Source organism: Crocodylus siamensis, chromosome 4 (assembly GCF_052110815.1).
Source record: "Crocodylus siamensis isolate JL-2025a chromosome 4, ASM5211081v1, whole genome shotgun sequence".
Taxonomy (NCBI): Eukaryota; Metazoa; Chordata; order Crocodylia; family Crocodylidae; genus Crocodylus; species Crocodylus siamensis.
This window is the reverse complement of record NC_143398.1, coordinates 155090221-155160693: the sequence shown is the minus strand read 5'-3', so window position 1 is coordinate 155160693 and position 70473 is coordinate 155090221. Positions and strand designations below refer to the sequence as shown.

Here is a 70473-nt window from a genome sequence, read left to right as displayed (position 1 = left end):
TGAATGGAGCATGGGTCGAGGGACAGGCAGAGCTGTGCAGTGCCTCTATGCTCAGGCCAGAGCTGGGGGGGCGGGGGAGAGAGGTAGGGCACAGGAGGGAATGGCACTTGACAACCTGCAGAGTAATTGATCTGGATGCCAATTTGCAGCAACTAAATATTTGGCTTCTGTGCTGAGAACAGCACAGCTCCCTGCTCAAACAAACTTCAATTAGAGGAGACGGATGGAGTGAGGGGGGCGCGGATGCTCCCGGCTTTGGCAGTGCTTGCTCCAGACGCCGGCAGATCGATGGCAGGATCTTTAGTGAGCTGGCACGTTGTCAGCACGGGCAGGGGAGAACTTAATGCCCCCTTCCCCTGCTGCCGGACCCCAGACTCAGAAGGATCATGGCTCCCGCAGTGCAGCTGGGGCAGGCCGGCTAATGCCAGGGGCTGGCAGGATGGCTTAGCCTTCTGCAGCCTGGGAAAGGTGCATGATGCCAGGGATGGTGCTCCCACCAGGTCCTCTAGTTTCAGCTTGTTCATCCTGTCTCCTGTCAAGTGGGATCAAGAAGCAGGTCCATCCCATGAGGCCACAAGCCTCTGATCACTCACTCCTCTGGTCTGGTTCTGCCTCCACATTAGAATATGAGTCTATTTAAGAGGTCTCCTGCCTCTCCCTCATCCCAGCATTGGTCTGCTTGCCCCTGTCTACCAGAGCCCATCAGTCCAGCTGCCCCAGTCTTCTGCCCTCGCTAGTGGCGAGAACTTAGACCTTCAGAGAAAGGAAATACTCATTCCCAGACCCGTTGGCCAGATGGGCATTTCTCTACAGCAGCTGCCTTACCTTCAATGCATGGGGGCCTCTCCCCTGATGATGGGCCTGCACTCTATTGTATGGGTCTCCAGGTTGTTCTCAAGGGGACAATACTCACCACACCAGAAGGAGTTTGGAGCCATCTGTAGGCACATGGAAGAGCAGCATAAGGCAGGGGATGCCATGTGATCATGGTGCTGGAAGAGCCAGTGGTGCCCACCCCAGACCTGCATGGCACAGAGGCTTAGTGCAAAGCCCACAGTGCATGGGCATGGCCTGCTTGGGCACAAGCCGTGTATGCCTTTGGGAGGCATACAACAGGTAGCACCGTGACAGCTGAGGGACCCAGCGTCTCTCCCTCAGTGCTGAGCACCTACAGGGGGTGCTCTGGATGGGGAGGTCAGCAGGAGGTGCACACAGAGCAACAGGAGTGAGAACATACACACAGAAATCAGGCTTCAGCTACCCCTGAGATGCAGCCACTTCAAGGGAGGGATGCAAAAGCTGTTCAACAGCATACAACGTCACATTACAGTTTTGGCGTAGGAAACGAAGGTCAGCCCTGTTTGAAAATGCCTTAGGGCTGCTCTCAGGGAAGACGGTGAGATCCCTTTCATGGCTAGTGGCGTTTCAGGACTGACTCATCCCAGGGAACGGCCCCTACAGCTGGGCACTTCTCAACTCCCTGTGCAGTCTGCTGACACTCTGGCTCACTGCTCTGTCCTTTGCTCTGTGGGAAACCTCACCTAAGTGCCTGGCTGGGCATGAGAACATTGCCATGCATCACCCTCCAGGCCTTCTCACAGGCCAGTGATACTACTATTGGTACTAAGAAATGACAACTGCCCACTGGCAGAGACATTGCAGCTGTGCTGATGTGCGGGGGGAAGCTGCCCAGGGAGTTAGAGCTGAGCTGTAATTGGAACAAATAGCAGCAGCAGTGAGTACACGAGTACAGAACTGTCACTGACTGTGTGAGCAGAGCCCCACATGTGCTGGGACCTCTGGGGACTGTCAGGAGTACGACTGGAACATAGGCAGTCAGAGCTTGATCCTTAAGGGTGACAACCCATGGGAATGAGGCAAGTTCAGGAGAACAATGGTCCCAACTAGAGTCAGAAGGCCGAGGTTCGTAGGGGCTACAATGTAGGCAGTCACCCTGGGTAGAACTACAAGCTGGGGAGTCAGAAGCAGGGGCCAAGATCCAGATCGTATTCACTAGGCAGGGAATCCAAGGCAGGCAACTGTAACTGTAAGACATGGGCAATCACCAAACTAAAGCTACAAGCCAGAAGCCACCTCTCAGAGGACAGGGTCATGGACTGGCGTTTGGAACAGTGACCAACCTGGAGTCTGGAGCATGGAGCCAGCAGACAGAAACCAGGTCCAAGTGTGGAGCCATGAAGCAGGATGAAGGACTCAGGGAACTAGGAACAAATGGGCAGAACCTAACACCCAGGAAAGTAGGGATCAATATGCTGCAACCAGTCCACTCAGACTGTGAAGCCAGAAGCCCCAGGTTGGACAGAAACCTACTGGACACTGTAAGAGCTGCTGCTTACAAGCAGGCACCATGCAGGCAACTGAGGTCAGCTGGGGGTATTCAGGCCACTGGCACCCAGATCTACTTAGGTTACCAGAGCCAGATGAGGGCAATTTAGGGAAAATGAGTGATGCAGTGGCCAGTAGAAGACTTTGCTAATAGACAGGAGCATATAGTCTTTGTTGGGTGCCATTGAACTGCAGATAAATAGCACTGCCTGCCTGGCAGATCTGCTAAGGTGCTTGGGGGACAGCTCGCACTTGTCTTCATCTTGCCACATTCCACAGAAGCCAAGGGGACTGGCTAAGGGAGGACGGGGTATAGAGGGAGGCAAGGTTTGCCCCTGAACACAGCCAGCATCTGCCACAGAAATAAGGCCATGTCTGAAGCTGAACACAGCCGCTGTTTAACAGAGCGGAGCAATACTGTGTGGCTGTTGAGAAGAGGAAAATCCTCTATCCAAGCAGTAGGGCGATGTCAGGCAGAGGGGGAGTGAGATGCATGTTCAGACATCACAGTGACAGGCGTGGGGCTGCTGTCTCTACCATCCTGTTGCTGTAGCACTTGGGTTGCTCAGCAGATGACTCAGTCCATAACTTCAGGTTTAAATATGTGGCAGCGATGAAGACAGAAGTGCCAGTGACCCAGAGGTGCCACTGTAGATAGTCCAACAGTCACTGCCCATGGCACATGCTCATTATCTGTGTTGAATCAACAGATCCAGCCCAGGATCTCAGCCACCTTCATGCCAGATGCTGCCCAGTGAGGAAACAGGCTTGCCTGCAAAGTTCATGGTACAGGGTAGTGACAGGGCCACCTCAATGCTCAGAAAGGGAAGGATCATAGATGGGATGCGTGGATGAAGAGCACTGCCCTAAGGTAATGCAAAATAGTTGTAATCCTTGCCCCCAGGGCCCTTTCCTCCCTGTGGCAGGCTGCCAAGGGAGCTCAGCTTAGCTGGTGCTGAGCTTCTGGAGCAGACTACCCCTCAGGCTCACTGGGAGAGCTGCAGGGGTCAAAGCGCTTGGGTAAACCCAGCCCATTATGCTGGTGCCTAATTGTGGAGCTAAGCTATGGGGAATCCTGCCCCCTGGGCATTGGGGCATTGCATTCTGTTGCCTCGCACTGTGTTGTGAGGTGCTTTTCGGGTGGTTGGGTCCACATGCAGATGTTGGGGCCCATCCCTGTGACCTGGGGCAAATCAGAAGCTCGCTGTGCCTCATTCTCACCCCAGTGAAAGTGGGCACTGTGCTGCTGCTGAAAAGTCAAATTCATTAATGCTTGTGAAATGTCGGAGCTCCCCGAGTGAAGTACAAAATATGATTATTGCCGTGGCCTCTATATCCCCTGGACTAATCGCAGCACCATTTATTGTGGAGGCAGCTTAGCTGTATAGGGAGGAATGTAATAAGTGTTTATCTCCTGTGTGTGCCGAGTAGAGTGGAGAGAGTTTGTATTAGACCTTCCTGCTTCCAAGGCTGATTTATGATTTGCTGGGAGGGATTTTCAGTGCCATGCACTAAAATTTCAATTAAAGGCATATTAAAAAAAAACAGACGAGAAGCGAGGCTCATGGCGAGCGGAGGATGTCAGAGGATTTATTGCTTATGTACTACTCCCCTGGCACCACCTGAGCAGAGTGGGGGCAGGGACTTGACTGGGAGGCGAATGGGCACCAATGCTGCGGAGGGAGCCAGAAACCCAAGGCCTGGTGACCTGCTGACTGGGAATTGCCTCCTCTCTCTGTCCTCAGGCCAGAGGGCTGCAGTGACTTTGTCCCTGACCCCTGCACATGCACACCAGATAGAAACCTGGTGGGAGTTGTCTTCTTCACCCTACTGTAGCCACTGCTGGACACAGCCTGAAAAAAGAACAGGGTCCAAGTATCCCTCCAGAGGAGACCCAATCCACAAAGCCCACCAGAGCAGGGCAGATCTCAGGCTGTGCCTGGAGCAAATTTAGCCTTTCCATTGAGACCGTCTACTGCAAAGCAGCCTGGCTGGCACTAGAGCCCATGGAGAAGGGCAGGGGCAGGGCTCAGTGGAAGAAAATGGTCTAGTGGTGGCTGGGCTGTGCTAGATCCTCCCCTGGCAGATATGCATCAGGACTACCATAAATAAAGTCACGGAGAGGTCAAGTGCCTGGTCACCACTGCAGGCTAAGCTCATGGCATACACAAGGTGCTCCTTGACAGCCATAATCCCACCCCCAGTTCAGGGCTCCCTCTGCACTTGCTATTGGCTCTCTGTGTCTCCACCCTTACCCCTTAATTGCCTGTGCCTTCCCAGGCCCGCCATTCACTTCCATGTCAGGGGCTCTTTGTGCCTCCACTGCCTCACCTCCTCCCCTCAGCCATGCCAGCACTCTGTATGCTCCCATTTACTCCCACCATTCATATTCTTCCTTGCCCAGCAAAGATGGTGGTAGTGAGTGCAAGGCAGGAACCAAAGGAAGCCATCTATCCCACATTTCCTCTTTTTGGACCTTCTGACTTTTACTAAAATCAGGAGGTTCCCTGCAATATTGAACCAAACCGGAGATGGCCACTCAAAGCTACTGTGTTACCCACAGCTGGATATAAGAGCTTCTCAAGAGAAGGGGAGCAAGAGATCTCACTATCCAGGCCAGCCTGGGGAGATATAGCCAGTGTTTGCTCAGGCTGGGTTACAGCTTGCTGCCCACAGCCTGGGGCAGTTGGATGTGGCCTTAATATATTACTATCAGCAGCAGGAGCAGGTTGCTAGCAGACAGAGCAGGGAGAGTGTGACAGCATCAAAGCATCTGTCCAATTTGCAAATGGAAGAAGAGATAAGCTCACTTTGGGGATCTCACCTGGGGACCCTGCATCTGATGATGGTTAATACCACATAAGCAAGGGGCTGCCAATAATTCAGGGTGGCACAAACCACACCAGAATGGAAGGGCTGCCCAGAGCCCTGGGCACGCACAGCTGCTGGGGGGGTCTGCAAGCAGGCTAGGAGCTATACACTAAGGCTGGGCAAAGAGAGTGATTGAGTCAGGATGCCTGGACCTAGCCTCGGCTTTGCTGCTGATTCACTGGGTGACTTTAGCTAAGTCCCCTCCTTTCTCTGTGCATCACTTTCCTCATCTGAGCAACAGGAATAAAACCTGCCACAGCAGCACTAACACTTCCCTGCATCATAATAAGGCAGGGAGGTCAAAGGTATGTCTTCTCACCGTCTAGCGAAGATGGTCCATGGCTGTGCACAGACTGGGGTGGGGAAGCTGAATCAGGGTGTATTACAGTAGCATAAACCAGGCCTCTCTGTGCCAGGTGCTGCACACAGGCATAGGCAAGAGATGGGCCCTGCCCCAAAGAGGGCACAGTCTCACCTCAGAATTGCAGGAGGGGAAAATGGGGCATGGAGCAGGACAGAGACTCACCCAAGGACAGAGCTGGGAACCCAGGAGGAGAGTCAGAGCAATGTCATTCTCTCCTGGCCCCAGTACATCACAGAACCATTTAATTTAGACAAACTCCACTGGGTAGGGACGTGTCATTTATAATTTGGCTTGAGAATGCTGCGGACCCCCATGGGATGGGCAAATTCACACTGTTTCTCAGCAAGATCCTGTGCAAACAGAAAGAGCAAAGACACAGAGCAATCTGCAACTGCATCAGGTTGTGTCCCACAAGGCACTCCAGGCTCAGGGCCAGGTGTAGACCTGATGCAACTCCAAAATGGGCTGTTTTTGCCAAGTCTTAGCTAACACCCAGCATTCACCTTCCCTGTCACTGAGATGCAACCAGCTCTGGGGTGAAATGTTTTGACCACACAAAGTCACATGACATAGGAGCCCGGGAGCAGGCAGTGAATAATGCTGCAGCCAGTGGGAAGTGCAGGAGATATCAGAGACAGGCAGAGCAACAACCTGCAGCAGCAGGAGCCTGACTGGGCCATTGGCTAAGGCAGAAAAGCAGTGCTGGTCTGTGCGGCTGTTGGCAATCTGCGTGTGACAGTCACCCCAAAAATCCACTCAGGGATCGGCCCAGAGTGTGGATGAGTAACACAGCCAACCTTGTTCCCTGCTCTAACAAGAGCTGCCTGATGGACAGGACGGATCGGTACACAATATAGACAGACAGACACCCTAGCAGTCAAACCACAGATAGTGCAGGTGTCCCAGCTGGCATATGCTTGCTTGATTTGGGGCAGCAGTTGGAGTGAATTCAGACTAGGCTCAGAGGCAGAAACAGGGACATCAGGGATGGTGCTGGGGAGCTATTTCCAGGGCACAGCATAGGGCTGGTGAAGGGGCAGGCAGGACAGTGAGGCTGCCATTGCCAGCAGGGGGAAGGCAGGGGCTATAGCAGGGTGAGCCACTGCATTCAGTGAGAGGCAAGGGCAGGGGACCAACAGCTATGGAAGGAACCAAGGAACCTGGGTGGCTGTGATGGATGAAGGTCTGGCATGGGCCCTTTTCCTTTGGCCTTATTCTGATCTCTTCTTCCCTGTTTATGAACAGGAGAATGCTATGTTCAATCTCCTGCTCATACAGGTTGGGTTTGTGGGATCCCCAGTCCCTCCCTGTTGTCCCACATGTATACAGCACCAGACACACATGGCAGCTGGCAGTGGGTGGGGGGAAAAGAGGAGTTCACTCAGACCCTCCTGTGAACAGGAGCTGGGTCTCAACCCTGGCAAGAACCAGTCCCTACGCCAAGGAGGGTAGGCATGAGTGGGAGGCACAGGACTGTCAGGCAGGATGCTGCCCCAAGTAGGAGCTCAGCTGTGCAGCAGGGCAGAGAGGAGTCTACCCAATTGAGGGTAACATGAAAGAAGGGGCAAGTGTGGGTGAGCTGAGGGAGGCAGGAGCAGGAAAGGCTGGACAAGGCTGGAAAGGAAGAGAGGAAGCAACAGACTAACCTGCTGTGCACACCACACACGTACTACCGCTGGCAGTGCCAGGGATGGATTTGCTTCCATGCCTAGGCCCACCCTGACTGGAACAGGTGGAGGGGCAGGAAGAACTGTCAGTTTCGGACAGCTCTGCAGACCAATGCTGCCGCAGAGCTTGGGTCGATCCGTGTGTCCCAGTGATTTCCTCTAATTGGTCACCAGTCTGGCTGGCCAGATGCACTATTGACCGGCTGGAATCTTAAGCAGACAGCCCTCCCTGCAAATAATGGACTTTCCAACCCACCCTGGGTACAGGCTGCCAGCCTGATCTGACAAGTGATCCAGGAACAAAGGAGCCCAGACAGATAGACACAGTCCAGGAGCCCAGACAGACCGACCCTCAATCCAGCTTCCCAGGGTCTGAGCCTGGAAACACTCCAATACATGGGTGGGTGAAGTCCGAAGTGAGATGAGCCCCCTCCCAGCAGAGCCCTGGGCAGCAGCACAGAAAACAGTCATAGGATAAGGACATGGCACAACTCTGCAGCTCCCACGCAGCAAGGCTGGTATCTCCCCACCATCATACATCCCTTGAAGGAACCCAGGCCACAGTGCACACAGACTGATCCCTGCACTGTCTTTACCTCTTTACTCCAGGATCCAGGGAGAAAGCATCTCCCATGGACTGCATTCTGATCCATCCAACTGGGAAAATCTAGAGTAAGTCCATGGGCTCCAGGGGAAGGTTACACCAGGGAACTGGGATTAGCGTCTGACCCCTTACTTTAAAACCCCACCCCTCCAAGGGCATGAGCCCAGCCCACCACCTCAGCTGGCCTCCAGGCAACCTTCTCCCTGACTAGCACCAGCCTCCTCTCTGCCCTTTCACCCTTGGCCCTCCAGGTCTGGCATGGGAGCCGGTCCTGTCCTGTCAAAGCAGCCTTCCCAAAGATGCCCTCCTTGGGGGATCACCTTCTTCTTGAGTTGTCTCTGCCCCACATGGTGCCTGCTGTTCTCATATCTCCACCCCGATCTACCTACAGCTGCTCCTACTCCACCCACAGCCATCACAGCCAGCACAGACTTGGGGAAGTGGGTTTGTACTTCAGGGAATCTTTGTTTTATCATATTTGATCAAGGAGAAACAGTCTGGACAGGAAGGCTGCTAACCTGTCTGCAGGAAATGCCCAGATCTGCCTGGAGCCAGGTAGCTCCCTACCCTGAGCTACTTGGTGTGGTGAAAGTTGGACCAGCACTGCCCTCACGTGGTCAGAAAAGGGCACTGCTTCTCCTGGCATCCGCAGTTAGACCACAATGTCTGGTCTCAGGCAGGGGTGTTGCTGTTCACATTCCTCCTCCCCTCCCCTCTCCCCATGGTGCAGTTCTGACCCTGTGGATCAGGAGAGAAGGCCGTGAAGAGGGGAGGATCTGGTATCTAACAGCATTGGCAGATCTCTGAATCTCCCACAACAGATCAGCTCTCAATCTCTGTTTTGACACTCCCCACTCAAGTTTAAGGCCAAGGGAGAACACTTGGCATCTGAGCAATCCCAGTGTTTTACTGTTACCAAGGCTGAAAACAGCACTGCATTCAATGGGTTTAACCATGGCACATGACTTAAGTGACTTGCCTAAGGTCATACAAGTCAGTGGCAGAATCATTCACTGAACACAGGAGTCCTTCTTCATCATACCTGTGAACATCCTGACTATTCTTCTACCAAGAGGCACAGCTTCAGAAGCTCCTTGACAAAGCAGCTGTGAGGTAAGGGGCAGTGCAGTGCAATGCAGTGCAGTCTGCTGAGCCGGCACTTGACTAGGTGTCAGGAGACTTGACTGTGCGTGGCTGTGTGTGCCTTCTCAGTCTTGTCTGCTGGAATGTTAGCTTTCTGGGGCAGGACTGTGCATGTGCAGTGCCCAGCACAAACAAGTAGCTATGAAATAATAAAGGAATTGAGGTGGAGAGTGGGTCTTTCCAATGCAGCAGCTGCTTCATAGTAAATGGTAAATTAAAAGCTCACAGGTGGTCACTTAGTCCTCTGTCATTGAGAGGCAAACAACTCAGGTTTAGGTCTCACTTACTGCAGGGGAAGAGAATGAATACAGACCCGTTGATGTGCAGGAAAGCTCTGCATTCTTTTAACCCTGTGGTAACTCATTAGTTTGCCCATGCCCTTGGCTTGGCACAGTTCAGCTCACCCAGAGATAGCTGTGATCAGGACTGGATTGTGCTGTGCTTGCAAACTCTGCTTCTGTGCAGTAGACTTTATAGAAGAAGAATAGCCAGGCACTGGAATAAAACTGCTGGACAAGATGGGAAACAGCAGTTCTCCAGGTACAAAGAATAAAGAACCACAGGAAGTGTTCTGCTGGGCATCACTTGATTAAAAGATATGCTAAATGCAAGCTCCCCAGTTGTCCCCAGATTTACTATCTCTGCTACAGAACCAGCAGGTTAATACTGGAGAGGCAACTGAAAGGCATTGGTTTCTTAAGCAAGTAGCTGTGTTTCACCCATAAGGATTCACACTAGATCCTTCATGGACCTACTGGAGCCCCGAAGGCCCCTCAGTGTTGACCCTTTACAGGGTAAAAGTTAGAACAATGCTCATTTAGACTGTAAGCTTTCAGGGGCCTGGACACCATTTCATCCCTGGCTGCCTGTGCCCTGTACAGTCACAGGAACATAGAAAAGCAGAGCTGAAAGAGACTGCATTGCCATGCATGGTGTATAACAAGGCAGGCCACACAAGGTTTACCCCATCACCTGCCCTGCAGTGATAGATATTAAGGCACTTCACAGACATTCATCAAGTCTCCTGATGAGGACACAGGCAGGTGAAATGACTTGTCCATAGAGAAAGTGTGGGTTAAGGGACAGATCCAAGGAGGTGCTGAGTTGAGGCTTCTGAGAAGGAGCTGAACATAAACAACAGCTGAAATTCCCATTTCCAGACCAGACTGTCCTGCAAGACCCAAAGGTGACCTAATTCAACTGGGTGGGTTACTAGATGGATGGACTCCTTTTGTTATGTGGTCCAACACTCTGACATGATGACATACAACAGGGTTTGGACACTTCATCCTTACACTGTAGTGACTTCCCATCTGGATGCCTGAAGCCCTCCACTGAGTCCACCCAATCCTGCTAACACAAGGTGCTCATTATTACTAACATGACTATAAAGTGCAAAGAGAGAAGCTATGAGTTGGCGCCTGGGTGAGGAACCCACGCTTCACCTTGAGAAGTTTGCAAGGAGACTCCTCATCTTATTGCCTGTATTCAGACAGCAAAGCTCATTAAAACTCCTGGCTTTTCACTGCCCTTTTCAAACTTGGAAATTCCAGGCAGAGTTTTGGCCCCTTAAAAGGCAAAAGCTAGAAAAAGGTGAATTAAGAGACAAAATGCCGGAGGAGGAAGTACACGGCCCCCCCTATCCCAGCGAGTGCCGTGACCGCAGCCAGGCGCACCAGCAAAAAATCCATAGAGTCCTCTAGCTGCCCGTGTAGCTTCAGCACGTGCCTCCGTGTGCTCTCCCAGTCCCTGGAGTTGTCAATCACGTGAGTGGCTAATTTGCACTTCTCGTCCAGAGGCAGCTGGGAGGCAATGCGCGCCTCTGCCTCAGACTGGGACAGGCGATTCCTCTTCATCAACCGTGACAGCTGGGTCTGCGGATCGCTACCAGGGGAAGGCATGAAGAATTGAGTGTAAAAGAGAAGGCTGGCAAGGAAGGAGGCCCCAATGCCCACAAGAAGTTGAACATGCAAGACGGGATGCTACAGAGGGGGATATCCTGACCCCAAACCCATCACACTTCCTGCCAATAGACCCACGAGATTGGAAACCAAACTAATCCCTTCCCAGCCTCAGCTCTGTACCTTATCCAGGCCAGAGCACGAGTCAGGAGCACCACCTTTAATCCAAACCCCAAGACCAGCAGTATTTAAGCTGACAATTTCTTTTTTTCCTAAGAGTCAAAGGAGCTTACACAGCATGTGGTAGGGTCACCACTGCTGTCTGGGGAGATTATGTAGCATGGTAATAGCCTTGGCTTGGCCAACATGGGGAAAGATTGGGCAGCAATTCATGAGTCCTGACTCCATCGGCATCGGGTTTGTCAGGGAACACACTGTTTGTCCAGGGCCAGCTGGACAGGCTCAGAGAAAGTGATTTTTCTCCATTATTCATTATTACTGCTATCATGCATCATTTGTACACTGCAACCTCGCTCCCATAGGCCTCCATGGAAAGCAGAGCCCCACTGTGTTAGGTGCTGCCCAAGCAGAGTCAGTCCTTGCCATGAAGAGCTGCCAGACTGGGTAGGCAAGGCACACAGAAGGATAGGAAGAGAAAAAGATAAACATGCTGAAAGACATCTTCTCCCATGCTCCCCAGGAGATAGAATCCATTGGGTTGATTTGTATTCCAACAGCTGCATTTAACTAAAACTTTGCAGGATCAAACGCTTAAAAAATGACATTCAACTTTCTAGTTCCCAAAGCCTGTAGTGCCACTTACCAGTAAACCAGGATGGTGTGTTTCATGAACTTGGTTAGCTTGTTGGTCTCAAAGAGAAGAGGGATGTCCAGGATCACATAACGGTAGCCTGAAAGGAACCCCAGCCCCCAGATAGGAATGTAGACATGATTTCTCTTTTTTTTTCCCACCCAAAATGCTTCACACAAACACATGCACATACATGCACACACAAACACATGCACATGCAAGCACATAATATGCAATGAGATTTTAGATTTATATCCTGCCCTATCCAAAACAAACAAACAAATAAAATATGGAAAAAGATGTTTAAAGCTGCACAGGTGCTACCAACAGGGAAAATATGGCACTTTCATTTCCTTCTTCAAAAATGGCTGAAGTGATTTGCTGTCACAAAAATAAATAAATAAATAATATTTGACCCTGGAAAATTTCGGAACAGAAGGTGAAAGCTTCAAAATATTTTGAATGGCTGGAAAAAGCCAAATAGAATGGAAAACTTTATGACTAGTGCAACCACTGTTCCTTTGCTGCAGGATTACATGAGGTGCTAGCAATGATGCCTTGAGTCAAGGCTGACCAAACCTGTTTTCAGTGGCTCATAATTGTGCCAAACTTCAGCTGCTTAGGCTAATATTACCCCTGCTGGATGTCTGCTATAGGTTGATTTTTTTAATTTATTTTTTTTTTTGGAAAGTTTTAGCTAAATTAATCCAGCTGTTTCCAAGAATGAAGTCAGGGAAAAATACGTCAGAAAGTTCTTACAGTCATCTCACTCAGAGGCTTTAGTGCCACTGAGCTTTACTGCAGGTACTGGAAATTCAGCAGGGTCACACAGGGGTTAGAGATACATCCAGAGCCTTGTCCATACAATCTGCCCAAATTTGGACAAGTTAAATCACTATCTGCACACAATCCATAGAGGCATGGTGGAGACTGGCACCTCCACCCCAGTTCTTTCAGGACTAAGATGCTCCTGCCCCTCATAACTCCTTTGTGCCAGCCCCACTGATGTTCCATTTCTCTGAAATTACATCTCCTGACAGTTGCAGACTACATTGGGCCTGGGCACCAGAAGAGAGACTCTCTTTTGTCATTAATGTCCCTCCTTCCTGCCCTACTGTTGGCACCTCCCAGCATGGAGGAGAAGGAAGAAAAATCCTAGCTTGCTTTAATGGGGAGGGATAATGTGCGAGGAGAAAGGGGACAAGGTCAAGCTGCAACACAACAGGGCAGGGACAGGCTGAGGCAGTGGTAGCAGAGGAATGAAGGAACAAGTTGGGACAGAGGGATTGCAGCCACTACTAAACCCTTTGCAGACCCTGGAACTGAACACAGGACTCTTTGGTCTCAGCACTACCTTTACTGTCAGCAATCAGCTGTGAAACTCTTTGATAAAATATGTTTCATGTCCTTCAAGTATCCCCACCTTGATCTTGATGTACTGTGATCCTCATCCCCTTGAATTCAAGTCAATTATTTCCTTCACCTCCATGCTGGCTGGGGGGCCAGCTGGGAGAGTACAGATGTGGCTCAGCATCACAGAGATCCCCAGTGATTGTAGGAGAAGCCCCAGCCAGCCCCTTCGCAACACACTGAGTGAGGAGGAACAACCCTGGGCTGGCAGGCTGTCCCCTGGGGCCCCCTGCCAGCTGGGACTGCCCCAACCTGACTCAACATGCTGAGATCCCAGGCACACGTGCAAATGATATATCTGAAGCAATAAGCTCCAGAGCTTGTTGCTATGCATTAATATGTACATGTAGATACACCCAGTTATAAGGAAAATAAAGCAGAGCCTCAAGATGGGAATTGTGACTTGTACTTATCGATCCTGGTTTTCCCAGATAAAAAAGAAATTACAAATTCTCTGATTACAACTCTAAAATCCATGATTAAATTGAAAGGGTTTGTGGGGGGAATGGGCATAAGAATATGGGGTTTGTAGGCAGGTATGAGTGGTGGTAGGAAGGTATGGGAGCTATGTGCCATCAGCCTGAGCAGGCTCCGCACCTCCATGTGCAGCATCCTGCAGGAGTGCAGGAAGCTGCACAGAGAGATGCAGAGCCCACCCAGCCCAGCCTGCATGCGTGGACCAGGAGCTGCATGCTATCAGCCAGAGCAAGTTCCACAATTCCCTGTACGGTTTCCCTGAAATGCCAATAGCATACTGCTTCCAGACCACAGGCTGCCAGCCAGGCAGGCACTCCTGCAGGAAGCTGGCTGGGGGATGAGGGAGTGGGGAGGTGTTGGGGGAAGCCCCACATGGAGTGCCTGCCTGGCCGGCAGTGCATGTACCGGAAGTGGCATGCTATCAGCCCAAGCAGGCTCTGCACTTTCCTTTGTGGCTTCCCTGAAGGGCTGAAAGCATGCTACTCCCAGTTCACACACCAGGGGGCACTCCACATGGGGCTTCCCCCAATACCTCCCCGCTCCCTCAGCCCACAGCCACACACCTACGCCCTGCCCCCCACCTGCCCCACTGGCTCTTCCCCAGCCCTGGCAGTCACCCACAACTGCACCTACCACCCAGGGCTCCCCCCAGCCCTGCCAGTGGCCCCCAGCCATGACCCACTCCCCTCAGACCTGCTGGTGCCCCCCAGCCCCCTGCAAGCCCCACTTATCTTAGGCTCCAGCAAGAACAGTGAGCCTGAGCCAAGCCTTGGGTGAGTGAGAGACCCAGGCCTTGCCCTTCCCCAACCCTGCCCCAAGGGAGAGGGAGAGGGGGGTTTCCCACCCTTTTTGCAATCAGCTCTTGCAGGCTGGAAGTCTGCCACCTGCAGAGCTCTTTGCAAAAGTGAGAAATCTGCAGGGAAAAAGGGAAAACCCATTTTTTCTCTGATAAAGTTGGGAAATCTGTGATTTTCTCTGTTTTTCCATGGGAAATGGAAAACCTGGATCCATGGTTATCTTACACCTTTGAGCACCTCTCCATCCTGCTCTCACCTGCCATGCAAGTGTTACTTTGTTTCCCTCCAGATGCCAAACTCCCCTGCCCCCTCAGGAAACTGCACTGGTCTAAGGAGCAGCAGTGACAATATTCAGCCTGGAACTAGAGATCAATTTAATGTACTTTGCAATTACCAGGGTGAGGAATGAGCCCCTTGGAGACCTGTGGTCTAGGATTTGTTTTATAGCCATAGCAAATCATGTGGCAAAGGCCCTGAATGGTACAGTGACTGCTTAATGAAAACATATTCTGAATATTTGTAAGTATTCCTCAAATTAAGGAGTTGCAGTTGCTCTCCCAGGTCAAGGCCTATACAGTTGGATTCACAATACTAAGCCACTTGACTTTACAGGTGGAGAGTTTAAAAAACAATAAAAATGTGAAATATAAACATTTTTTGAAAAGTTTTAGTCTCATTTTAGTGCAGAGTGGTACACAGCATTTATTAGTCCTTGTCTGAGTCACATATGTCATCCCAAGTGAGGGCCTATAAACCCTTCCTGCCATAATAAGCTCTCTTGGCATCGGTATGTGCCATTGTATGATACAGAAAACCTCATAGGTGCACAGTCATTTTTGTTCTTGGACTACTTTATGTCTTTCTGTACCTAGATGCTATTTTTGTTTCTCTCTCTGCTTGTAAAGCAAGGTGGGTTTGTTAACATGAGCTCAACTGTAGCAAGTGGGAGTGACAAGATTAAATAAAGTTTAACATTCCAATAAAAAATCACCTAAAATAGCTTGTTTATGGTAAAAATGAAAGGTCAGGACTTTAAATTCCAGTCTCTTGGGATGGCTGCAAGTGAGAGCTGTATACTCTACTAGGAAGCCAAGCATCCAATGTGAACATGCTTTCACAAGACCTGGACATATCAGGCCTTAACCTGGTCAGTTGGAATTGACTGAAACCTGAGCATCCCAGTGTTCAGAGAAGTGTAATTTTGGGACCAAAAGGGGAGCCCACATTTGGGTGAAAAAGACACAACTTTTGTAGTAAACTGCTTGTTAAAACTAGACAGCACTTGGAAACCATGCAGGGGTTTAGCATGGCAGAATCATTCCTGGCAAAGAGGGACTGGAGCAGGTGAGAGGATACAGTCTCAGGAAGTAGGATATCATATCACCATCCTTTAGGGGAGTGGTGCACATGCATACATCATATGTGCACACAAGAGCACATGTGCATGCCACCAGAACCAAAGCTTGGTCTGAAATAGCATTCTTTAATTGATACCAAATCTCTTGGCACAGACATGAAAGTAGATGCAGTTTTACCAGGTAAGGAGGCCTTTGGCCAGAATAAGCTACATTTCCACTGGGGGGGTTGCACTCTGAACAGCTCTACCAATATTGCTCCTCCCTCAAGGCCTTCCCAGCGTGAACAAGCCCTCAGACACCAAAAATAAATATCCCAAATCAACAAAAGTAAAACTAATTAAGACAAAACCATATGATGGAACAATTGCTGGAGCTCTGGGTAAGAAGCAGGACAGCTCCTCCCCTATGAGTGCCATAGCCTAATTAATACAGTCCTCTTATCTCCTTTGCTCTGTTTCCTTCATAGATTCCTTTCCTGTTGCCTGCCTTTGCTCTCTTCCTTTACTCCTCCCTACCATCCCCTCTCCAGAGAGCACAGTCTCTTCGGCTCCTCAGCAAAGGGCTATTCAGCTGTCACACAGTTCTGTCTTGATAAGCTCTGCAAACTAGACTGACTCTATTAAGACATCCTTCTGTCTACACAGAGACTTCCGAAACAGCTGGTGATCTTATCTGGCATTTGATTAGACCAAGTTTGACAGCTGTATTTGTTATATTTATCAGGGGGGAAAGTGAGACTTTGGAAACCACAGCTGTCAGGCCATTTTTTTACCTTATCAAGATTAAAAGAGCTTCTTGGCTTTTATTGAAGCTAGAGATTGAGGGAGGGGGAATAATATTAGAACATTTCAGAAGGTATGACATTATCCAATGAGTAATCTCAGAAGAGGCCACACAATGCTCCTTTCAGACCCTACAGATGTACTTTAAACCATATAAGGGAGACAATGTGAAGGGCAGAAATGAAAGGTAGAAGTCTCTGAACACTACAGTGAAAGGATGGCCACAATTTCTAAAGGCCACTAGTGACACAGCACAAAGGCAATCAGTCAACATTTTGGCTTCCTTTCTCCCCTGTAGTCCTTCTCCCCACAGAGTGAGTGAAGATTACTGTTTGTTGCCAGTGTGATCAGAAACCCTCATGTCCTAGGATCCCACAATTGTCTTACCTAGTACAAAATATTTAAAGATCTGTTTCAGCATCTCCTTCTGGATCTCGGGGTGAGTGATAGAGTTCAGCACCTGTCGTTTTTCCGGGTGAGAGAAGATCATGTTTCCCAGAGCCTCGCGGTTTATTTCCCCGCTCTCCAAAAGGATTTCAGTTCCAAAGTAATGCACTATCTGCTGATAGGCCAAGAAGTGGGGCTGAACCACTGATAAAATGAAACAGGTAGAGGTTAGTGCCAGTTCTGCATCACACTAAGGGTCTGCATTAAAGGTAGGCATGAAATGAACTGAATTCATCTGGAGATATTCCTTTCAGAATAGAACGCGTCTGTTGATTAACATACACTGACTTAAGGCTGTGGCAGATCTCAGGATAAAGGTCTGATGTCTACTGAATAAACTTTGAAGCTGGTGCCACAAAAAGAAGTTTGCTAAACCAGTTCTAAGATTATTCCAGTACTTGTGATCCAAGAGAACATTGTGTAAGTACTAAGTAAGCCTCACAACTGTCCTAAGAGCTGCATGAGCCCCATTTCAAAGGTCACTATGCTGAGTGAGAGGACTTAACAAAAGCAACATAGCCAGTCAGCAGCAGGACTGAAATAAACCACCAGAATTTTGATATTCCCCTCCCTTCTCTTACCACCAAGTCACACATGGGATTCTATATTGTAAGCACTTGCCTTACTGAAAAATTCTCAAAACTTTAATCATTATCATTCTTGTTGATGATGATGATGGTAATAACAGGTTTTTTTTCAAAATGGGAAAACCTTGCAGTTAATATAGGTGTAATAATAGATTTCATATATTTCATAGACATTAGGACTGGAAGGGACCTCGGAAGTTCATCAAGTCCAGCCCCCTGCCCAAAGGGCAGGAAGTCATCAGGGGTCATAGGATCCCAGCAAGATAGACATCCAACTGTCTTTTGAAGGTGTTCAACGTAGGTGGTTGAACCACTTTTGGCAGCAGTCTGTTCCAAACCTTGGGGGCTCGGACAGTAAAGAAGTTCTTCTTTATGTCTAGCCTGAAATGGCAACGGAGGAGTTTGTGACCGTTCAACCTTGTCATCCCTTGGGGCACTCTGGTGAACAGACATTCCCCCAGATCCTGATAAGCACCCTTGATAAACTTACAGATGGCCACCAGATCACCCCTGACCTTTTCCTGTGCTTTTCCAGGCTGAAGAGTCCTATAGCACTCAGCTTCTCATCGTAAGGCCTGTTTTCCTGACCTCCTATCATGCGTGTGGCTCTCCTCTGGACCCTCTCAAGCTTCTCCACATCCTTTTTGAATTGTGGAGCCCAAAACCAAATTAAATTTTAATATAGTATGGTGATCAAGAGTTGTATTTTATATGTTGATGGCTATTTCCATGTGTATGCTTTAAGGGAGGGGATATTACTCACCGATTTTGCATGGCCTCCTAAGGAATAGCACTAAGACAGATTTCTTTGTCCAGCATCATTTATTATACTTCACAGAGCTTGGGCCCTGATTCAACATAGCACTTAAACACATGCTTAAGTCCCATTGGGCTCAGCAAAATTACAGCGTGAACTTAATTTTGAGAATGTTTAGCTTGCACAGACTCTAATGGGATTTAATCACATGTTCAAACTTAAACATGTGTGTAAGAACTGGTATTTGGTCTGTTGTGAGGCAACTGAAGGGTCAGCAGGTTCAGTTCCAAAACAGGACTTATTTAGACACTGAGGAGGGCAGTCTGCAATACTGGGGAACAAGTTTTTGGCTTGTTCTAACTGAAAAAAAATGTGCTGGATAACTAAAATAGATAGGGCTATCATACTTTAGTAGTCAGCTATTAAAAATCACTTGGGCTTGGATAATAAAGTTCTTACAGCTTCAGCTACCATCAGGATCAAGGCAAAAGAGCTCTCACCCGGCTCAATCTCAAGCTTCAACTTGAGATTCTTTATGATAAATTGCACACGAAAGCCTGTCAGAGTCCAATTCCCCACAGCTATTTGCAGCTTATTAGCGAGGTCTGATGTTAGGAAAGTAGGTAATTTAAAAAAACTCATAACATCACAAACAAGAGGATATAATAAATGAAAAAAGGAGAATTAGGAGAAGGTTGAGGATAAATAGACGGAGAAAAAATCAGTGCATGTAATTTTCTCTAAGGATCCAGAGATTCTTTCACTCAGCTGGGGATTGAAGTAGAAGAAAGAAGGAAAGAAAAAAGGAATGAAAGAAAGAAGATGCTTCTGCTGTGATAAACTTTATATTTGAGGAACTACAACTGCTTCAGGAAAGTTCAGTAAAAATTAAATCCAAGTACTAAATGCAAAAAAAACCAAAAAAAAACAAACAACTGAAGAAAAACAAATTGCTTGGTAGAAAATTGGCACTGAGTATCTGAAGTGGGTCCCAGCAGCTTCAGTCTTTCAGAGCTAGATCCACTTCTAGCAAGTTTTCCATGTCAGAGGGAATTGCATTGCAATAAAATGTAAAAATATCACAGCTTTTAAATGGTGAGTAAATAGGTTTTCAACGAAAACAAAACAGGAGATACTTAAAAATGAAATCACGAGTAACATTGCATCCTTATTAATCATATTCTGTACATCTCTAGTGTTGTTCATTAGTAGACCTAAAAAGTATACTTAGCAAAAACTAACCTTTTACCAGCCCCCAATAAATAAATAAAGTGAGCACTACAAATCACTTTTGACTGATGATTTTGCCCCAGGTCTGACTGGGAATTGAGAAGCAAAGCCAGGATTTGAACTCATTTATCTTCCGATATCCTGCCCCACCCCATGCACAGGATCTCATTTCCTGGGTTGTTTCCATATTAAGAACAGAGGGACACTGCAAGGGTTAGAAATCCCCAGCTGTACTGTATTTAGGTACAAGACAGAGTTAAATGTAATGCTGCCTTCATTTGGAGATGACCCTGGTGTTTTGGTATTAGGAGTGCCTTTTTAAGGTGAGAATGACATTCTTGGGGCTGGACAGTTAGGAACCGTAACAACCAAGCTCTGCAACCATATGCAAATGGCAGATGAAATTCTTTTTTACAGTACTGGTCACCAGTTGCTCGAGCTCCACCAAAAGCCATTAAAGAACTTGAGCTGCATTAAGATAAACCATGTGTCACAGTCTGGTGGCTGTGTCAGGAGTCTGGGGGGGGGAAGGTGATCATGAGCCTTTGTTTTGCTCTCAAGTACAACAGCTTTATAAACAGTTTGTCCATAAAATCAAGCAGCGTCCACTGCACTGCACATTAGGAGGAAGAAATGTAGAATTAAATCATTCCACCACAGCACATATCATTATAACAGCAATTTTGATAAAATGTGTCCTGTTTTCAGTCCCCTGAGAAGCCACTCCTCCCTACTGTCTTGAATGAATGAAGTACAGCGGGGGAGGTTGTGAACCGAATGCAGAGCACCCTCTGCTGCCTAAACTGCATAGCAGTAGCAAAGATTAACTCCAGGTTGTCAGGAAAATATATAAGGAATAAAGATCAGCTGCACAAAACTAACCCTGTCTGGCAATAACATCGGCATCAATCACTGCACAGCCCAGTTCCCGGAATACTGCCACTACCGTGCTTTTTCCTGAAGCAATTCCACCCGACAGGCCAACCAGGAACATCCTGCTCTGGAAAAGAAAGCAAGCTCAAAACATAGCAAAACGCCATGGAGGTTCATTCATTCTGTACATGCAAACATTCAGCCTGAAGAAGCAAACCAGTCCGAAGAAGATCATGCTTTGTATTTCTATGGGATCTATGACATGTTTTCAGGAGAGGGTCTCAAAGTACTTTAGAAATATAATGTAACTTTTAACGCTGTTTGCCCATTCTTTGAACCAGGTGACCCAGTTTCACAACTTGGAGAACTGAGAAAGTGTGGGTATGTGTACACATGCAATTCATGTGACTGAATATGCTCTGGCTCAATTTAAGCCAAAGTAAACTAATCCAGATGTCACGATCTACATGTGCATTTAAGTTCAGTAATTTACTGTGCTGCTGAATACCATTTATATCTGACAGGACTATCTAGCAGTGCAGTTAATTAATGTACTGTGCCCTAGCTGCTGTGCACGTATAGACGGTGATGCTTTACTGCGCTTCAAATTAGTCTGCTCCGGAGTGTCTCATGTAGACGCACCCAATAAGACCAAAATCTTTTAGTACCAGCTAATTTTGGAGGCACAACATGAATCAACAGCATCTAATTTTTAGAAGGGTTGAACACTTGCAGCACTGGCTGACTTAACTGAAGTTAGGTAAGTTCTCAGTACTTCTACAAGTCAAAGCCTGAGTCTCAATAAATGTCCCCCAATGCACTGAATACTTAAAACTTGGGCCTACATGGTCCATCAGTGACAAAGCAGGGAAAAGTACTTACCCTGTCCCCATTCTCAGAGTCTAAGCCTCACAAACTGAAATCTGGGGCTTGAAAATTAAATCATCCCTGCTAGTCCCACTTGGAACACAATGGGAGGGAGACTGCCTCTGACATAACCGAGATCCAAACTGCAGAAAGTTTCATAGATCAGGACCAACAAATAAATTGTGCCCACAAACTAACTGAAAGTCATAGCTGTCGTCATGCAGAATGAAAATGAGCTGCACAAAGTGGGCCACTAATTTCTTCGCTAACAGAAGACTCTAAATGCCTTTAAGTATGCCTCTATGTAAAGCAAGGGTAGTCAACCTGTGCCCTGCACCACAAATGGCATGGCAGCCTATGTGTGTGACATGCAGCAAACTGGGGAGGGGATGGGCAGCACTGCAACAATTAGGGCAGGGAGCAAAAGGCACAGAAGTAGATTCATAGATTGTAAGGCCAGAAAGGACCTTGGAAGATCATCAGGTCCAATCCCTACACCAACCAAGAAAGATAACTGGGGGTCAGGTGACCCCAGCAAGGTGACTGTCTAGTCTCCTCTTGAAGATTTCCAGGGTAGGTGATTGCACCATCTCTGGAGAGAGTTTATTCCACAGTCTGGACACCCTGACTATGAAGAAGTTTTTCCTGTTGTTAAGCCTGAATCAATCTTCCAGGAGTTTGTGGCCATTACTCCTGGGTTTCCCCTTGGGTGCCCTGGTGAACAGTTGCTCACCGAGCCCTTGCTGTACTCCCCTAGCTTAGTGGTAAGCTGCTACCAGGTCCCCTCTCAGCCTTCTTTTCCTCAGGCTGAAGAGTGCCAGATCCCACGGCTTTTCCTCGTATGGGTTGCCATGCAAGTCTCTGATCATATGGGTGGCTCTTCTTTGGACTCTCTCAAGCTTGTCCACGTCCTTGTTAAAGTGTGGTGCCCAGGACTGGAGGCAGTACTCCAGCTCTGGTCTCACCAGTGCTGAGTAGAGCGAAAGAATAACCTCCTTGGTTTTGCTGGAGATGCATCGATTGATGCATGCCAGAGTATTATTTGCCCTACTGGCTACAGCGTCGCATTGCTGGCTCATATTCATACTGTAGTCTATTATTACCCTCAGGTCCCTTTCATTCGTGGTGCTGATCAGTTTGGTGCTGCCAAGCCTGTAGCTGTGTTGGGGGGTTGCTCATCCCAAGGTGGAGCACTTTATGTTTCTCTACGTTGGACTTCATCAGGTTCTGATCTGCCCAACTTGCTAGCCTGTCTAGATCTGCCTGTATCTGTAGGCTATCTCAAGCATGACTACGCTTCCTTGTAACTTAGTACATCAAGCAGGGACAATGTGGTAGGGAGCAGAAAGTAGGAACATATATTGGGCAGCAAACAGGGATTGGAGTGGCACTCAGGGGGAGAATGAGCAGTTAATTTGTGGCATGCCTGCCAAAAAGTTGGCCCTCACTGATATAAAGCATACTCTAGTTATCCAGCTCCTATTCATACATATAATATAATAAATGCTAAAAAATTAATCTTGTTTGCTTTGGGTTATGATTAATAGATTTTCAAGCCAAAACGGGCTGTTCCGATCAGTCTGACACCGGACAGAAAAATTCATTCAGTGATTTTGCACCAAGCCCAGAACTTCTGGTTCAACTACAGCATGTCTTTTTTAAAGACGTACAATCTGGATTGCTAGCGATAGCAAATCCAACACAACCCCAGCTAAGCAGTTCTAACAGCTAATTATATTCATTGCTAATAAGGCACACTTTATTTTTAGTCTGCATTTGTGTAGCTGCAAATTTCAAGCCTTGGATATTTTTATGCCTTTATCTGCTAGATAAAAGGCCTTCTACTGGATGGAGTGTTTTGATTTGTCCAGGTTTGGTAAAAGGATGTATGGAGTTTTTGTGTTTTGTGGGGTTTAGGGAAGGTAGCAATTTTCATGTAAGGTTTTATGATTTTGATACTTTTGCAATAATAATAAAAAAGTAAAGGCTTTCTACTATCAAGAATAGCCTGTCCTTTAGTTACCTAGGAACTATAACTAAGTGCCCTCTTAACTTTCTGTGGGACCATCAATTAAACAAATTGAGCATTTTCATTATCAGCCTGGTTTCCAGATCACAGATTATTCTTAGAACTCTTTTCTGACACCTTTCCAAAGTTTCAATGTCCTTTGCAGCCAGATGATCCTACTTTTGTGTTGCTTGTTCTGTCTCTATGGGAAGCCCTGAGGAAGTCTGTGGGTGCTCCACAGCCCTCCAACCCCAAGCTAATGCTGCACATATCTGAGACGCAGGCAACCTTCCCTGTGGAAGACCTTGGACTGTACTTGTGTTCCTCCAACTGACGCTCACTGTTAGTCTGGACTTGCCCTGTGCTCTCTTACAGGAGCTGGCACTGGTAGTGGAAAAATAAGGGGGGTTATTGAGACACAGGACAAATGACAAAATCCCACTGTTTTCAATTTCTGCACAGGTCTTTCACAGAGAATGGCAGGGCCAGAGGCACAACAGTACTGCAACAAGGGGGCAGAAGCTAGCATGCCCAGAAGTGAAACCCCCCCCCCGACACCAAATGTTACAAGCTATTTTTATGAGAGTGTAACTGTTTCTTACCTGCATGTGCAATATGGGACCCTAAAAACTGCAGTGTTTAAGGTATCATTCCATAACTTGGTGCTGGATTGGTCAGCTGATCTTAAAACAATCACAGAGCTATGGGGTGAGAAGAAAGTGATTGCTCAAGAAAGCAGAGCCCATGGGCTGTATGGCTGATACTAGGTTAAACCAGTGAAGAATGTCAAGTTGTTTTTTCTACATATCAGTATTACTGCAAGCTTATATTTGGATAACATAAAAAACATCTCCGCTTCTATGTTGCCAGGATTTTAATTGCTGCATTATTCCTCTTCATACTCACTTCCAAGTCTGGCAGATAATTTATGTCAATACCATTACACTAGATTTCTGTAAGGTGCTTGACTTGGTTCTGCACGACATTCCAATTAAAAAGGTGGCACTGTGACAAAAACACTGTGACCCATAGTAAATGAATTAAATGGTTAACCAAAGAAACTGTACGTAAGGAGTCATAATCCTATGGTGGTGTTTCTACTGGGATCCTGTAGGGATTGAATTGCAGCTCGCTGGTATTCTAAGAAGGTATTAATGATTTGGAATATATAAAATCCTACCTAATTAAGTATGTCCATGACACAAATTGGTGGAATAGTAAATAATGAAAGACTACAGTTCAGTTATTCAGGCTAATCTGAATCACATAATAGGATAATAGACTCATGGGAAGAGCATGCATTTTAATATAGTCAAATGCGAGTTCATGCTTTAAGGAACAAAAAATAATGCGTCTCACATACACAGTGGAAAGCTGAACTCTAAACTGCTATGATGCTAAAAAAGAAGAAGGGGTAGGTAACTTTGAACACGTGCTACCTGTGCAACACTAGCTAAAAGGGTAAGTATGTACCTTTGGTATATAAGCAGAGGAATATCAAATAGGAGTAGAGAGTAGATGTTTCCTTTGTACACAGCATTAGGGACACTCTTATTGGGCAATTGTGTCCTGTTCTGATACTCCCATTTTAAAAATGGATGTTGGAAACTAGAAAAGGTTCTCAAATGCTACGAGAATGATCTGAGAGCTGGAAAAGCCTGCCTTGTTGTGAGAGACTGGAGAAGCTCTCTCTTTAGTACAGGGGTGTCTGACTTACCTTGTGCCCCACGTCAGACCTGGACTGCAGGTTTCTTTGTGGGCCAGATCCAGCTCGGGACACAAGGAAGCAATGGACTTTTCAAAGCACCAAGACAACAAGTAGTTTCTCACAATCTTTCAAGTGTACGTGCAGAAATAATGTTTTGCAAGGCTGATTTTCTCAGCATCTGTGTGCAGGTGCAGTGACAGCTGTTTTTCCATGGAATGACACCTCAGCCCTATTGGCTTCTAATGTCTGTTTGGCTGTAGTTAAACATTTTGCTGCCAAGCAGGTATTAGGTGTCAGTGGGGCTGAGCTGTCATTCTGTGGAAAAGCGCCCTCTTTCCACCCATGCAGGAAGCTGGCACAAAAGTGTTCTGCATCCGGACTGAACTGAAGGAAGAAGAGGGTATTTTGGAGATAGGATTGTTAAACTGATGAACTGATGACACAATAGTTGTTCCACAGAATCAGCTGGCGTCCCATGGAAACAGTAGTTCTTCTAGATCAGCATTTTTCAACCCATGGGTTGCAACCCAAAAGTGGGTTACAAGACTATATGAAAGGGTTCTGAAGAAACTTTTAAAATGGATTCTCGTTTAAAAAGAGAAAAATGTGGGAAACTGGCATTTCCCTTGCAGCCTTATAAGGGGCTGCTTGGGGCTCCCCATGCCACATACCCCCAAACCCCCCCCAACCACACCCTGCCCAACACACTGTGGGGCTGGAGCCTGGGGGTCAGGGGAGGCAACAGGTTGGGAGTGAGGGGCACTGGGCATTGATGGTGCTGGTACAAAAAAAGGTTGAGAACCACTGTTCTTGATAAACCAGGCTAGACAGAAATCAGTCTCCGCTTGGTTAAGCCTGAGTAAGAAACTGAGGGGTTTTTTGGTTACGAGTCCGTGGCAGTGGTGCTCAACCTTCCAGCCCCACAGGCTGGATAAGTATATGGAGCCAGTCCATGAGCCAGATCCCATGAGCAGCTGGCATGCAGGCGTGATACTGCACCAGCACCAACCCCACACACATGCCTGCCCAACCCTGACTGCTGAATCCAGCTGCAGAATGGCTCCATGCGTGAGCCCCACTTCCAACTGCAGTGATCCATTGCAGGGGTGTTCAACAAATCCGACCCCCTTGCATCCTATCATCTGGCCTGTGGGGCTCCCCAAGGGTCCCAATCTCCACATGGGGAACTGACACCAGGCCTGTAGCGTGGTCCTGGCGTGCAGGGTGGATATGGGGCAAGGCAGTGGGGGCCCCCAAAGTCCAACCTAGAGAGGGAACCAAAGCAGGGCCCTGGGGCCCAAACCTGACACAAGGGCCCAATCCTGGTTTGCAGAATAGGCCTGGGCAGAGGCTGCGCAGGCTCCCTGGAGCCCACTCTTCACATGAGGAAGCAATGTGGGGCCCTGGGGCCGGATCCTGGCACACGGGATGGGGTAAGCAGTGGCAGGGTCCTGACAGCCTGATGTGCACTCAGGGAAGTGACAGGGGGCAACAGGGCCTGATCCTGGCTCTCCAGGTCTGCAACTCTGGCAGTAAGGGGCTATCAGTTTGCACTGCTACCACTCCCCTACCACCACGCATCCCGACCTGAACCTGGCCTGGAGCCTGCAACACGCGACCCCACTCTGCCTGCCCGATCTCATCCCCCAACTACGGGGGCTTCACCTTTGACTCCCCAAGCCTGCGGGGATGCCTGCAATGCAGCAGCTCCAACCCCTTTTTCTTTAGGACAAGGCCAACGCTTGGCTTTCTGCCGTTTTTGGCGTCAGAGGAGCATTAGGGGCGCTGCTGTGGGGCGCGGCGAGATGCAGGGGGCCGAGGGTCCCTATGGGGGGCTCGGGGCGCAGCGACCGCACCCTCACAGCACTGGCACCGCGCCTGGCGGAGTCACGTGACGCCACAACCCGCCCCCACCACCAAGTGGCTGAGGTGGCCACAGGGCGCATACACCCCCGCCTGGGGTGGGCGTTCCACGCCCCAGCTCGCTCCCATTGGACGCGGGGAAGCACCGTAGGGTCTGGCCACGCCCCTCGTCCTGTCCATCAACGAAGAAGCCCCGCCCCCAGCTCCGCGTCCCCTTGAAGGGAGCCAGAAGCCTTCCACCCCCGCCCCCCTTTGCCTCTAGTCCCACCCGCGAGACCCGCTTCGCGCGCTCCTCTCCCCTCTCCCCTCTCCCTCTTCAGCCTCCGGCCCCCTCACCTCTCCAGCTGCTGGGCACGGACTCACCCACCCCCCACTATTATGCCCTGCCATTGGTGAAACGCAAAGCAGCGCCACTCCCTGGACCAATCGCGACTGTTCTGATTCGCTTAGCTCCTCCCCCGCCCCCTCCCGGGCAGAATGTTAAGTAACTGGCCGGGGGAACGACTGGGGGGGTCGCTGGACTTGGGGTTGGGAGGAGAGGAGGATCAGAGGGAGCCCAGCCAGTACTTACACCAGTGATTCTCAACCAGGCATCTATGAGAGTCACTTGAGAGTCCCCCAGTCAAGAAACATGTGAAACAGTTGGCATTTTCCTCCTGGTTACTGGGGGGCACCTTGTGCCTGTGAAAGCCAAGACCCATTCCTAGAGGGTTTACTGGTTTGAGAATAAGCACAGCTAGCTGGGGCCTTCCTGCACTGGAGTCTACATGAGTAGACCCTGTGCACCTTGTGGACCATCTTGGGGCTCCAGAGGAGTCAAGAATCAACCTAGGTGAAGCCAGCTGCAGGATATGAGTCTTGCAAAGTAACCCATTACTTGAAATCCAGCCAACCTAAAGGAACACTGAAATATGCTTTTGTTCAACTCATATTTGATACAAGGTATTTGGTGGTAAGAGCAAAGTCAGCAGCCATACCAAGACTCCTCATGAATGGTGGGTGACCTGATGAAGAATGTCTTGCATTCAAATGCTTGTGTACCTGTCCCAGCTATCTAGTTGGTCCAATAAAAGATATTGCCCTAAGAAATCCTTGTATCTTGCATAATTTCTGGACCGTCACGGCTACAAGGTCACTCTTGCACTACCGAGATTCCTACTCCAACACCTTTCTCTGCTTGATTAAATTCCCTCAGCAGCTGGATATGTGCAAATAAACCACATAATCACAGCAAAAAAAAAACTTTCTTGGGGAATGGTATGATAGTGAGAACTGGGATCTAGATGGAAACTGTGCACCAGATCAAGAGCTCTATCTAGTCTAGTGTCCAGTGGCCTATTGCTGATGACTTTTCAGTGTAAAACTTTTCCCCTCCTACCTCTTAATGTAGCCGCCTGATCTTTGGGGTCTATGTCCAGTACCCAATTGCTGATGTTTTTTAAATACCCCTTAATGTAGCTGCCTGTTTGTAGCACAGAACCCCAAAATAATTAGAGACTTTACAGAACAGGTGAAAGACACACCTACCTGGAAAGTTTACAATCTAGATGAATGATTCTCCACCAGGGTGCCACCCCGGGGGCACCTGGAGAACTTTTCAGGGGTGCCACGGCACACCACACAATGTTAGGTATGCCAACACAATTTACAAAATACAACTGGAGTTTTCAAATGGGAATTGATAGCGTTAAGGCCACGCTGCCCTGCTGTGGGCTTTCTAAGTTCTTTATCTTTACTCTTTTATTTGTCTCTAGTCAAAACACAAGTGTGCAACGTAAACGTAACGCACGGCAAGAGGAACCTGGGGGCCGCCTGCAGAGCTGTGCTGACTGCTAAATTTGGACTACAATTCCCAGAAACCCCCAGGGGCTGAAGGGGAAAAAACGGAAGAGGAAGCTTGAGGCTGGAGAGACAGCAGAGTGCACGTGGAACCTGGTCAGCCCTGCACAGAAGAGTTTAGAGGGGAGCAGGAGGCGCCGCTAGCTTGGTCAGCCAACAGTGTGGCTTGAAAGAGCTGGACTCAGACCGGGGGGCAGCAGCAGGCTGTTGCTTGAGGTCTGCCAGAGAAATTATGGTGCTGAGTGTATGTTATCACAGTGTTGATGTTTATTTTTTGATCTGTTCCCTCCCTTTGGCTTGTGACCCCACCCCCTCTGATTTTCTGTATTAAAAATGGGAGGTCCCCCTAGCTTCTTGTGCCAGTTTCTTCCCCCAGAAAAAGCCAGCTCTTAGCTTTCACTTGTGCCAACTCTGCAGCTAGGGTGGGCATCATAGAGGTTGTCCTCTGTCCTCTATTGATGTGAAACTGGATGCGTTTATGTCTCTTGAAGAGAAAGGTCCTCTATGATGGCCACCCTAGCTGCAGAGTTGGCACAAGTGAAAGCTAAGAGCTGGCTTTTTCTGGGGGAAGTGTCAGTCTGACGGGGCACCTTCCTTGAGCCTAGCACGGTTGAGAACTACTGAGCTAGTGCAGCTGCAGTATTAAGTGCTGGGCACCTGCTGGAATTGCTGAACCCTTTAAAGCTTCCCCCTCCTGCTTCCTTCCGAGGCCCAGTTCCCTGCGTCTAAGCATCCTTGACCCAGGACAACGTTTAAGTCCCTCTTCGGACTCGCGCCTGTGGTCGCCAAACACAAATAACTACAAGTCCCAACATGCGCCGGCGGGCCCGGGACTGGCTAGCTTAGGCTGCCTTGACACAGAGCCTGCTTGGAATTGTAGTCCCTTGCTCCTCAACTGCTCCCTTCCCTTCCTCCGCGAAGACTGCACATCCCAGCATGCCTCACGCGGAAGCGTCCAATCGCCGCGCACTTTGTTGTGGGGGTGCGGCACCCACTAAGGCCCCGTTTCAAGATGGCGGACGACAGTGAGACAGCAGGGAAGCAGCCGCCGTCGCGGCCCCAGCGATCGTCCGGAGAGGAGAATGACCACGAGCACTGCAGCGATTGCGAGAACGAGGAGGACGACTACGGCCGCGGGTAAGTGGGAATCCGGGTGCATTGGGCCCCCGCGCAAAGAACCTCCCGGGCGCCCCGAGGCGGGCAGTGGCAGGGAAGTGAGTCTAGCTCCGCCTCACGCGCGACCTGATTGGTCGGGAAGTGGAATTCTACCCTTTGACAGGCTAAGCATGTGTCAGTCACTAGGGGGAGTGGCCCGTTGGTTCCCATTCACTCGGCTGCCTGCAGTAGCGTGTCCTGGGAGCTGAGCAGGGTCGGGCTCGTGCAGAGCGTGGAAGGGAGACTTCCATGGAGCATACCTAGAGGCGCTGATGGGAGTTCTTCCTTCCTGCTTAGCCCTAAACCCACTCCCCCTGTTGAAATTAGGGACCAGGGTGGTGCCACTGCCCTGGTATTAAGGGTTGCTGGTATTGCTACAGCCCTGTTTGGCTGCTTGGATGTCATCCCCCCCCCCCAAGCTGTGGTGTTTTGGGGTTCCAGGAGGGAGACCCCCCCCTTGCCCCTGGGCTGCTGTGCTGGGCTTGGCTGTCATCTGAAGCATAACCTGTGGTCCCCGATGCCCATAATCTTTGGCAATCCCATACAGGAGTTAGTCAAGGTGTCCTGCCTAAATCCTAGCTGGGGCAAATCCGTTCAACTGCCTTAAAACCACCTACAGATTTGTTTGGAAGTTGTTGTTTGCTTGTCATCTGCTGCCATGTTTGCTGCCTCTGAGCAGCTGCAGTACATTAAAGTGGGGGGCTGCATTTTGCAAGGGGGTTAGTGACTCTTGCCTGCATGTCTCTATGTGGTTGGAAAGCACTCTGCCTGATCCTGGTGTCACTCCTTCTGGCAGGCAGAAAGAGCCATGCAGAGATATATTTTGCCTGCTGCTCTGCCCCTTATATGCTGAAAGATAGAGAAGAACAAAACCAAATGACAGATGCAACAAAACTGACATCTCATAAGCAAAGAGGCAGCCAAAGGACTGGTTATGTAGCTTTTTGTAGAATCGTGTTTGTCCACACACAGGTCTGGAAACAAAAGAGGTGGTGGCCCCATATTCCCAAAAGGACTTTACTAGTAAGAGAATCCTCCTTGCTTGCATAAAAATTATTCCAAGGGGCTTTTCTTTCTACTACAGAAAACTGAGAGGAGACTGTGCAACCCCATCATGGAGACTGTGACTCATTGTCCCTTACTTGACAATACCAGCTGCTTCCTCTTCCTGCATTGCCCAATGTCCCTGTCAGGGGTCTGCATACTTAATAGTAATACTTCATTAAGCTTTCCTGCCAGGGTTTGTTCTATTTTTCCCTCTGATCTTTGGGTCTTCCAGTGAGCCCCATTCAGACTGTAGTAGGAGCAGTGGATAAGCACTGTGGCTATTAGCAGACTTTTAATATGGGTTCCCTGGTCAGGGTCAGCAGAGATTTCTTTCTTGAGAAATGTGATGCTGAGCATTCCCTTGGGTCTAGTCCGTGCATATAGGTTGGGGAAGCAATGCCAGGAGTCTGCCTATTAACTACATGTATAGTCACCCATAACAGTTGTAGCTAGTGCGCTTCTAATTCTGTAAAAGGCCTTTTACTGTTTCTGTTGAATCCATTTTATTCAATGATCTGTTTTCTCAGGAATAGTTGTTCTGTAGTACTCATCCTACCCAACCTTTCTTTGTTTTGGTATTTAAATAATTCAGCGTGCAGGGGAGACTGACCTAAGATACCATTGTTCTTATTTGGTGTTTTGTATTATGGATTGATATGTGTAGTAGGGCAGATTTATTTTTCAACAGCTTTGCTGTGAAATGCAGTTTTAGCGTTACAGATGTAAGAGGATCATAGCACCCACAGAAAAGGGCATCTCTTCTCTCCCATCCCCTTGTCACCCACACTAGAATACAGAGGATTTTTGTCCCATTTAAGCCTGCTTTGCAGGCATTCTGTTTTGCATTCTGGGGTGACAATCACGTGCCACCACCTCTTTTTCCCAGCAGTTTTTTGCTTGTGCTATGCAATTTTTAGCTTCAGTTGGAAGTCTTTTCTCATGTTTTTTTTCTTTTTTTCCATGTCATTGGCCCCATTAGGTGGTTGGCCTCCTGTGAGATTTAGCAACTATAGCTAAAGAGCAGTCTCTGTCAGCAGCATTTGTTAGGTAATATCTGTCCTCAAGAAATCCAAGCTTAATAACAGGCCACTTAACAATATTACAGAAGCGTTCTTACACCAATACAGACACACTTTTATATTTCAGTTGCCTCCTGGGTGCGGCATTGCATCTCAAATTAATAGGAGTAATGCTGCTGTAGGCTCAGAAAGCTTTTCATAGTTTCTAGGGTCGGAAGGGACCTGAGCAGATCATCTAGTCCGACCTCCTGCCATGGCAGGAAAGAGTACTGGGGTCAAATGACCCCAGCAAGGTGTTCACCTAACCTCCTCTTAAACACCCCAGGGTAGGGGCCAGCACCACTTCTCTTGGAAGCTGGTTCCAGACCCTAGCCGCCCTGACTGTGAAGTAGCGCCTCCTGATATCTAACCTAAACCTACCCTCTGCCAGCTTGTGACCGTTATTCCTGGTCACTCCTGGCGGTGCTCGGGGAAACAGTGACTCCCCCAATGCCTGCTGATCCCCCCTGACTAGTTTATAACAGGCCACAAGATCCCCCCTCAGCCTTCTCTTTTGGAGGCTGAACAGGTTCAGGTCCCGCAGCCTGTCCTCATAGGGCCTGCCCTGTTGTCCCCTGATCATACGAGTGGCCCTCCTCTGGACCCTCTCCATGCTGTCCACATCCCTCTTGAAGTGCGGCGCCCAGAACTGGACGCAGTACTCCAGCTGCGGCCTGACCAGTGCCGCATAGAGGGGGAGGATCACCTCCTTGGACCTGCTCGAGATGCATCTGTGGATGCATGCCAAGGTGCGGTTGGCCTTTCTTACTGCCTCTCCACACTGCCGGCCCATGTTCATCTTGGAGTCAGTGATGACCCCCAGATCCCTTTCCGCCTCCATGCTGATAAGAGGGGAGTTCCCCAACCTGTAGGTATGGTGCCGGTTGTTCCTCCCGAGGTGCATCACCTTGCACTTGTCTGTGTTGAAACCCATCCTATTCTCGTCCGCCCACCCTTGTAACCTGTCTAGGTCTGATTGTAGCCTGTTGCATCCTTCCAATGTACCCACGTCCCCCCACATCTTAGTGTCATCAGCAAATTTGCCTTTCCTTTCTGTTCTTCTCAAGTGATATGGTATATGAGACAAGTGATAAGCAGTGTGTAAATCACCACAGTTGGCTGTGTTTTCCATTTATACTTCTAAGTCCAACTGGATTTTATATTCCATCACTAGGGCTGGCAGGGGGTGGGGAGTGTGCCTTTAATTACTTGGTGTCCTAGCAGGGTCAAGGCAAGTTTGGGTTCTAATACCTTGCTGAACCTTAGCACATGGCGACTGTATCTTTTTAATAGTTTACACTGAGGTTAGGGCACACAATGTACCGTGTTTCCCCGAAAATAAGACACTGTCTTATATTTATTTTTCCTCAAGAAGACACACTATGGCTTATTTTCAGGGGATGTCTTATTTTTATTAAGTATAGTACAACAATCTACATTTATTCAAATACAATTAAGTCGTCTTCTTCTGGAACGTAGGTAGGTAGGTGCCGCCTGTGGCAAGGGAGCGCGGGCGGGGCCGGGGCGGGGCCGGGCCGGGGGCGGGGCCTCGGCCGGGCGGTTCAGCTCCACGGACAGGCGCCGCACGCGCTCCCACAGCATGGCCGCGCGGGGGCGGGGGCGGCCGCGGTCAAAGTCGGGACGCGGACCTCACACCGGGCCGGCTGTCACGATGGGGCAAATGAGAAGGGCTGCCCGTCTTATTTACCGCTTCGCGCTGGTACGCTTAGCCACGCCTATCACTATGTCTTATTTTCGGGGTATGGCTTATATTGCGCAAATACGTAGAAATCCTGCTACGGCTTATTTTATGGGTATGTCTTATTTTCGGGGAAACACGGTATCAAACCAACAGGTGTTCAACATTTGTAGCTTGACAAGAATATTGGGAGTGCCCAGCCCAGCCTAGGCTTTAAAAGAGTTCTAAGTTCAGTTTGCGTGGGAACCAAAGTTAGAAATCAAGGCCAGTGGATCTAGTCATAGTGAATACAAGCCTTAAAAGATCCCCCATTTGTCCTTCCTCCCACCCCCCAACAAAGCCCTTGCTCCAGAAGCAAAGAATTCTAAGAGAGACCAAAAAAGACCTGAGGAGTCCATTTTAGTAGGTTTGGAGCTTGAGGTGGACGTTATCATATCAGGGACGCACACACATTTGTATCTGGTTATCCTGACTTTGTTAATGCTGTTGCCCACAAAACAGGGTGGGGGAAAAACTTTTTGAAACTCCAGCTTGATATGCAGCCTGCAACATAGCTGTTTGCAAGGTGGGTTTTTGGCACCCTTCTGGGAGTTTTCTCTGCTATCACTGCCTGCTCCCTGTTGCTTCGTTGCAAGACTGCGGCCAGCCAGGTCTGAGTATTCTTTGGCAGTAGTTCTGCGCTTCTCTTTCTAAGGCTAAAAACTGAGGTGCCTCTCTTGTTGGCACACCTGTACTAGAAAATGACATTTTAGCCTGTAAGAAGATTGTGCAATTCCTAGTGAGGGAGTACAATCTAATTGTTCTTCTGTTCACTTATTTTCCCTCTTTGGTTGGTTTGTTTGTTTATTAACTAAAATTTGGCTTGATTTGCAGGATCCCATAAGCAGGCATCTGGTACAGTGTTTCCCCAAAATGCACTGATCCCTGCCATATCTCTTCCCCCATGTGCTTTGTATGCATAGCTGAAGAATCTGTATTTCAGTTGTCTCATCCATATGGGTCAAAATTATTTTGACACTGTCTGGGATGCAGTACAATACTGAAGTGTAAGGTGATGATATTCTGGGCAGGTTGTAGCAAAATATGCAGTAGTGTCATTCACGGCTAGGAATCTTGGTTTCAGATATGCCTGAGTCTGGCAGTGCCATTCAGAGTGGGCATCAGTGGGCAGTACAAATCCACCACCACCCTGTGGCTCAACCAGTAGTGGCTGTGCGTGTGGTAAGCAGGGTGGTGGGCATGAAGATGTAAGTCTCTGACCCCAACTTTAGCAGTCATTGCTGGAGCCCAGGTGATGGGGAGCAGGGTAGGACTAAAGGAGTATTTTGTAGCAATCTGTTCAGAATGTCAGTAGTAGCCTCTTTTTGCTTTGTAACCCATCCTATCCATCTGCCTGACACAGGGTGCTTGTGTATAGATCGCCCAACAGGGAGCTCTGTCGAATTTTGGTTTTAAATAGTATCTAGAGCGGAGGAGTGCTTAACGCAGTGCTCAGGTTCTCTCACTTTCTGTCCCATAACATGTGATTCACCATCTGGATAGCTTCTTATAAATTCTGTTCAGCTTTCATTCTCGCATCCTCCTAGAGTCTAACAGGATTACCTATGTAAGTATTATACCTGATTAGCAGTGGGTTTGTCAGAAGGATTTTCCAGTTTCTAAATAGGGGACAGAAAATGATCTTACCAACTTGTGTTTGAGATCTCTTTGGCCAGCAAGCTGGGCTCCACTGTGGGAGAGTTTATCTAGCTACATTCTAATAGGTTCTTGGCTTCAGTAGCTAAATCTAAAATTGCTTTTAAAAAAAAACCCCAGCTTGCTGTTTCTAAACCAACATCTAAAACTGTATCTTAAGCTCTAGGTTGCTTTGTGGAACTAGCAATATTTGGTAGCTTTTACTTTCTTTCACTTGTTTCATTTTCACTTACTTTTCAACTCAAAACACCTTAGATCTTTTGGGTATTGATATTTAATTATGACATAATAGCTCCTTGGTGCTCAGTGCATCTGCCTCTCTGTCACTGAAGTTGCAAGCTGAAGCAGAGAAAGTTTAGGTTGGAGATTAGGAAGAACTTTTTGACTATGAGGGTGGTCAATCATGGGGACAAGCTACATAGAGAAGATGAGGAATCTCCAGCCCTGAAAACTTTGGAAGTACAGGATAGACAGAAACTTGACTGGGCTGGTTTTGTCAACGATGACCCTGCCTAGAGCAGGGGGCTGGACTAGACCTCATGAATTCCCTTTCAGCCCTGCTTTCCTATGATGTCCTACCTGCTGGTTCAGGTCACAAGCTGTTTCTCTTATTAGCTCAGCTACCTACTTGTAGGGAGAAAACCACAGTCTACCCTACCTCATGCATAATGAGAAGTGTTGGGTATGCTGCAACTTTTCTCCAAGGGAATAAACACTTAGCTAACCTCATATAACTGGAGAGCTAGCTATTAGAAAGAGCTTCCTGTCCCATCGCATCTGCCCACCTTTTTCTCACTACCTTCCTTGAAAGCTCAGGCCTAGTGTAAACTACGGTGTCCTTCTGGCAAAACCCTGAGCATGTCCATACTTGAGGCTCCTCTCCAATGGCCGAATCTCCATTTCAGCCGGCAGAAGTTATGTGCACGCACTCCCATGCATTCTGCTGCCTTTAGCTGCCCCTTCAGGTGCTGTTGCCTTCCCAGGGTGTACGTCATGTTTTTGTGGCGGCTGCTGTGCAGTGACAGGTGGAGTAAGTGGCAGCAAAGCCCATGGCTGTTGGGTTTGAAATCATAGAGGGGAAGAGTATGAAGGTTTGTGGCATTTCTGTGCAGCTGTGCTTGAAGTAGGCTTGTATTTATGCACCCTTGTGTGTCACTCAGGTTCTGGTTGAGGTTGATGTGGGCTCTTGGAATCATCCATCTCCATTGGTCCAGGTCACTCTCCCTTCCAGCCTGCCTGGAGAGTTAGTTTGCTTGTGTCCAAAGAAAACAAAAATAATATATATATTATTTTTAAATGGTAGTTCAGCTCTAGGGATTTCATCTCCTTTCCCCTCTAATTCCCATAGGACTTAAGATTTATTGTTAATGAGAATTTTTGGTATGTGGAGGGGAATTTCTGTTGTAATTCCCACCAAATAACTAGACTTGCTTCCAGGCAGAGTGTGTACAAGCCGGGACAACAAGAATATCTGTTGGGGGGGGCCCTGTGCAGAGTCTTTTGGCCATGTGAACGATTACAAGCAATATCTTGCACTAACATGATAGAAAAAATACGGTTTTTCCACCCTCTCCCCCGCACCTGGCAGAACACCTCTGGGCTTCCAGGAAATATGAGGCAGTAGAGACAGAGAGCTAGTACAGCCATGTCTAGACTAAATAATTATACAGGTCCTAGCTAAAGTGGTAGGACAGAACCAGTTCAGGCACTCGCAGTCAGTGTGTACACGGTAGCCCTGTTCTTCTGGGTTAAGGATAATTGCATTTGTGCCCGCTGGCTGCATCAGCACTGTTACAGCCCATTTCAGGGGCTCTGGGTATGCCATATGACAATAGCTGGAGGGCATAGATGCTATTACACCAACAAATGGGCTGACTACCCATGTAGGCACTGTGTTTGGCCAATAAAGGGTCTGGTGGTTCTGGGGGCTCAAATGGTTCTTAGGATGATAAATGCACTCCACATAGGCAAGACCGACATCCTGTTCTCCTGGGCTTCAGTGGAGAGAGTAGAGCCTTGGGTGTTTCAACGTGTTCTCAGTGACAGGGCTGATGTCTGATGACCATGCTACTTCTGGGACCCAGTGCTTCCTAAGTTGTGCAGGAGCTTCAGATTCTAACTAGCTCTCCTCCAAGAGTGGGTGTGAGTTTGAGCATGCACAGACATTTGCTGCTTGTTTTGTTATGAGTGCAGCTGGCCCACTGGTGGGGGCAGCCTACTTGCCCATAAAATAGCAGATCTCTAGTTTATTCTCCTTTGTGCCTTCTCTATCACAGGGGCTGCATTTGTAAATTAGAGTAGGATCTCCAAACTGCTTTCACTCAGAAACTGAGCCTGGCCTCTGGGAAATGTAGCTACATTATATCCGCTTCATACATCAATGCCACCAGTAAAAAAGCTTCCAGGCTGAGGATTTGCCTAGTGACTTTCATCTGTGACATCAGCTGGCCCTTAAAGAGAAGGGCTGACTCCAAGTATGCAGGAATGCTCAGATTGTAGTTCTTGGCAGGGCTCTGTTTTCAGATCTCTGCTGCATACTGTCACAACTTGCAAGATTTATAGTCACGGAGTGGGCAAATCAGAGATGTTTTCTATCCCATGCTCTCTAAAGGAATCCTTGTCCTGTTTTAAAGTATGCTTGTGAGCAGCCTTGTGGAAACTATTGTTGTGAAGCCTGCATATGGCTCTGCTGTTTGACTCTTTTGTAGGCAGGTTGTATTAGGCATGGCTGGCTGGTGGGAACTACTGCATAGATCTGGCAATAGTTAAAATATTTTAAAAGAAAAAAACAGGCATGACTGCAGCCCAGCCCCTCCCTAACTGTGATCCCTTCAGGGCTTGTACACTAAACTTGGTTATGCTGACGGCATAGGCAGCCTCCAGCCAGCATTTCACCATTGCAGCTAGAGGGGCTGGCTTTGTGTCCTGTGAGTCAGCACAGTGCCACTGCCACAGAACAGTGTAAGGGGGCCGGGTTTCCTGGAGGTGCTGTTTCTCTGACCCTAGGGAGCAGTTGTGTAGTCCAAGTGTCTCCTTGGTGAGGAAGGAAAAATTGCATTCCTGTTCTATAGCTAGTGAAGCTGAGGCATAGGGAGCGACTTAAGTCATATACCTGGGACTGGTAGAGCTGGATGGAGCATCAGGACTCTGCTTTTCAGCCATGTTTAACCTTCAGGTCACACCTTCCTTCCAGCTGAGCCTTGTGGCTTTTAAAGGTGGTACTAAGCTTTTTGCAAAACAAGAGGCCTTTAGTTTGGGTATCTTGACAAAATCTTGTCTGTCTCCTTTAACTTCTGCTCTGTTGCCTAACTGCTGTAGTGTTTCAGCAGTAAGCATTTTCCAGATCTGCTTCTCCTTTAAAAATGCAGCTGTGCCCTGCAAAATGGCTATGGAAGTAGCCTGATGGGTTCTGTTCTTTTGTCTGAATGTCAGCATAAAGCATACATTCCCCGTCCCCCAACTCTAGGTCCGCTAAAATTGTCTTCTAAACCTGCTGAGCTGGAGGGAGGCCTTCCGGAGTGACTCTGGCTTGGGCCGCCTGACTCTCCTTCAGCTCCTGGCACAGAAGACTGACAAGCCAAGGTAGACTGTTGGTTACACCTGTGGTGTGCTGGTTGCTGGGCCTGCAGAGGGGTGAGTGACTGGAACAGTCAGTAAGTTCGTTGCCAGCAGGCTTTGTTTTGCCCTTAAAATGAGGAAGCAGCAATCAATTACTTTGTTACTGAAATCAGGATCTCTTCTAAGTGAAGAGGAACCATTTGAACCAAACTGCTTCTCCCTGATATCCCAGCCTTAGGCTGCCTTAGGTGCGAAAACCAAGCACTGCAGGTGGAAGGTGCTATATCCCTGCATGTGAACCTGAAACAAGGGTTGACAAATCTTGTTGGGAAATACAATGCAGTGATGGTGCTTTGTGGGTGGGCTCTATTCTCCATAGGGCAGCACTGGAGGGGCTTGACTTGGTGTATGCAGTCACACTGGTGCATTAAAATGTTTTGTGCTTGAAGCTTCCTAGATTGTCCTTTGCCAAGCAGCCCAGCAGTTTTAGGAATGTGTCTCTTGTGTGCTGTGTCTGTGCTAATACCTTCCACCCACTGCTGAACAGACATCACAAGAAATGATGCATCTCACTGCAACGGGAGCTTCCATCCCGTGTGAATGAACCCTTTGAGAGAGGAAAGCCAGTGTGACAGTGTATTGGTACAATACCAGGAAGCATTTAGTCATGCGTGGGATCTCAGGGGCCTCTGACAAGGCTGCCTGCTGTCAATAGAGACATTGGTAATGCTGTTTGACTTAGAAGTGTGTGATGCTCCAGACTACCTGAGATGAGTGATCTTGTGGTTAGGTAATTCCAACAGAGAGTGGCAGGGCATTAGGACATCAGAGCTGAGTTTTCAGCAGCTCCATTATTAGAGGAATTGCTAAAGCAGGGATCAGCACCCCCCGGTACATGTGCCAGAGCATGGCATGCAAGGTCATTTTTTTCAGCGCGCTACAGCTTACCCAGACTCGGGGCAGCTTCTGCCAGCAGCTGCCCAGAGCCCCAGGAGGCTGCAAACAGCTGCATAGGGCTCTGCAGCCCCAGCGCCACTTCCACAGCTGTGGCAGCTGTGCGCACACTTCTGGGTGCATGACTGGGAAGGGGCCTAGGGCAGCATAAGCCTGACTCCTCCCCCACTGTCTGCCTAGAGGCATGTGTGCAGTTGCCACCACCATGGAGCCAATGCTGGGGCTGCAGAGCCCGGCACAGCTGTTCGTAGCCTTCCAGCCTCCTGCTACAGCTGCCCAACCCCTGGAGGCTGCAAACAGCTGCGCTGGGCTCTGAAGCCCAGTGCTGGCTTCATGGAAGTGGCAGGTGCATGTGTGGCTCACAGCACACGGCAGAGAAGGGGCTGGGGCAGCACAACCCCAGCCCCTCCCTTGCCATCCACCTGAAGGCATACGTGAAGTCACCACCAGCAATGAGGATCGGGCCCCTTGCGCCTCCCCTGTCTCTGGCATGCCAAATTGAGGCGTAAGTGGAGGATGGGGTGATTTTTGGCACTCCAGCCAAAAACTTTACCAGCCCCTGTTCTAAAGTAAATGGCAACACTGTAATATTTTGACTTGGAAAATCCATTTACCCACATGGAGTGTCATCAACTCCCACTTCTAATTTCAGAGTTGCTCTTTGACTGTGAGAGAGGCAAACAAGATGTTTGAGGTTATTAAGAATGGAATTGTAAACAAAATGGAAAGTATCATCAGGTCCCTCTATAACTCCATGGTGCATCCACACTTTGAATACTGTGCCCAGTTCTGGTCCTGACACCTTGGAAAGGATATGGAAAAATTAGAGAAGCCATAGCCATGGTCAGACAACCAGGCTGGAAGAGAGAAACTAGGGATTGGACAAATACTTGGAGGAAAGGTGCATCAGTAGGTGTTAAATATGGGAGTTAGGAGTAAATGCTGGAGGCTGCAAGTGAGAGAGTAACAGTGGAAAAAAGGCCACTTAACTCTCCCTTTCAGCATCCGCTGTCTGCCACTGTGACACCAGATACTGAGCAAGATGGGCCTATGGTCTGAACCAGTAAATGTCAATTCTTATGGTCTTATGAATAAAAATTCCAAGGCGTGAACTTGCTAACGCACTGCTGCCTTCCAGGTCCACAGATCTGCTGCTCCAGTGCCTCTGCTGCCACTTCACCAAGCCACTGGAGAGTGCAGTGACTAGTCTGGTCCAATTCTGTGCTACTAAGGAGGGCTCTGGGAGTGGCAGTGAAACCACGAGTCAGCTCAGTTTCAAAGAGCACTGCAGCAGGCTGATTGACTCAGACAAATGGGCTGAGAAGCCATTTGTTTAAAACTGTAACTTACTGTACCTCTCCAGACTTTATTCCACTCCTGACTGTCTTCCTGATCTCCCCGCCCCCAATCCCATTCCTGTTTTTGTTAAAATTAGATGGGGTGTCATCCTCATACCCGTTTTTTGGTGAGTCTCTCCCTGTGTCATGTTTTTGGCTCCAATCTGTCCACCAGCTTTTTCTGTCCTGTCATCTCCTCATTTTTCCTCAGTCCTGCCCTGAGCTTGGTGCAGGGGGATCTTTGTGCCTGGAGTGTCCCACTGAATTCAGTGTGGGCTCTGGGGTCCATTGGCATGGATTTCAGTACTGGATCAGAGCTTCATACTGTAAGCTGCTTTGAGCTGGGACCCATTGTGTCTGTGTTCTGTGAAGTTGCTTAGCATCCTCATGGCTGCCATAAAGTGATGTTGCTCTCCCTCGCATGCACGCTATTCTTGCTCCCTTTTGTCCTGTGTGTATAGTTTGAAAGACGTAACTAAACTAGTGTAGTCAGCAGAGCATTGAATTGAGGTGAAAGGACCTACTGTCAGGACAGTGCTTGGAGAAGAAACCAGGATCTCTTGAGAAGGGTGGTCCAGTAGATACAGCACTAGCCTGGGACTCAGGAGAACTGGTTTTAATTCCCTGTTTTGCCAGAGCCTTGTCATAGCAGGCAGGCAGGGCAGTCTATGCCTCATTTTTCTCTTTATACAGTTTGGGTGACAACACTTCCTGCCTCACAGATAATAGTGACCATCACAATATCTATGGTCTAGTCCACACTACAGGGGTTTGCCAGCATTAGCAACACTTGCTAGAGGTGTAAGAAGCTGCACACTGCAGCTGCCTGAAAATCCCCTATGGCCAGTACATGCTACATCTTCACTCCTGAAGCACAGCTTTGTATTGTAGATGAGCCCTCAAACAGCTGTCCTGGGCCCCAGCTGCTGGGAGAAAGGAGCATGCTGGGATTTATCAGGGGAGGGTTGCTGGGCCTGGTTTGGAGGATCCCGTCCTCTGTTGCCCATGGATTATTTGAAGCCCAACAGCTGTAGGAAGGGGGAGCAGAGAGGGAAATGAGCATTTCTCTCTGATCCAGCTCTTCAGGCCCAGAGCCCTCCAACCGCTGAGGGTCATGGGGTATTTGCTCTGTTTTACCTCCTCTTTCCTTGTGAACCACTCTAGGACCTGCTGCTGTTTCATTCACTGACCAAGTACAGGGCAGTTTAACACTTGACTTAATGATGTTTGGCTCATAGCCCAGTTCTCAGCGCTGCATCCAGATCCAAAACTCCAGGGAAATAGATATTCTGGGTATCTGTGGGCAGAGCCCTATTCATTTTTGGCTACAACTCAGGAAATCAGAAGGGGACAGATTACCTGTAGGCCCTGATCTCTGTTTATCAGGGCTGCCGGCTTCAGCCCAGGCCCAGGTGTGGGGAAGCAAGAATGGGGGACACAGGGACTCTGTCCTCAGCAAGTGGGGCTGTAGGGTGTCCCTGAATGAGTGGAGTGGAAGGGGTGGCCTCTGGGGCTTGTGGGGGAAGGGAAGGAGTACAACAAGCCTCTGGTCTGTGCAGCAGGCTCGGTTTGCAGAGGGGCGGGGGCAGGGGCGGGTTTCTGGGTCAAGCAGCAGGAAGTGGCTGTGGATGGAGCAGCTTTTGGTCTGACTGGTAGGCTTAGTTCTGAAGCCAGCAAGTGTGGATGCATTTTTGAGCTCTGGTAATACCACGTGGGTTTTTCTTAATTTAGCAATGCCCTTGCCAACAAAGCCATTATGTATGAGCATAGGATCAGGCCCTTCAAGGTGCTGAGTGCCTCCAGCACCTGTCACAAGCAGGCAAGAGCCAGCTCTCAAGTCTCTGTAAACTCCCATAACAAGATCAGCCCCTATAAAGTTCTTGCTGGTAAGGGCAAATTTTGTGTGCTCCCTCCGCAATGAAAGGCTTAGTAGATTAGGGAGATGGTGAGCGAACTGACTGGTGTCACCAGTAGTGCATACATGGTGCTTCTCCTACTCTGGCTAGCAGAGACACCTTACTAGAGCTACCATTTCACTGACTGCTAGAAAAAGTAGTGGGTTGTGGTGGCTTTTATTTTCCTGTCCAGTTGTAAAAGCATAGTGAAAGCAAGGCTCTGGCAGTTTACTCCAGAGTGAATGAGGTAAGATCAGCAGCAGGGATGTGGTGTGGCCCTTGTCTGACTACCTAAGGACAACATGATGGGGGCCACATCCCCACTTAAGACTTTTCCATGAAGGTGCTATTGCAGGCAGGCTATCCCGCTGCAGTGAAGGCAAGGCTAGGGGTAATGGACTTCTGGCAGTAAAGGCTTGCAAAGCATATTCTTCCACTTCATGTTTAAAAACACACCTCTCTCCTCACTTTTCTCTTCTGAGCTATGGCTGTCAAGGCCTTCATGTGTCTGGCTGTGTCAGTTAGCCAGTCCCCCCTTTCATAATACAGTAAAGTTGGTAGCAGACTATCTTTTCTATTCTGCACAGCTGCAAATCTCCAGTGTGCTGCAACCCTCTGCTCACACTGTGGCTGCAGACAGTCAGCTGGAAGGTGCCTGATTCAGTTGGGGTTGCAGATGGTCAGATCTGCTGCTGCAGCCTGTGTGTTTAAGGTCCTTCCTCTCTGAGATCCTTAATTCCCAAGAGCTTGCTGGGTGGAGAGGAGATATTAAGAAAAGGGAACTGGCCCCTTTCCAGTGATAACTCAGCAGTGTGTCTGTGGCTGCACCCACTCCCTCTACCTGTGAGTCTGCACACTGCACAGGGCAGGACGTTTCTTTCTGTTCCATACTTGGTTCTGAGCGTCTTGCTCGAGTTTAGTCTCTGCAGATCAGTCAGTGACCTTGAGAGCAGCTGATGTTTAGTGAGGAATGAGGGCAGCTTTGTATATGGAAACTGACCTGAGTAACAGGACTTTTTATGGAAATATATTCCTTGCAGTGATTGTAACTTGGGCACCCAGCAGTTGTTTTGTGCATAGTCGGAGGGTTCAGCAGAAACTGTTCCCCTGAACCAAACCAACCATTAGATGCATCTCAGTTGTGTTAGTTCCATATGGTCCCCAGGGACATTTGGATCTCAAAATCCACAGTAAAATCTGGCAAAGCATTCTCAGTGAGGTGATCTAGCCATGGAGCCAGCTCCCAGAGGAGTCCTAGATGAATCCAGACCTTGCAGTTTTGAATAACACTGCAGAACTTTCCTCTTGGTTAAACTGTTTCCTTACAACCAGAACAGCATTTATAGTATCAGCTGCTCCCACCCACCCCTTCCCTGACACAGAGCCTCCTCTCCCAGAGAAGAGTGAAAGCCCCAGACTGACTGTGCCTACGCTACAGTGGGTGGTGTGAGAGCAGCACAGGTAGGCAGACTGTAAGTAGGTCAGGAAGCTGCTTCACAGCTGTCAGCATCGGCTACAAACATCTGCCTGGAATCCCAAATAATGCACAGGCAGCTCATGGGGTCCCCAAGCCAGCTTAGGTATGTCTATGTGCACCTGCAGTTGCAGAGTAGATATTGTGCCAGCCCTGCGAAGGATTCCTGACTGCCGGTCTCCTAGGTGAAAGCCACTCAGACACTGCAGGCTCTGTACAAACCTGAGGAATGGCAGATTGTTTTAGTCTGCCTCTCTTGAACGCCATGTCTAGGACTGTTGCTAAGAACTTGGCTTGAAACAATCCCATGAAACGCACTCTTGGCTGCACCTCTTGTTGCGCTCATTATTCGGACACCCAGAGGCCAGAGCGATGCGTCTGTAGGTCTGACTCGGAACAGTGAGTTTTTATTTTCTTTATAGAGCCGTAAAGACTTTATAAATGTCCTCAGAGAAAGGCTCCAATGATGTCTGCTTTGTTCCCCAGTGGCTTCAGTCCAGCAAATGACAGCGGAGCCAAAAAGAAGAAAAAGAAACAGAAACGGAAAAAAGAGAAAGGAGGAGAGCAGCTGGATCATGTCCAGGACCAGCCAGTCAAGGTAACCTGCCCCCTCTCTGCTGGGCCAAGGGATTTTTGCCCCAGATCAGAGCCTGCTCTTTAACAAAAGACTGATTTTAATGTGAGCACATCTCTGGGCAGGGCGTCAACAGATATATCTGATGCTGAGATTGCTTGACTTTGTTTACTGACATTAGAGGTCTAAGATTTAGGGCTGTCTCCTGGCATGGATCCTGGCTCTGGACTTCCCAGTGGGAGAGGGTTTGAGGCAGATCTGAGGCTGGGCACAGGTCCTCATTAAGGTATCAAAATGAGTTATGGTGCAGTAGTAAAAATTGCAGACTGATGCCTGTGGCTTATTTTTTTTCAGACATCACCTGCATTCTTGATTTGAGGTGGCAAAGACAGAGTGCCACTCCTCTCTCTCCTACCCCCAACCTCCTGGTTTCCCTCTCTTGCCTGCCTCAGACAATGACTGCATTTTCCGATTTTTGGATAGTGCCTGGTATTCTCAGTTTGCTTAATTCAAAGGGTTTCAATGTTCTCTACCTTGAGACCCCAAAGGAGTGGTGATTTTCTTCTGGGACACCAATCCCACAATCTTTTGGTGGTAAGCCTAACCGCTGCTGTGCATGGCAGTGTTGCTTGCTGAGGGTTGGTAGCAGAGAAGAGATACCTCTTCCTGCTGGGATCCTACCTGCTGCCTTTCCACATCCTACAGCTACTTTGCTGGGCTCCAGTGAAATGCTGCCTACCTCTAGGGACTGTCTAGGTAACCAGCAGGGCTGTAAATCTAGGGCAGCTGACACCTTACAGCCATTACGCTGCACTTCACTACATTAGAGTTGACCACAAGAAGGGATCAGTTTGAGACTGGATGGCTGGGCAGGGCAGAGGCAGGAAAGAATAGAGGAACTGTATAGAGATGCTCTAACCCTGAGTCCAGGTTTCTGAGCTGGGACATAACAATAACCTGCATTTTCTTCCTGGCTCTGCCACTATCCTCTATGTAGTCTGGGGCAGTTACTTCCCCTCTTGGAGCCTCATTTTTTCCCTCCCCACTTTGTCTGCCTTGTCTGTTGGGAGGGTGAATTCTTTGGGACAGAGGCAGTTTGCCTTTTTGGCTCAACAGCATGTCATTTCCTCAGCTCGTATAAACACGTGGGTGCTACCATAATTCATGTTCTGCAAAGTACAACTGTGAGGAGCAAGGTAAGTAGCTTGACTCATTCAGTGTCTGTTTCCCCCCCCTCCCCTCTCTGCTATTCAGGTGAACTCATTGCCAGCTGAGAGGATCCAGGAGATTCAGAAAGCCATTGAACTGTTCTCTGTAGGTCAGGGACCTGCCAAAACCATGGAGGAAGCCAGCAAGCGCAGCTACCAATTCTGGGACACGCAGCCAGTCCCCAAACTAGGTATGAACACTGCAGACATCCTTCCTTTGTAGGTACTGGAGTGCAGTCCAACCCAGACCATGGCCCTTGCACTCTGCAGCCTGTGGTGTTTAAGACTAAAACAGTGGGATGTAGAATGTTTCTGAATCATCCTTGCCTAGTTCTTGACCAGCTAGTAATTACCAATGTATTTCTAAAATGGTGCTACAACGACATGTATCTGAGCCTCACAGTCATCAATGGCTCTTGTCTTCTGGCACTGATGTGAACTAAGAAAAGTCTTACAAATGGAAGAAAATGAAGCGCAGCTTAATGACTTGTCTGTGGTCACCTAGGGAACCTGTGCCAAAGCCAGAAATTGAGTCCTGGTTTTCTGAGTGTTATCTTTTTTCACCATGTTTTTCAGCAGTGCCTTGGTACAAGCAAGTGAATGAGAGTTGTGCCCGGATTGGTATACTATCATAATGATATTGCTGACTCTAGTAGAACTTCTTTTGAGCCCATGACCTAGGATCGGGCCTGGCTTAAATGCATCTTTTCTTAAATCCATCATTACGCTTGATACAAGCGAAGCACAGGAGCCTGTCCGGAAAGCCTAGACTTTTTCACCTGCAGTTCAGGATCTCAAGCATCCTCACAGCGTTACACATTTCGGTTTAAGAATAATAAGTGGTGCTTAGACTTTTAGCATCTGCTCAATCTTGTCTTCTGTTTGATAGACAAGTGGATATAGCTACTGGCTGGGAGTTTCTGTAGTAGTTAACCAAACCTTGGGTTGGATTGGCTGGACAAAAACCTCCATCCTTGGAAGTTTTTAAGACCCAGTTAGATAAAGCCTTGGGTGGAGTTATGTAGTTGGGGATAGTCCTGCTTTGAGCAGGGGTTGGACTAGATTACCTCCTGAGGTCCCTTCCAACCCTAATTTTCTATGATTCTATGATTGGTTTTGTTCTGATTCTTTTGTTTCATGGAAGGTCACTGAGCTCTCCACTGGTCATGTTCAAAGTTGTCTTGGTTGAACATATTAATGTAGAATGCCCCTTCTCATACTTGGGTACAGTGATGCCCTTGCAAGCTAGTAGTGTGTGTCCAGCAACAGGGTAGGTGCCACTGAGGGACAAGGCTGCAGTATAGCCTGTTGTAGGGGAATATGGCCCTGGACATGATTATAGTCCCCTGTTGTCTAAGATGGATCTGTCCAACTTCTAAGAACCTGGGGGCCACACCAATAGCACTACCCCCATCCATCCCCTACGATAGGAGCAGGAAGCAAAAGCTGAGGCAGGAAGGGAAGCCTAGGGACTCTGGCTGCTGCAGTTGCCAGAGTGATAGGGGTGGATAGGAGTGGCTGAATAAGAGCCTGGGGGCCATGCATTAACTCCTTGCAGGCCACATACGGCCCGTGGGCCTCCAATTGGAAAACCCTGGTCCAAGGAAAATGGACCAGTTGCTGCATGGCTCCTGTAGCAGATGGGTGAGTGTTTACATGCTAGCAAACATCTCACCTTTTTTGGTGACCTCTGACCAGCGGTGTGAGCATTGAGTAATTCTCTACCTACTGGTGCTGTGTTTGCCAGCACATCCATTTCTGCTGACCCAGTTATGGAGTCTCACTAAAATGTGTGAGCATAGCAAACCATTGAGCCTCTGCACATGCCTTCCCTGAGCTTTTCTACCTATGGATTAATCTGTGGCTCCATAGTGAAGGGAACTGAGGCATAGACTTGCATAAGGTGTCACAGCAAGTTGTTGGCAGAGCTGGTAACAGAACTGGGTGAGCCTGACTCCTGTTTCCCTCTGCCAGCTGCTGAACTAAGCTGTCAGTCACAATACTGCTCTCTTACCTGTGGGAGGAAGCTGTCAGTCTTATACCAAACCAATAAGGGATCCAGGTGAGATTTTCAGTTTATGATAGCTCAGCTGGCCAGGCCAGATTAGTTGTTGCTATTTATGAGGTTATTCTCTGGGGAGACCAATGGCTACCCCCAATTAAGCCTATGTTGATATGTATGTGTTGCTGTTCAGAGAGGGATTTCTGGGTCATTTGTACTAGTAACTGAGAGACATTGTGATTGTGCACTGAAGTGATAGTTGTGCGGTAATGAAGTATTTTTCATCTCTTCTCTGCTGACAAGTGGCTCTGAAAAGTAGAGAAGCCCAGTGAGCAGAGCTTTTTGAGGCAGAGACTGGAAGGGCTTCGGGTCCCAGCTGAATTGGAGCAGATTGCAGCAGCTCATGTAATGTTTCTGCAATCTCATTGCTTATTCTCTCTGCCTCTGACATCTCCCTGAAGAACTAACCCACTGAACCCAAGCTGTTTGTTTTCTAAAGTTACCCAGGGTTTGTTCCTGCTTGGGGTGACTGGGAAACTGGCTCCACTTAGCAACTTCTTTCAGGAAGGTGATGTGTGATCCCTCTCACTGCCCCCGTTACGCCTGGCTGTCCCTTTGTATGCTTGTCAGTGCTGGCACCTCACTTATGGAACTTATTTTGTTTGCTCTCCTCAAAGGGCTATTTAGTGGAAGTGAATAAGCTCCCAGGTAGTCTTGCATTTAGGCTGCAGTCCCTGTTCTGTCGGGAAGGTCCTGTAATGTGCCAGCATAGTGTCATTCCCTTCAGTGGGGAAAATCTGATCCCATAATGATGATATTTTGCATAGGAGGATCCCAGATGCTTCATATCAAGCTTTTAGCTTCAGAAAACCCTGTAAGGACAAGCTATTTCTGGTTAGCATATCAGGGAACAGATGATGGATAGCCAAATGAAATAACTCGACTAAACTAGTGGTAGGGCTGATAACAGAATTCAGGCCTGCCTGCCCTGACTGTGGTAGACCAGTAAGGATTAATCTTTTTGGCAAGTGGGTTGCAAGTTAACCCTGCACCTTCTCCAAATGTCATTCCAATCCCCTTCCACTGCCTGATCTATGCTGCTCTGCTTTTTACTTCCTGTCCCATTTGCTACTGTGCTGCCTGTCCCCTGCCACACACAGAAGCTGCCCATGATCTGTGTTGCACATACATACACATTGCCCACCCTGTGCTAGACCAGGGCCTGATTAAAGAGTGGTATTACTTGCCCAGCTTGACCTACCTGGTACTGCTTAGAGTCTGACCAATAAAAGAGTCCTGAGGTGTTGGGACTGGATTTTCAAGTGCCAGAGATAGGGGAGCTGTGACATGAGTGCTTTTGAAGATGTGTCCCTGGGCTTCTCATGCCATCAACAGCGGATGGTCTTGGTTTGATCCAAAATTCACCCAGCCATTGCTGAGAAACCTTTTTAATGGGTATTTTTACAGGAGTCCTAATGACAGTGCAGCAGGTCTCCTTTGTGGCAGCTTTAACAAGCACTGTTTTTTGCAGAGCTGTGCTAACATCCCTGAGAAGGCTGGTGCCCAAACCAGGCCCTCTTGGCTCAGTAAAGCCTGTTAGAAATCATAGTATTTTGCTTTTAAACAAAAGCCACCTTGTTAATTTCAGCTCTGTTGAGAACACAGTGGGAAGGAAATCCTGGCATTGGTCAGATGGCAATGGCCAGAGCTGGCAGGAAGATGCAGTCATTTTGAAGCTCCAAGGAGGACACTGCAGACCATGGGAGAGTGTTGGGAAGAGGCTGGCTCGAGCTCTAAGGACTGTGATGGTGCAAAACCATAATGGGAAAAGTTTTCTGTTTACAACCTCTTGCTAATGCCCTCCTCCCCTGCTTTTGAGATGTGACCTGCTGAAGAGGTTGAGTCAGTGTTTCAATAGTGGTAGGAGGACTCCCAGCATGTTGCAGAATGATATGAATAACTCCTGGGGGTGATGTTCCTTTCCCTCAGCACTGGGGAGAAGACTGAGAGCACTGGGTCACTCTGGAGCTTTTCACAGAAAAAAGAGGTCTTGGCACTTGACCTAGGCAGTCCAAGTCAGTTAATTGCTTTTTCCCCCCTCCTGTGCCTTCCCTGGTATTTTAATTGAATGAGCAATTCCATTCCTCTGCCCCTCAGGGAGGTGGTAAACATTTGGCGTGCTCCATCCCTGAATAGTTTTCAGTAAAGGGTGACTGATCTTGTATATGAATGGCAAAGTTTTGTTGGGTTCCTTCAGGCTGAAAATGTTGGAGCTGGGGTGTTGTCATTAACCATCCAGTTGCCATGAGTGCTAGAATCCAGGAGGTCAAGAGATCCATTTTTGTGCTTGCTTTCTGTATGGCAGGTGAAGTGGTGAACACTCATGGTCCTGTTGAACCAGACAAAGACCATATCCGTCAGGAGCCCTATACCTTGCCCCAAGGCTTCATCTGGGATGCCCTGGACCTCGGGGACCGAGGCGTGGTAAGTAGGGACAGCACAGGATAAGCCTGTGGACGAGGTGGCCTGTAGCATAAAGTTCCCTGTAACCCATCTGCTGGTTTGTACTTGGACTGCAGTTGTGCTGCTGTTTCCTTAAGGCAGTGGCTTCTAAACTAGAGGTCATGAGCTCCATGAAGTCTTTGATTCTCCGAATATTGTAATTAACCTATGCAGTTAACAAGAAGTAGAGATTTACTTGGCCTCAGTAGTAATTATCCCTATGCCCACCTTTACCCCACAGTGAGAGAGCTAAACTGAGAAAATTCAGCCTTCCTTCATGGACAGGTTGCCCTAGGCAAGCTCACACTGTTGTGTAGAAGTTAAGCACATGGACACTTAACAAAGAGCAGCTGAGGCTGAGGAAATCTCTGACTCTGTTAATTTTGTGTGCACAAATACTTGCCACAGTTCTGGCAAGGCCCTGCCCTCTATTCATAAAGAATACAAGATCTGTGCCCATATTTAACAGGGAATGGGAGTTTACCATGCCACAGCTACTGTACAGTAACTGTCCATTTGCTGGCTTTAACCCTATGGTAAGAGCTAAACTAAGACAGTGTACCACTGAATAAAACAGGAGTCAGTTGCCCCACTGTAGCTTATACTGGCTGCAGGGTAATACGAGGCGTAATAAGTTAATGCACCTGCAGGAAACACTGCAGGGCTTTACAACTCTCAGCAGCTCCGTGGTACCTGTCTGTGTGCTGACATTTACCCTGCAGAGAGTGAAAGTTAAACAGAGTCAGTTTAGCTCTTGCCATGGAGTAGGAGTGGACACAGGCAGTAACCACAGAGTAGCTGCATTCCTGCCCTTCTTTAATTGAAGGGATGTGATCCTCAGAAACTGTATTTATCTGTCTGGGGACTGGTGCCTTCAGGCTAGAAGGGTCTCTGCCTCTTGCTTCAACGTTTCATAGATGTTTGGGTCAGAATTTATCCATCCTCCTGCCAGTCGAGCACTCCCATGTTCAGCCAGCTCTTACAGGCAAAATGGAACTCCCCTTCCCCCCTGCCCCTCCATATCCCTTGAGCTCTAGAGACGATTCATGCCTCAGGAATCATAGAATTATACAAAAGTAGGGCTGGAAGAAATTTAAGGAGGCAGTATAATCCATGCCCCTGCTTAAGGCAGGATGGTCCATGTCCAAACTATTTCAGACAAGTGCTGCTTTAACTTATTTTTAAAACTACACAATCAACCCTGTTGCACAGCTACAGGGCCTACTGCACAAAGACACCAGGAGCACCTCACCTGCTGCAGGTAAAGCAGGGGAATGAGAGCTGTCAGCATCCCACCACTGGAAAGGTTGTTAAAATATGTTTGAAGAAGACCCTTCAGAACCCAGTCTTGCCTCTTCAAGATGATGCAAACTTGATAAAGGGGGACCACGGGAGAGAGATTTTCATGTCCCTCTTGGGTTATTTTATTCCACTACCAGCATTACACCTACATCTGAGTGAGGGGCAAGAGACACTGAGAAGAGGACAAGTAGAAGTCATGGGGAACACTGGCCATAGATTGTGCCTATAGCAGACTACAAGGAAGGATGGTTCCAGTCAGTATTGCAGTAGTAGCTTGTGCAGAGACAGATGGTAGCATATCCGATGTATTCCATGATAGTCCAGCAGCCTCAGACCTCCTGATAGAGGCTGCCTGTATCTGGGCACCATCCTGCTAGCTCAGCCTTTTTAAAGGTATCCCTTTACCTTGGTAAACAGGGTCTCTCATTGTAGTTGCTTCTGTCCAGGCAGGGCACTATTACTGATTAAGCAAATTCCAACCTCTTCTCTCTCTCTCTCACACTAGCTTAAGGAGTTATACACACTCCTGAATGAGAACTATGTGGAAGATGATGACAACATGTTCCGGTTTGATTACTCCCCAGAGTTCCTTCTGTGGTAAGTAGTGGGCTCTTTGAATCCCCTGAGATGGTGAGGTGGGAGGAGGGGAGGAGTGGATGACATGCTGGTTGATCTGGCTGTCCAAAGCTGCTACTGCAACCGTCCTTATTTGGATATTTTTAACGGCTTTGCTAGCCCTGTAGCCTTCTCTATCTGAACATAGGTTTCATAGACATTGAGGGCTGGAAGGGACCTTGCAAGATCATAGAATCCAGCCCCTGCCATAGGAAGGAAATCTGGGGTCAAGTGATCCCAGCAAGATAAATGTCCAGATGCCTTTTGAATGAGTCCAGCGTAGGTGCTTGAACCACCTCTGGGGTGAGTCTGTTCCAGACTCTGGACACACAGACTGTAAAGAAGTTTTTTCTTATGTCCAGTCTAAATTGGCCTTCCAGGAATTTGTGGCCATTGGACCCTGTTATTCCTTTGTGAGCCGTGGTGAACAACTGTCCTGCTGCACCAACCTTATACTTGTAGGCTGCCACCAGGTCCCCCCCAAGCCTTCTCTTCTCCAGGCTGAAGAGTCCCAAGTTCCTCAGCCTCTCCTTGTAAAGCTTGTCCTCTTGGCCTTTGATCATATGGGTGGCTCTTCTTTGGAACTGTCTCAAGCTTATCCATGTCCCTTGGGTGGGTGGAAAACTGACGCAAAGTAATCATTTAGGAGATTGGCCTTTTCTTGAGTGTCCAACATCAGCTGCCTCATTTGATCTCGCAGGGGTCCAATATTGCCCTTGTTTTTTCTCTGACTTCCCACATATCTGAAGAAGGACTTTTTGTTGTCCTTGATTCCTGTGACTAGCCTGAGTTCAGTTTCTGCCTTGGCTTTTCTGGACCACTCTCTACATGTGCAGGCTAGTGCTGAGTAGTCCTCCTTGGTGATGCTTCCTGTTTTCCACCCGGTGTAGGCCTCTCCTATAACTCTCAGGAGGTCCAACAGTTCTCTGTTTAGCCAAGGGGACTTCCCTGCCTGCTGGCTGCATTTCTTATGGAATGGACTTCCCTTGCACTTCAAGGATTGCACTCTTAAGGAATAACCATTCCTCGTAGACTCCCCTTTCTCGGGGGCACAGCTTCTTAGTGCCTGACTGATAAATCTCCTGAGTTTGTAAAAGTCAGCCTTCCCAAAGTTGAGGATTTCTGTCTTACTGAGGGATTTGCCTGCCCTGCATTGGACAGAGAAAGTGATCGGTTCATGGTCACTGTCACCAAGCTTCCCCTTGATCCTCAGATTGCTCACCAGATCATCCCCTTTGGCCAGAACTAGGTCCAGCAGTGCCTCTCCCCTAGTCAGCCCATAGACCTCTTGCGTTAGGTAGAGGTCATCAACACAAACAAAAAAGCTACTCAAATGGTCGGTTTTGGCTGTGTGCTCTTCCCACAAGATGTCAGGGAGGTTGAAGTCCCCCATGATGATTGTGCATTGGAAGCGTGCAGTCTCAACCAGTTCCTTACTGAATTCGCATTCCAGTTCTTTGGGGAGGTCTGTAATAGAGTCCTATGAGTATACTTCCTTTCCCATGTTCTTCTCATATTTTAACCCAAAGGGTCTCAAGATGCCCTTCGTGGTTAGTGAACTCAGTTTGAAAGGATATGTACCACTCCTTGACATAGAGAGCTACATCGACACCCGTCTTCCCAGCACAGTCCCTCCTGTACAAAGTATAGCCTTCTATACCAACAGACGAGTCGTAGGTGGAGTCCCACCAGGTCTCCATTATTTCTACAAGATCGTAACCTTTATCACACAAGAGAAAGGCCATTTCCTCTTGCTTGTTTCCCAGGCTCCGGGCATTTGTGTACAGACAGTTGAGTCTTCCATGGGAAGCCCTAGGCTTCCTTACGTGATGGGATGTCACCTTTCCTTGGGCTGTCATAGGAGTGGGTTCCCTTAGCCTACCTAAGTTATTTCTACTGTGGTTGACATGACCTGGGCTAGAACTGTTAATTGACGGCCCATCCCTGAGCGATCTTATTTTAAATCCCAACATGTTCCTATACTCACTGTGCTGTTCCCTGGGAAGGCTGCAAGAGTACTGTTAGCTCAGAGGTTTCTCAGTGCAAAGAGTCGCTGACCAAGAATGGCAGGATGAAGTCTAAGACAAGGATTTTTTGTGGGTGATAGTTTTTATTGGACCGCTTGCATGATTGGGATAGGCTTTGGAATGTGAAGAAGTCTATGATTGGTGGCAAAACGTATCAGAACGTGTTATTGATCCACTCTTTGAGGCAGAGGCCCCATTTTTACAAAGCCTCCCAGCGGGGGGCTCTGGAGGTCACCATACATGCCAACAGAGCTCCCTCCTGTAAAACAGCTAAATATCAGTCTTGGAGAGCAGGCTGCCACTTGCCAAAGCCCCACAGGAAGTCAGTGTCACTTCTCAGGGCCAAACATAGGTCTGAGCAGTCCCCTAATATAGCCACACAACCAGCCTTTTGGTCTCTATTGGTACAAAGAAATCCCCCAGCTCGGTGCATCCCTTTTTGACACAAAGCATGTGCACAATTGCAGTCAAGTCAGGCAAAGTGCTAGGGCCCTCAGCAGTGCATTCTTGATCACCTGTCACTGATGGTTATGCTGACCCTGTGCCTATTCAGCAAGGGGATGGAGAAGCTCAGCTGTGAATTTACAGAGTGTAATGATTATACAAGAATTAATTGCCCAAGGATCTCAAAGTGCTTTATGACCATTAAGCTAATCCTGCAGTCTCCCTGACATAAGCATGTGAACAAGCTGCCACAAGACAGAGGAGGCTGGGGCTTTACCACTCAGCAGCTGCTTTCTGGTCAATGTCAGTGTGCTGCTATTGCTTCACAGTAAGTGAAAGCTAACCAGTGATGCTTTTTCCCTCCATCAACAAGAGCTGAGCTATTGCAAACTAGCTTCCTATTACCACTGGGTAAAAGCAGATACACTGTCATTTACTGTAGACCACCTGATTTGCCATAAAGTCCCACCTCACAGTAATGCTTCTGTGCCTTTAGTCAGGCTGCTCACTTCTTACGCCCCTCTGGAAATTCCAGTGCGCACCATGGGCAGAGGAGTTGATCACAATAGATGTGGGTAGTGGTAGCCCTGCGTATGTGCATGCTGTACAACCCTGCGGCAAAAGCAGCGTGGTGCTTTCCTCAGCTTTTAGTCAGCAACAAGGAAACAGATTGGCTCTTTCCCAGGGTGTCTGCCATACTCTGTGATGGTCTAGGGTGGCTGTCCCCTCTGAGGGAGTGGGGAGCCTGTGGCTTTGCAGGGGCATTCTGGGGTGGGTTGCTCTGGGGTGGCAGCTGTGAACTGCTGCGGGGGGAAGAAAAGGGGCAGCAGGGTGGGATTGTGAAATAGTCATGAACTTTCCTTCTCTTTGGCAGTGCATTAGCCCAGGATAGCCAGGCTGGGACTATCCAGTCACTCTGTGTTGACTGTAGCACTGAGCCCCGTGGAGATTCTCACTCCAAGGGATGGAAGCAAGCACTAGAGCAGTGAGGGGATTCCTTTGCCTGGATCCCCAGGTCCAGTCCAGTGCTGGGAGGCAGATAGCCATCATGGCTGCTATCAGACATCCCTTTGGTGTGAAACAAGCCAGTGTCATGTTCAGATGCTGGTTGGTGTGGATCCACATCACAAAAAAGCAGTGGGCTGGAAGTTTCAACAAGAAGTCCTAGCACAGAAGAGAGAAGACAGGTGCACTGGGGCAACTACCTTGATTAACAAACACTTGTCTCTTCTCCAGGGCTTTGCGTCCCCCCGGCTGGCTGCCCCAGTGGCACTGTGGTGTCAGAGTTGTCTCTAGCAAAAAACTGGTTGGATTCATCAGTGCGATTCCAGCCACAATCCAAATCTATGACACGTAAGTGCAAGCCTATTTCATTGCCTATCCAGTGCCCTTGCTGTGGCACTAGAGCTCCTGGGCTGGCTTTGAGGCATTTCAGCTGTTATCAGTCCTAGGAGTGCCTCAGTGTTTGCGGGCAGCTGTTTTAAGGTGGAAAGTGGTATTTCTGTAAGAGGATTTGATGTACAAAAAACCCCAGTAGCTTAGTTTCATTAGTACTTTGCGAGCCAGTTGGGAGCTGTGACTGTAAGCTGAAAGTGTGGCAATTCTCCAGAGCTTTGTACAGAGTATTTTCCTCTTTTTGGGGACTCTCTTGGGTAAAGGCTTTGGAAAACTATCAGAAGTATCTGGAGGACCATCATCCCTAGACTTCACTGGGACTTTGGCCTCTGGGGTGGATAGGACCTTCTGAGAATGAAGCCTTTGGGTTTCTCTATTTATTGGGCATGTCTACTACCTGTTTGTTAATGCGCTTTAGGTAATGTGCATTAAATCTAGTACCTCTATTATGAGGTAGTAGAAAAATTAGCTTTAGCCTATTTTAATGCACGTTAAAGAGGACAGATTTTTTGTGATGCGTTAATGCACATTAAAATAAGCTAATTTGCATTAAAGTGCACATGTAGATGCGCCCAGGGTGATGCAGTTCAGGCAGCATCAAGGACTGGTGATGGTGGACATGAGGCCCAAACCCAATGCACATGATTTACATAAATCAGCAGCTGAGTTTTCTTATCTGAGAGCTTCACTTGGCAGCCTCCACAAGCTTCTTAGATCCATTCAGGGGGCAGTGGGTGCTAGCCAGAGTTCTCTGCTTGGCATCATAGTATCATAGTGCTTAGAGTCAGAAGGGACCTAAACAGATCATCAGGTCCGACCCCTTGCGCTGGGCAGGAACAGGTGCCGGGGTAATATCACCCCAGCCAAATATCTGTCCAGCCTCCTCTTGAAGACACCCAAGGTAGGAGAGAGTACCACCTCACTTAGGAGCCCATTCCAGAGCTTGGCAGCCCTAACTATAAAGTAATGTCTCCTAATGTCCAGCCTGAACCTTCTGTAACAATTTGCGGCCGTTTTATTCCTAGTAACCCCGGGTGGTGCCTGGGGGAACAGAGCCTTCCGCCCACCCTACCCCCAATTCCCACTGGTCCCCCTTGGTGAATTTGTAAAAGGCCACCAGATCCCCTCTCAGCCTTCTTGTGGAGGCTGAATAGGTTCAGGCCCTTTTACCCTCTCTTTGTAGGGCCTGCCCCGCTGCCCCTAGACCATCCGAGTGGCCCACCTCTGGACCCTCTCAATGCTAGCCACATCCCTCTTGAAGTGTGGTGCCCAGAACTGGATGCAGTACTCCAACTGTGGCCTGACCAATGCCGCATAGAGGGGAAGGATCACCTCCCTGGACCTGCTTGTGATGCATCTGTAGATGCACGACAAGGTGCAGTTGGCCTTACTGACTGCTTCCTCGCATTGGTGGCTCATGTTCATCCTGGAGTCAGCAATGACTCCAAGATCCCTTTCTCCCACTGTGTTAACAAGAAGGGTGTTTCCCAGCCTATACCTATATAACAGCCAGCCTATATAACAGCCAGTGTGTTGCTGGTTCCTTCTCCCTGGATGCAGCACCTTGCACTTGTCTGTGTTGAATTCCATCCTATTTTCATCCGCCCACCTCTGTAATTTGTCTAGATCTAGCTGGATTCTGTTCCTCCCCTCCAGTGTGCCCACCTCACCCCACAACTTGGTGTTGTCAGAGAATTTGGACAGCGTGCATTCCACATCCAGATCGCTGATAAAGATGTTGAACAGTACAGTCCCCAGGACTGAGCCCTGGGGGACTCCACTACCCATCCCTCCAGGCTGAAAACGACCTGTCCACCACCACTCTCCGGGTGCAACCATCTAGCCAATTTGCCACCTATCCGACTGTGTAGGCATCAATGCTGCACTCACCTAGTTTTTTTAAGAGAATGTGGTGGGAAACCGTGTCAAAGGCCTCCTTAAAGTCCAGGAATATAACATCCACCCTGACACCCTCGTCCAGGGACTTTGTGACCTGATCATAAAAAGAAACCAGGTTAGTCAGGCAGGACCCGCCCTCAGTGAACCCATGTTGATTGCCCCTGAGCATTACCTCCCCTGCTGGGCCCTTGCAGATGTGCTCCTTGATAATTTTCTCAAAGATCTTTCCAAGGACCGAGGTAAGACTTACTGGCCTATAATTGCCGGGGTCCTCTTTTCTCCAATAGGGACCACGCTGGCCCTTTTCCAATCCTCTGGTACCTGGCCAGTGCCCCACAAGTGCTCATAGAGCCATGACAGGGGCCCCACTATGACCCTGCCAATTCCCTCAGCACCCTTGGGTGAAGAGCATCTGGAACTACTAATTTAAACACATCCAGCCCCTCCAAAAGTTCCCTAAGTAGGTCATCCCTGACCCTCGGTATGGCAGTGCCTCCCCTGGGTCTGTCCGCAATTCTAGTCAGGGAGATGTCCTGGTCCCTGTTCAGAAATATGGAGGCAAAGAATTTGCTGAAGAGGTCAGCTTTTTCATTTGCCGCAATCACCAGATTGCCAAGCCAATCCTGTAGGGGCCCCACATTACCCAGTGCCTTCTTCTTACTTCCTATGTATTTGAAAAAGGACTTTTTATTATCCTTAATTCTGGTCACTAGCCCTAGCTCCATCTCTGCCTTGGCCTTCCTAGCAGCCTCCTTGCAGTCCTGAGCAACAGAGGTGTAATCCTGCTTGGTGATAGCCCCTTGCTTCCACTGTTTGTATGCCTCCCTTTTTGCCCTTAGGCATCCCTGGATGCCTTTGCTGGGCCGTGGGGGCTTCTTAGCACTCCTGCCCCCCTTGGTGCGCATTGGGACCGACTTCCTTTGAGCTCAGAGGATCGTCTCCTTGAGGAACAGCCACCTGCCTTGGACTCCTATCTTATTGAAGCTCCGAGACCCCAATGCCTCTCCTACCAACCTTCTTGGCTTACAGAAATCAGCCCTCCTGAAGTCGAGGACCTCTGCCTTGCTGCTTGCTTTCACCACCCTGTGCTGGATAGTAAATTCCAGCAGGCAATGATCACTGTCGCCCAGGTGGTCGAGCACCCGCAGACCCCTCACCAAGCCTTGCCTGTAGCAAGGACCGAGTCCAGCAAGGCATTTCCCCTGGTGGGACTGTACACCTCCTGGGTTAGGTGGAGGTACTGAATCCCAGCTAGGAACCTACATGAGCAGTCAGACCTGGCTGACTGCTTCTCCCAGCAGATGTCTGGGTAGTTTAGGTCGCCCATGACAACCACATCCCTTGTCCTTACAGCCTCCGGGAGCTGACCTGAGAATTCCAGGTGTCCTTTGGTACCCCAGTTGTTAAACTAAGACATGACCTGCACTCTCATTCCTGTTCTATCATTCTCTGTCCCAAGCATGTAATTGTTATATATTTAGTGGTCTCCTTCAAATCACTAAGGGAGGCTTGCAGTTTCCTGGCAGACCTAGGAGCCCACTGTTAATGTATAGCAAATAGACCTGTCTGAGACTTCACCCAGCTTTGCATGTTCAATTGCGCAGCCATACATATGGGCAAGTGCTGCCTGGGACGGGGAACCTGAGTGGGTTAGATGATTAATCTATGATGGGTGACCAGAATCTCCAGCCCCTCTGATCTGGCTTCTCATGCTGGGGTTTTCCCATTCCCCTCCTTCAGGTCATGAAAGGAGTAAGAGGGATGACTCCTGGCTGACCCCCCTCTCTCAGGAAAGTTAGGAGGTCAGGTGTTTTGCATGCTGGGGAGGAGAGCCAACTTAAGTCTGTCCATACAACTGGATTGCTTCCCTCTCCTTCCCACCTCCCACCCCTGCCAGCTGTGTCTTTCTCACCTTTGGACTCTTTTGTTTTCTGTCAAGTGAAAAGAAAATGGTGGAGATAAACTTCCTGTGTGTCCACAAGAAGCTGCGCGCCAAGCGGGTGGCACCAGTCTTGATCCGGGAGATCACTCGGCGGGTTCACCTCGAGGGGATATTTCAGGCTGTTTATACGGCAGGAGTGGTGCTGCCAAAACCTGTTGGGACTTGCAGGTAAGCGACTCCCCTGTCCTTATACGAGGCTTATGGATCTAGGCAGGAGTAGCACGGGCTTTGCACTTCATGCACTTCTCTTGTGGCTTATTACCCAGATACATCTTGGCGCTTCACCTGCTTGCACTGTCCCTTAGGGAGGAGGCCAGGAGCTCTGTATGACTTGTGTGAGCTGTTCAGTTGCTGAAGGACCTGAAGCCTTCTCTCCAACTTGGAGATTCCCATTCTTTTGGGGTCACCTACCCCTTTCCAATGTTACTGGGTGCCCCTTAAATTCTGGATTATGGCTGCTGTGTAAAGTAACATCTTACACCACAATGGAACTGTTTCAGCAACCTGTGTGATCTAGATATTTAGTTCTTTTTATTTCCAATTCTGCTCTCCCATTCCCTTCTCTCCCATATCCTGCATAACTCTAGGGGGATGCATACCCCACTTGGAGAAACCTTGCTTTATCTGGCATGGTTTTTTCATCTTTAGGGCAGTGGAAGCCAACCTTTTTGGCAGGTGTGCCACAAATTAGGCCTGCACCCTCCCCAAGTGCCACTCCAGTCCCCTTCAACAGCCCAGTCTCCTGTTTGCTTCCTTTCCTATGCTCCCTGCTTCATCCACTGCTCTGCTTTCTGCTTCCTGTCCTATCTGCCACTGTGTTACTTGTCCCATCCTTATCTGCCACATGTCTCACACAGAGGTTACAGGTTCCTTCCCCTCTCCTCCCCCCCAGCAGTAGTGTTGGCAGTATAAATTCCTTCCTTGCTGTCTAGCATTCTTGCTTGCCACCTACTGGCATGTAGAAGAACTACATGCTCTTTCCAGCCTCCTCCCAGCTGGCCCACAGCATGTGGTGTATATGCGTAACAGAGGTGTGTGTGTGTGTTTGCAGATACTGGCACCGGTCCCTGAACCCTAGGAAGCTTATTGAAGTCAAGTTTTCCCACCTCAGCAGGAACATGACTATGCAACGTACCATGAAGCTCTACCGGCTGCCAGAGGTGTGCTTGACATAAATTGTAGACATGGATATTCCTGCTTTGTCAGTTTAGCAAATTGCAGCATCTGAGCTAGGTGTGGGGCTGGGGAGGGGAGGGTACTTCTGAGATTTGAAAGTCAGGCTGCTTTTGAGTTCCTGCCTTAAAGGAAATGTTTTTGTGGGGGCTTGAAGGAGCAGACATGGGGAGGCCCCTTTTGTTTGCTTGATCCTAATGCCTGCTGCTAGGGACCCATGTAGCTGTGTACTGTGAGTTCTAGCACCCTTCTGCCTCCCGGTGGGTCATACCATGCTGTGAATGCAGGCTAGTAATGAACCTGGAAGCTGTGTCACAAACTATTAAACCACACTTCATTTGTACAATGTCAGCTGCTTCAGATGCCTGAGGGCTAACACAGACAACCATTTAAATCATGCAAGCGGACAAGCCACTTGCCAAATTCTATTGATTTCTATGTTAAAGACCCTGCATAAGCTGATTTAAGTATGCCAGCTAGTCTGTGGGTACAGCTGCTTGTACTTCATTATAGCTTATTGCCTTATTTAGATCACCAGCAGGCCCTCATGTCTCGGCTTTGCAGCAGAGTCTGTAATGGCTGCAGCAGTGGACAGCCTGAGAAAAGAAACGTGCTGAGTCTTGGGACTTTAACGCCATATATGCTGAGCAGTTTCCCAGATGCCCAGTGGGTCTGCTGTATACAGCTCCGACTGTCTGAGGTGGCTGGAAGCCTCTCATGTGACAGACCCAAAGCACAGGGTTCTGAGCCCCATGATGTTGGTGTACAGAGAATTAGTAGTGCTAGATGCTGTCTGTATGCTTCTCCTTGCCAGCTACACAGAAGAACCCAGGTGGGTGGGTGGGTGGGTTTTGAGGATGGTGGGTTTGAGGGATGGAGACGGAAGACAGGCTGGCGCAAAGGGGAGCACAGAAGCAGGTTGAGGGTTTCTCAGGGGCAGCTGCCATGTTTATCTGTTAATCTTTGGCAAGCACAGTCCTTTGCAGAACAAGCTGAGAGAGCCAAGGTGACAGTCTCCCAGCACTGAGGATGTGAAGGCCTTCTTGCGGCCAGTGCAAACTGTTTGCCCCCCTGTCTGCAGACTCCGAAGACACCTCGTATGCGGGCAATGGAGCACAAAGATATATCTGCTGTGCACAAGCTCCTGATAGAGTACCTGAAGCAGTTCCATCTGACCCCGGTCATGAGCTGTGAGGAGGTGGAGCACTGGTTCTTACCTCAAGAGAATATAATTGACACCTTCGTGGTCGAGGTGAGGCAGCAGGGCAGAGGGGTTGTTGATGTTTTCCTTGCCAGTTGTGCCTCTGGATCTGGGTGGGCCACAGCTGCGGGCTGAGGCCAAGGGCCACGCTGCGCTCAGAGCGGGTGGCGGTGCTGGGAGGGGGTTATGGGTGGGCCATTGCGGAATTTGAGATGGCCCCCCTCCCAGCACACCTGCCCCAAGTGCAGCGCGGCCCCTGGCCCCAGCCTGCCAGGCCAGCCCCGCGCAGATCCGGGGGCACACACCCTCCCTATGCCCTCCCAGACGAGCAGCAGCAGGAGCTTCACCACCCCACCCCTGCACCTGCCCCCAAACAAGCCACGGCTGTGTCCCACACCTGCCCTGCCCCAGCCTCAGCTCCACTTCCTCCCTCACCAAGGGGGTGTTGATCTCCCCCCACGCCTTTTCCCTCCCCTTTCACCACAACAGACTTACCAGCTGCACACAGCCGTATCAGAAATCGGATCAGTATCAGCTGATATGCCTTCTTAAAAATCGGCCATCGATATCGGCCCCCAAAATCTCTGTCAATGCACCCCTACCTAGCACTTTGTCTTTGTCTTCTCTGATACTCACTCATGCCATACCAGCAGGGTTGGTCTTTTTTTTTCAGAGCGCCACTGGTGAGGTGACAGACTTTCTGAGCTTTTATACTCTGCCCTCCACCATCATGAACCACCCCACTCATAAGAGCCTGAAAGCTGCTTACTCCTTCTACAATGTTCACACCAAGACCCCCCTCATAGACCTCATGAGTGATGCCCTGATACTTGCAAAATTGGTAAGTAGGCTTGGATGACTCCTCTGTCTGAGCTGTGAGATGGGGCTGAGGGAGCAGTGGGGAATAGGTTTGATGTGGGAAGCAACTTGGCAGCTTTCCTCTGGAGTCCCAATCTGCTCCCCAGGGGGAAAAGGAGGAAGAGTCATTCCATGGCCTCTGTGCTACAGCTGGAAGTGAAAGGCCAAGAGGCAGGTGGTGGGAAGCTTTCAGTTCAGGCAGTGCCTAGAGTAATGGAGGACAGCACAGCAGGGAGATGTTCCCCAGAGGAGTCTTGCTGACAATGACTTTGTTTCTTCTCTTCCCCTATCAGAAAGGGTTTGATGTGTTCAATGCACTGGACCTCATGGAAAACAAAACCTTCCTGGAAAAGCTGAAGTTTGGGATTGGGGATGGGAACCTGCAGTATTACCTTTACAATTGGAAATGCCCCAGCATGGCAGCAGAAAAGGTAAGTGCACAGCCATGCAACCTCATGGAAAGAGAGGTCACCCTGTGGCATCTGGTAGGATCTCTGGGATGGTTTCTGTAAAAATCTCTCGAAAAACTTAGGCTCATGCTACACAGAGATGGGCCAACTGGCTTAGGATTCCACACTTGGAGAAGGTTGTATGTTAGGCTTCAACATGAGGCAGAAGAGCCTGAAATGCGTGGGTGCTGTTATAGGAAAGGAGAACACCAGAGAAGCCTTCTTCAGCTCCCACACACAGCCAGTTCCCCTTTCCAGCTCAGTCAGGATCATAACTTGCCAATGACCTGTAATTTTCTAAATGCTTTTCTCCACCCTCCCAAGTTGTTTGCCTGTGTAAGGAGGACTTTATCAAACTGATCACAACCTGGGTATCCTGGGCCTGGGGAGTTAGAAACTGTATGTAGTAGACTCTTGAAAGCATCCATAGGTCTGCATTACTCCAAGTCCAGAAGAGCGTGTAGCTAAAAGACAGCAGTAGGGCCTCTTTTATTGGATCAGAGCCACGTTTCTGTCCAGTTGGAGCACAGAGCTAAACTAGATTCCAGTCCCTGATGAGGAGGAGGGAAAAATTCTCAAATCATGCTGGGGGCTGGACTTGGTACCCCTTTCCAGCCCTATGATCAGTCTAGATCAGCAGTGCTCAACATTTTGGCCCTGTAGGCCAGATGAGTGGCATGGGGCCCTATATGCCCTGGTTCCCTGCACTGTTCCCCACCCAGCCCCATGTATCAGGATTGGGTCCTGGTGCCCTATGCTGCCCCTGCATGCTGGATTTGAGCTGCCCACTGCCCCCAAGCACTGGGATTGGGTTCCATGGTGCCCTGCTTTCCCAGTCTAGCACACAGGGCCCTACTGCCCAGTCTGGCTCTCCACGGGTCAGGAAATTTAGCAGCGATGTGCAGGGAGAGGGCACTGCTTTCCACAGGTCTGAAACTCTGTCAGTAGGGGTGTCCTGAAAGCTACATGACGGGGGGGGGGGCACAATTCCGGCCTACAAGCCAGGAGTTGAGGACCCCTGGTCTAGATATTTAAGAAGTGTAATTTAGCAAGGTAAGAGACTTGATGGGATGGGTCTGTCAGCTGGACAGGTGTCCCTGTGGAAAATAAACCTGTTTGAAAGACTCCACTTGTACTGCAGACTCTAGATTGAATAGGATACCCCTCCCCCAGTCTCTGCCTGAGAGACTCCTCGGGGGAGGCCAGTCACTTAATAACATCTTGAGGACTAGCTTAAACCCTAAGCCTCAGGACTGAAATACCAGGGCTCCCCACACACTGGGCTGAGCCTGCCTCTGTAGGTAGGATTGAGCACCTGGCAGTTTGTAAGAGAAAGATGGGCTCCTTGCCACTCTTAAGTGTAGGACCTCATATTAAGAGTCTTGGCCATAGTTTTCCATCTCTGGTCTGGGTTAAGTTAAGCTGCACTGCCCTTTGCCTGGCCCCACTCCACTCCTAAGAGTCCTAGTTCAGCATATGCCTCATGTCTGCAAACTGCATTGGGGTGATGGATGCTCCAGGACTACATAAGATCCTTCTTTTACAGACCGCTGCAAGCATATGCTAGGCTGTGCAGTAGATGCGATTTTCAGGGGGTTATAGAAATGTGACTGGTCACCTGCTAGTTTCTGGCATTGTTGCTTTGTAGACAAGGAACCACCCTCTCCTTACATAATGCACTTGGCCAGTTTTGCACTTGCTGTCTTTGGCAGGGGAAGTAAATGCCTTCCTAAAACCCTGAAGAAAGTTGGCTTGTATCCTGATCCAACTAAGGTAGCCAGTTGGATGCCCCCATCAGCAGAAAATGCCACAGAAGCTTCCTGTATGTGGTGCCCCAAAGCCACTATTTAAACCACATCCAACCTCTCTTTCACACTGATACTTAACTTCTTTTAACAAAGGAGCCAGAATGTTACTAATAGGCTTATCCCACTTTACCACTTCACTGAAGGAACCAGCAAGGCTTTGAGTCACCAGTGAGCTGCTACAATGTCCAGGGCCAGCGTAGTGACTACACATGCCTGGGGGACAGCTGACCCCACAGAGACTGAGCCCAGCTCTGCACTTTGGGAATGCAGATCTACACAGTGCGGGTCATTGCTGCTGGGTAAAACTTACTCTTCTCCAGCTCCGCCTTCCAGTACCTCTCATTGTTTTTTCCAGAGTGGCAGTGACCCACCACACCACAGTACTTGCTCAGCCCAAAAAAACCCCCCAGAAATGGGCAGTCTGCTTTCAGAGGGACATGATGAAAGTTAGATTCTAAGCTAAAAGGCCCTGCTAAATTAGCCAGGATGAACCGTGAGGTAGTGTTAGCCCTTTGCAGGATCCCCCAGGTCAGTTGCTACTGCTCTGTCGTACAGCGAGTCACAGGAGTTCGGGTTGCAGAGGAATGAGTTGCCAAGCAGGGCTGGGCCTTAACTCCTAGCCCTGTGTTTTGGCCACTGGACGCTACTGGAAGGGGGTGGCAGGCCTCTGAGAAAGGGTCCCTTGAATTATGGTGGGTTCCTAGTGTAACCCTGTCAGAGCTGGTAGGCTGGACTTCCTCATGCACCCTTGAGGTTGCTGCTCTTTCCCAGCAAATGTGGGCAGTGCTGGGGAATGCATGCTTGTCATCCAGAATTGGGCTGTGGTCCTGTGCCTTAACCCCTTCCTAAGCCTTCCATCTCCCGCTGGCTCTCCTAGGTTGGACTGGTGTTGCAGTAACCAATTCCCCAGAGTGGAGTGAGCAACGCTGCTAAGATGGGCCAGGAAGCAAACGCTGCCACTTGCTGTCGAGGTTTCAGTAGGAGCGAGACCCTCACACAAAGGCGTTAGGACTGAACCAGCCCCACGAGCCATCGACCGGTGTTAACGATTGCCGCACAATGCTGACTGCAGCTCCCCCGGCGGCGTCATTGGTCTCCTTTTGTTTTTGATTTAATTGCATCCTCATAAAGACATGATCAAGGGAATGTAACTGCTGAAAACTGGCTCACGATTGGTATATAATGGATTTAACGGGTGAATAATAAAAGTATATATTATATATATTTTAAATCTTTCCTGTTCCAAACTGACGCTGACGCACTCCTCCCTGCCAAGAGGCTGCTTCCCAGTCACCGCACCATGACTCTTCGCTACAAGAGGCTGGGTTTAAAAGGGGTCCTGTTGCTTATTATGCTGGTCTTCTCCTATTATCAGCCTGGGCTCCAGTCCTTTCTTGGGTAACAGGGCGCTGGCTTCGTGACCAGCAGCAAAACCACTGAACAGTTCAGTCCAGACCAGCAGGGGTGGAACATGTCAGGGCTGAGGGACTGCTCTGTCATGCTCGTGGGGCTTGGGACTGAGGCATGCTGAATGAGATATCTGGCTCTATCCAGCATTTGTATCTTGCTTTCCCAAGCTCAAGATTTGTCAGTGTGCTGTGGTGGGCAGGGCTGCAAGTCTGCGTCTTGGACACTGAGAGTGGAAGAAGCAAAGAAGCTGGTGACAAGCCCTGGCACCCTGAAGAGCTGGTATTAGACTCTTGCAGACGAGCTGTGTTCAAGTGCAGTTCTTCCTGGTCTAACTCCATCTGAGGGTGTGAAATGAAGGAGTCTTTAGCTGCTAGGAACCGCATCCATATTCTTGTACTAACAAGGGCTATTTGTGTATGTGCTTGCCTCCCCTGACCTTTGAAACTCAAATCCTCACTGCTCAGCGAAGCGAGTACTCATAGTCAGCTGAACTGACTCTTCCCAAGTTCTGGAGAAGCCACTGTTTGTGAAGCTTGTGCCAAGGAGTCTAGTACTGGGCATGTTGGAGCAGAATCCAGAAATGTGAAAACTGCACAGTCAAATACCCTCCTCTCTGCCACACATAGCCTGTGCCTTCCCACTGCTGTAGTCATATGGACAGAATCTGTTCTACCAACCCCATTTCTTCCCAGAAGGTGGGACTTTGGTTGTAGGTTTTGGGGCTGCTAGGCTTACCCCAATGCTGCACCTCAGGGACTTCTTCTTGGCTTAGTTTTCTTCATGCTTCTGGGTTTGGTTCGGTTTTGGTTTCTCCCCCAAACAACCAAGCATAACAATTTGCTCCTTTAAAGCAGCCCTTGGCATGATTGGACCTAATTGTGATCCCTGGTATCACGCACTCATCCTTCTTCAGAAGTATATGATCTTGATAAAAAGCCTTGAGGCCTGTCTTCCTCCAGATCTGCGTAGTTCTATTAAAGAAATGCACCACACTGTATAAGAGTCTCATTGAACGGACTGCATCTTCTCTGTTCCTGTTAGTTGTGTGGTAAATGTGGGCTTTCCTGAGGGAAGTTGTTCTGGTTATAACATAAGCAAGATCCCAAGGACATGGGTAATCTCCCAGAAGGAAATTGTCTGTAAATCAGCTCACAGCAAATGAGAAGGCCCCATGACTTTCAATACCCATTGGTGTTTCAGGTCCTTGGCCTAGTGTGATCTGTGACATCCAGCCAAAATGATACAGCTGTAAAGCAGCCCCAGAAATAAATGGACCCCCAAAGCAAAGTGGATTCTCATTGTTATGGTTGTTTAACTGCTCCAGCATGTCCCTGGTTTACCCACCAAAAACATGCGCCAAAGAAATTTAAGCCAACAAGCCACACCTGTCCATTCTACAGAATACCAAGACCAAGAAGACGTTGGCTGCCCTGTGCCCTCCTGCCAGGCAGCAGGGTGGAACCGGCCATCTTCTGAGGGGAAGGGTCTGCCCCCATTCGACATGTTGAACATACTGTGAATAGCTGCACTTGTGATGGGGTACAGTGGAACCCACAAAAGGGACTGATGCCATTTCAAGAAGGAAACCCAAGCTTACAGACACTTGTTTTGCAACCTGATCCAAGTAGGACCAAAAGTACTGCCTTGCTTCGGTTGCCTAAGCCCTCATTGGACAATTGAAAGTGAAGCAGCATGTGTGCTTTGGCCTCATCTCCAACCCAGCAAGGCCACTCCTAGAACATCTATCATAAGGTCGTTCTCTGTTTGAAAGTCTCCACCCTGGATTGTGTCAACATGTTTAAAGCAGAGCTGTGGGAGATGGTCATACATCACCTATGCAAATATCCTGAATACTTGTTCCCATTCATGATTTCAGTGCATCAAGGAGCCAGATAATCCTGTGCAGAAGGACAGTTTTCCCATAGACTGAGGTGGCTGAAATCAGCTTGGCAGATTTGAAGGAATTGAATGTTTTGTGTTACCAGCATAAGCAAGCCTTGGAGATCACCCTTATAGAGATGTATGTATTCCCTGCTGCACAGAACAAGGGCAGTGGCTCGGTAACATTTCCCTGCGATGGAGTATGAGCATCCTGCATCATTCTACAATTTGGGGAAAACCTCTCCAACTCCAGGGAAATTGGTGAGCTGGGGAGATGAAAGAGAAGGGTGTCGGCCACCTAAGACAACCTGAGCCCAGAGCATGCCCCCTGAAGCTTTGGGATATGCGTCGCTGATGTGGAACAGGAAAGTGTCTCCCATTCAACAGGCAGAAAGGTTGGGTTGGCTTTGGCTGGACTCACTGAGGGAGCTGCAGTGGAGCATTACCAGCAATGCCAAAGACTTCTCCAGGCTGTGCCAATGCTTGGTCTACCCCTAGCCCTGGTTTCATTTGGAAACCACTGCTTCCCAAAATAGAACACACTGGTTGGCCGCTCGGGCTGCACATGAGATGGCCCCAGGGCAGAGCCATGAGATGTGGTTGGATCTCTCCATCTATTTGACAGTCCTATCAAGCCAAAGAGAGGACCTGAGTATTTGTACTGACATCTGCTTGCACCTGGGTGGGTGCAAAACCATAATCCTGTGAGCAGCAAAGTCTCTAGTTGTGCAATGGCTTAGGCAAAAGCAGTCAGTCTGTAGACTCGCTTGATTGTTGCATTTCCAGTGAGAATCCCAGACAGCCTGTTTTACAAAGGAAAAGGGCAGGACTCTTTGTACTGTTTTTGTATGTTCAGGGTTTGTGCGAATTCTCCCCCAAAGGCTTGTTTAAAATCTTTCTTCCTTTCTCCCTCTGTGTGTGTCTCTCTCTCTCTCTCTCTCTCTCTCTCTCTCTCTCTCTCTCTCTCTCTCTCACAGTTTTCTCAAGTTCTACTTATGCAGTGGGTTTCTCTGCTGTCTGCTCCATGTTGGGTTTGCTGCTTTGGCCATAAAGGAGGTTAAACTTCTCCCCAAAAGTTGTTTGAAAAACACTGTATGTGGCTCACGTTCAGTGACAGCATCATAAAGGCTCAAATATGCAGCTAGCCTCAGATTTTCCTTTTCAGTCATTTTTCTGTCAAACTAGTTTAAGTGGGAGGCTA

The 70473-nt window shown here is 48.8% G+C and overlaps 2 protein-coding genes across 2 annotated transcripts; one reads left to right on the top strand and one right to left on the bottom strand.

Annotated features, from left to right (window-relative positions):
* Positions 1 to 3918: 3918 nt before the first annotated feature.
* On the bottom strand, positions 3919 to 27239 carry DCAKD (dephospho-CoA kinase domain containing). Its single transcript, XM_090044318.1, has 5 exons — positions 27208 to 27239; positions 20435 to 20552; positions 16919 to 17122; positions 11720 to 11807; positions 3919 to 10879 (listed from the first exon to the last, which is right to left on the bottom strand). Exons 2-5 carry the CDS (start codon positions 20544 to 20546, stop codon positions 10594 to 10596), a joined length of 690 nt encoding a protein of 229 aa, XP_089900444.1. The 5' UTR covers positions 20547 to 20552; positions 27208 to 27239; the 3' UTR covers positions 3919 to 10593.
* A 2450-nt stretch (positions 27240 to 29689) lies between these two features.
* NMT1 (N-myristoyltransferase 1) lies at positions 29690 to 67201 on the top strand. Its single transcript, XM_090044317.1, has 12 exons — positions 29690 to 29847; positions 45069 to 45180; positions 46411 to 46555; positions 50732 to 50850; positions 52676 to 52767; positions 56493 to 56609; positions 60490 to 60660; positions 61544 to 61652; positions 62747 to 62917; positions 63540 to 63707; positions 64018 to 64155; positions 66859 to 67201. The coding sequence occupies exons 1-12, from the start codon at positions 29723 to 29725 to the stop codon at positions 66877 to 66879; spliced, it is 1488 nt and encodes a 495-aa protein (XP_089900443.1). The 5' UTR covers positions 29690 to 29722; the 3' UTR covers positions 66880 to 67201.
* The last annotated feature ends 3272 nt before the right edge of the window (positions 67202 to 70473 follow it).

What these genes read in the sequence shown, in the direction of transcription:
- NMT1 (XM_090044317.1), top strand. Translation starts at nt 29,723, where the DNA reads ATGGCGGACGACAGTGAGACAGCAGGGAAGCAGCCGCCGTCGCGGCCC. An exon ending in TCCCCAGAGTTCCTTCTGTG is followed by an intron (nt 52,768 to 56,492) that starts GTAAGTAGTGGG and finishes TCTCTTCTCCAG; the next exon opens with GGCTTTGCGTCCCCCCGGCT. An exon ending in CCCTGATACTTGCAAAATTG is followed by an intron (nt 63,708 to 64,017) that starts GTAAGTAGGCTT and finishes TTCCCCTATCAG; the next exon opens with AAAGGGTTTGATGTGTTCAA.
- DCAKD (XM_090044318.1), bottom strand. Translation starts at nt 20,546, where the DNA reads ATGTTCCTGGTTGGCCTGTCGGGTGGAATTGCTTCAGGAAAAAGCACG. An exon ending in CGATGTTATTGCCAGACAGG is followed by an intron (nt 17,123 to 20,434) that starts GTTAGTTTTGTG and finishes TCATTTTATCAG; the next exon opens with TGGTTCAGCCCCACTTCTTG. An exon ending in CACACCATCCTGGTTTACTG is followed by an intron (nt 10,880 to 11,719) that starts GTAAGTGGCACT and finishes TTCCCCTGGTAG; the next exon opens with CGATCCGCAGACCCAGCTGT.